This window comes from Lotus japonicus, chromosome 5 (genome assembly GCF_012489685.1).
Source record: "Lotus japonicus ecotype B-129 chromosome 5, LjGifu_v1.2".
NCBI lineage: Eukaryota > Viridiplantae > Streptophyta > Magnoliopsida > Fabales > Fabaceae > Lotus > Lotus japonicus.
Window position 1 is genome coordinate 20,405,123 of NC_080045.1, and position 70,877 is coordinate 20,475,999.

The following is a 70,877-nucleotide window of genomic DNA, read 5'->3' on the forward strand; positions in this document are numbered from 1 at the left end:
ACGATTTGACAACAATGCTAACTGTGGGTAGACATATCAATCTTATGAAATCATGACATTTATGGAGAATATCACACACGACAACTATAAAGGCAGGTGAATGATGCTACATGATGCAACTTGACTTGGGGACAGTTGGATGCGTGGGGATTTGTGCAAGATAAACTAGAGGCAAAGTTGAAATAAGCGCTTTCCTTCTCTTTTGTATTATGGAGTTGTCGTATTGTGGACTGGCTAGGGCACCATGTCCTTAGGCTGGCGCCCCATCCCCCTTTCAGGGTCTAAGGTCGCAACATGTGCAGAAGGAAGGCAGACTTGGCAAGCTAGAGTAAAGACGCATTTCATCTCCATGCTTCGGACTCAGCGTCTTGTGAGCATGTTGACTGGTTGGGGCGCTACGTCCTAAAGTTGGAGTCCCAAGAACACTTGTTTATGCCTGAAGAGACAAGGACAAAAATTACTTATAAAAAGGAAGAGATGGAGTAATTTAAAGGACTAATGGTTTTCTTTTTTAAATAGGATTAATGTGGAGGTTGTCTTAAATGAAAATATTCTTCACTTCATTATTTAAAATATGGTTAATGGTAAAATTAGTCTCTAATATAGTAACCGAGTTTAATTTTAGTCACTCGGCAAAATATTGATATTTAGTGGTGGCTATTTTTATAACTAATGATTGTTTTTTGCCGCCACTAAACGTCATTTTTCTACCAAAACACTAAAATTAAATTCACTTATAAAATTAGTGACTAATTTAACCATTAACCTTTTAAAATAGTTTCTTTATATTTTCCCATGAAGAAAAAAAAAGTTTCTTTATGGTGTGGCTACAAAGGATCCAAAATTCCAAATTGCTACATAGGAAATGGGTGTTAACAAGTCTTTTTCCAAAAAGTAGTTAACTACTCATCATCATCTAAAACACTCTACTCTCACTCATCTTCGTTCAGTTCAATACAGAGAGACCCATCAACAGAAACTCATTGCCCACTCCAAAAATGGGTAGCAGGTCATGGTTGAGCCTCACCGCGTGGCGCAACTGGAGCTTCCGCCACTCCTTCTCATCCACCAGCCTCAAATCCACAACCACCGATCTTGGCGGCGGCACCGCCATGCACTCTTGGGTCCCCTGATCGCACAACCCTTCCAAGCCATCTCTTCTCCTCATCCACGGCATCAGAGCCAACTAAATGTGGCAGTGGGACCCATCAACAGCTGCACATGATTTCCTAATGCATCCCATCATTTTTCATAGCTTCAGAATTCCCGTTTATCTAGAACCCTAATTTGATGTCAAACTTTTTCCCCTTCAATAGGACTAAAATGAAAATGTTAATAATTTCATAGGCATGATTTAGAATTTCAATAAGTTTACAGCCCTTAACTACCAAATAAAAGAATATTAATAGGTGTAATTATGTCATTGGTACATGTCATTCATGTACTATGCCATAAAAATTGGATATATTCTTCTTTGCAATTGGAATTGGTGTTCTCCTATTTGAGTCTGATAGAAACAAGGCAAGGGGCATGTGGATCCGTCTTGGTACTCTCACTTCAGCTGACTCTGTCTGGGATTGGATCAGTGTTCGAGATCTGTCATTTTTCTGATACAAGGTTCTTCTCAATCTCCACAAAATCTGAATATTCAATATCACTCACTACTCATGTATATTTCTTCGCCACTTTTCAATTAATTTTTCCATCATTTTAAGCTGGACTGGAGTACTTTGATATCAACCACATCTTTTGATTGATTTTGTATGGGATTTTGACTTGAAGCCTATAATAATCTGGTCCTTGTTTGTCAATTTTACTGTAAACATAGTTATGCAGTTTCATTTACTTGCCCAAATTTTCTAGGGTGTGAACTGTGAGGTAACTTTATCTATTTTAGCTAGTTTGCCATGTTAATGTTCTGTTAATGGGTTAATTTTGTTGGTTTCTGTGATTTGCTTTCATGTGTGATGGCATGAGAATTATACCCGAATGGCGCGTTAATCTAGTTTAACCATATTGAATTTCTATTGTGATAGATTCAGGAGAAGAATAGGAATCGCCATCATCGATAAATGGTTGACGCCTGAATTTCCCAAAGAGATGCAAAGATGGAGAAGAAACGGAAGATTCTGCAGTACAGGGAGAGGCTAGATAGGACCCTTGCCTCACCTGATCTTACAAATGATGAGAAACTCAAAAAGCTTGTCAAAAGCCAACTCCTACATTCATCAGAAGTAGCAGGTGGTAACATTTCCTAATTTCCTTTGAATTCATTTAGGTAGAAATGGTAGTAGCTTAGAGGAACAATTGTTTTAGTTAGTTAACTTTGTCCTTTTTTCTCAATGCTTGGTTTGTTCAGGATATGAGGAGAAAGTAGTAGAAACCAAGACTGCTGAGGTATCTAGCTTTCTTGATATGCTGAGGAGTGCTTCCGATGATTGTGGAAGATCTAATACATCACACACTGATTGGAAGGTATGCTATGTACTTATTGCAGTTTCACCATTTTTATTTTCTTGCGAAACTTTTTATTTCTTGCTCTGTCATCTTCATTTTGTTTAGATCCTGAACCCTTTTTTGTTTTACATGTCTAATTGATAATGTTGAGAAGTTCCACATTGACCAGAGATTTGACAAAATAAATCCTTATATAGGGTAGAGGAGTCCGCACCTTAAGCTAACTTTTGGGATAGAGTTAGGCCTAGCTCAAAAATCTAAGATAGTATCAGAGCCTATCATATGTCCGTTTATTAGGCCACCCGTAATTGGGCCACCCATAGATGTCCAGTCCTGCAAGCTTCCTGCTCCAGATGTCAAGTCCTGGGCATGAGGAGTGTGTGTTGCGAAGTCTTACATTGATTAGAGATATGGCTGAATACGGCCTTATAAAGAGTAGAGCAATCCTAAGGTTCAACCCAAAATTCTAAGAGATAAGTTCCACAGAAATCAGAAATTTCCATTATATGACTGACTTCGTCGGCTCAGTGGCTTTTGTCCAACAGTAACTTATTATTTCAAATTCAATGGGCAAATGAAACTCCATGCCACATATGTTGCCTTACATCAATTATGCTTTGCATTGGAGATATTTGATTTATTTTTCAATTAATAATTGATTCATTTTTATAATTTCACTTCTTTCAACAGTTAAAACAGGACAGTGAAGAGTTCCGCGTTATGTATCGTGAAGTACCCAAGGGATCACCGTTTCATACATTGCTATTAGAAGGCTTCGTGGATGCCCCTGTTGATGTCTGTAAGTGACACTGGACAGCAACCAAAATTTTTAGCACCAGCTTTTCGTTGATAGCGGCTATATTATTGGTTTCAACGTGCAAAATCTAATCTGTTATTTTCATCATTACAGGTTTATGTATCTCATGGCAGACATCCCTTTACAAAAAATGGTGAGAATTGTATTTTGTGAAATAAGGCCTTTAATTTTCTGTATACTAGTCCCAATACAACATTGAACAGTGCTATCATTTTCGCATCAATTTCTGTATTAGGCTCAAAGTTATAACATTCAATGGGGGGTAAAGGAACAGCTTTATTTTGGTGTGTTTTCTGGTGCTGAGAAAATGACCATTGACTACTATTTTTTTTATGTGGCGGTCCTGAAAGTTGTTTCTTTCCTTGCAAATTCCTTATCATTATAAAAATGCAAGTGATATTTCTAGATGACACCCCTTTCACAATTTTCATTTAGGTGGCCTCAGTCTACTATTCCCACTTTCAAAATCTTAACATCCGAATGTTTGGACAAGGACCAGATTGCAGAACAAATATCACTAGTGAGGTTTGTCCTGCTGGTATCAATTTTAAAAATTATCTCTCTTAAGCCCCATTTCATGCTCAAAGTTTTCACTTTTGAAAGCTGATTTTTGCTCTGAATTTTGGAAGAAAGGATGAAGGTTCCATGGCCTGCGGCTGTCAGGGAAGCTGTAGTGCACTATAACCTGTTTGAGTGTTTTCAAGATGACTTAATTGTTGTTCTTACAAATTCGGTAGACATCTGGAACCTTCTTTGTTTTTTGCTTTAGAGAAAGTTAATTCTAATCTAGATCAATGGTTCAAGGGATTTTTGTGCTTGACTTGTTCTCAGATGCCTGAGTCAAACAGTGGCATCGGGAACCTCTGGGGTTCCAAAAATGAGGCAATTCCTGAAGCAAAGGATGTCGTGAGAGTTGATCTGGTGGGAGGCTTTGCTTTACAAAAGGTGACATCAGAAAGAAGTTACTTTCGGTGAGTTTTAGGTGCACATAAATATAAGAGTTGTGTTCGAAAGTAAAAAATAAGAATTTACTTGAATGGAGTGATGGAATGAAATGGGAAAACAGTAAACAATCATACAAAATAATACCCCATATTGGTTTTGCTTGTTTTAAAAAAGAGGTGAATACAAATTGGTTATATTTCTCCATCAAAGCCTAGTGAAGAAGATAATTTTGCGTACTGATTTGGTCAGTGGACTGTCTTATCTTTAAGAAATGTTCTTGAGCAGAAGCAGAATACTAAGCACTTAACTGTCGACAGTAGACATGTGATACAAATATTTGCAAAATTCATGACACTCTATAAATGCACCTGCATCCGTGTATTTACAATATAAGACAGTAAAGTAATGGTATCTGATTCCCTTTTGTTTGTTATTCATTGTAGAGAGAGGTTATAAAACATATGAAGCCAGTTTTCCCATAGAGAGGAGTGGAAATCTGTGCATTTTCCCCTTCATTATTTGAAATGTTAATTTAAAAATAATCATTAGTGCAGATTTATGTCATTTATTTTTCATACATGTAATCAGAATCAGGATGTCTGTACATAGTGATAGTTCTGTTGTTAGGCCTGCGGTCACTTAAGTCTACTCTAGGAAGGCCAAGAGGTCTTGAGTTAGTAATTAGACTTAAGTTAGTTAGGAGTTCGTTGGAAGTCAGGATATAACTAAATAGAATTGGGGGGGGGGGACAATTAGTTAGGTTGTTACTTATTTGGGAGAGAGTAGAGCCTCTTGAATGCTCTACAACTGCTGTAACCTTTCTCTCTGATTCCACAGTTTGTCTACAATGGGCAATTGGGGAATTAGGGTTCCAATTGAGTAATATTCTCAATCTTTCTGTTATCTGTGTCTATCATATAGGTACCACTGTACAGTTTATTGTCTCAATCTCTAGTCAAATGGACCAGAACTTCTCAATTCTGATAATGTGCTATAATCCTCTGAAAGTAACTGAAGTTACTGCTTTTAAATTTGTCCTCCGGTTTGGATATTTGGAGCTATAAATTAATAAGAATAACATTCCAGTTATTAGCAAATTCTGACTGTGATGGGTTTTGAATTTGGGGGGACCAATAGTCAAAATTTTCTTACTTTAATTTTTGTTTGTTATTTGTCCAACCTTTGCATTGCTGGTGTTTCTGTGAATGGTAATGTAGCTGGTTTAGTCTGTGTTTGGCTTTCACCATGAATGTACATTCAACATCTTTGGAAATCGGGATTTAGAATCCCATTATTACAAACATGGAAGAAAGGTTTACTATTCGTTGACATTCGTTTGAACGTAAGTTCAAGCACACCCTTAATCATTCTGTCTAAAGTGGCTTTCCTGGTTCCCATTGGTTGCTTGTCTCATGTGTTTCAGCTTTCTATTATAAGTTTATGTAGTCATTTTTTACAAGTTTCTGAATGGAATAGTAAAGCAAGCTGGTTGTGCAGATTAACTGTACGGCTTGACTTTTCAAATTGAAGTGAAAAATGAAAAAGGCACCTCAGAAAATGGATTTTTAATTAGAAATCCTGATTCAAGATTTCATATTTTGTAGGACAATAGCAAATATGGATATGAAGCTGGGTATTGTCCCTCCATCCTTGATAAACTTTATTTCAAGGCAGCTCATTGGCAATGGTTTCAAACTTTATAAAAAGGTTGCAGCTTCCTTTTAAATATACTTTTGTTAGACATTCAACAAAAATGTATTTTTCTTTTCTCGGTCTATATAATGAATGATATATCTCACTATAATGAAGAAAAAATAAAGGTAAAATGTAAATGCAATGGTATATTACTATATTTTATTTTGTGTTACATTCTGATAGGAACTGGATATGGTTGCTGAGTAATTGGAGAGGCTCAGCCACTCTCCCTAAGCCCCAAATCATCCAAAAGATACCAGTTCTCACCCTAAACTATCTATTTATAGGCAACATGCCTCACACACTAATCCACCCACTAATTAACGGCTTCACTAATTGGGCGTGTCTAACACATTCTATAATCAAATCATCTACCCTTTGTATCATTTTCATCTTTACAACACCAAGCAGTAATTATAGTAGTATGGTAAAATTTTCCTTTTATATCACAAATTATCCCAAGCATTCTTTCAGTTTTTCCATCCTACTTAAATCCTACAATTTAAAACTTCCTCTATCTTTGCACTATTTTGTGCGGTGGGTTCACGGTACTTAAACTGTTAGACTTGGTGTCTGGTATATTCTTTAGTTTTCATCTAAATTAGAATTTAGGTACCTTTTTCTAAACTTATATTCCATATACTCTTTTACTTCTGCTTAAGCGGATATCATATGTGACTTTTCTCCATTTATCTAATTGACATGGATTCGCTAATTATTACACCCACATAGATTAGGATTTACCCTTGTTTTGTGAACTCAGTCTATTTTAATTGCGCTGCCTAGTTTGAAAGTTGGATTCTGCTGATTTGTCATATTTTGCTCCATTGTGCTTATAAAATATAAATGTAGAACATCCTTGCACTGTTTTCTATCATGTTTTGACATTAACAAACCCCTAATTCTGTTGTAGACTGTGGCTTCTATGATGAGCCACGAGGAAGAAGAATTCAGCAAGGCATTGGAGGACCCATTATATGCTAGAATCCGCGAAGCTCTATATAGCACTAGAGGTTCAAAGGCAATGAACGGTGGAGAGCTTCAGCAAGTTGCAAGAGTTCTCCCTGCTGAAGACCTTGTTGTGAGCGAGCAAGGTGGGGCAGAAGATGTATCTAAAGAGGACAAAAACATTCAATATGCAAGTAGTGTCACATCGACGGCTACAGATGCAACATTACTAAATAGCAAGGCATTTTGTGAGATTGTAGAAGTAGGTAGGGAAGAGATTGTACAAGGTGAGAAGGAGGATGATGAGAAAGTAAATGTCATTCCTAATAAGGAAGTTGATGTGCGTGCACAAAAGGGCAATAGAAGTGTACATATCCGAGCAGAGGTAGAAGAGGCTCTAGAAACACTAGATAAGGCCATTTCAATGGTTAGGGAATACCGAATTCGTTCCCTGTTGGCCTATGAGGATAGTGTTGAAGTACCAAATAGAGATATGCTGGAGGGAACTTCACAAGAAGCACCTCAAGGTGACTCTGGCATCCAAAACTTAAGGTGATTATGTTAATATTTTATGTTTGTTTAAAGGACTAAAAGGTTATGTCTCTTTTTTTTTTTTCTTCCGTATGGTTTTGATAGAATGATTTTGATCATTAATATTATATATTTTGTTCATGCTTTGATCCTTATTGTATATGCTCGTTCAGGTATACAGGATCAAATCCTTATTCAAAGGAAGTAAATTCTAACAAAGTAGTACCAACATCATCAGAGCAGAATCTTTCAAGGCCTATTGAGTCAAGCCAGGTTGCTTCATATTCTTTGGAAAATGGAGCAATTGAGGACCAAACAACATGCAATAACAAGCTAGTTGACGCTGATTTTGAGCCGTGCGTGCTTTCGGATGACAAAGATAAGTCAACCTGCCAGACTAAAGAAAACACCATTGTAACTAAAGATGTACCAAATAAGTTAAGCAGGCATAAAAAATATCTATACTGTTGTTTTCTATTTTAGCTAGAAGGGAAAGAAAAGTTTAATGGCCAAGTGCAGAGGAAGAAGAAAATGTATTTTGAGGCGTCTTGCTAACATGTAACCCCAAGTCCAATAACTTATTACAGGTTTTATATACATGGGGATAACTTATCCAACTAGACTCTAGCCCGCTGAGTGTAAGAAATGATTTTTTTCCCCTTAGTTTTGATAGATTTCAAATTGATATAAAAATAAATAACCCCATTGATTTGGGTAGATTTGAATTTTTTTTATTAGATTAAGACAATTTATTTAGATTGACCATAATATTGCATACACGTAGTTTAAATATAGTAAGTTGAGACAAAATTTATTTAGATTAATCATGATATTGCATATATGTAGTTTAATTATAGTAATTTGAGACAATTTATTTAGATTGATTATGATATTGATTTTTTTTATTAGAAGTCTATAAATTGTGTGAAGCAAACAAAGTCCAATACATACCGAAAAAGACAAAAAAACAGAGTAATACTAAAAGAAGGAGAAGGTAAAACCATTTTTGTTTTGTTTCATAGCTGTCTAGTTGTCTTATTATTCTCTGCCATCATCGACTGCTCCTTCAATGTGTTAATATGGCTTGTACGGTCAATTTCCTCATAGATGCATCATGCATGACTTTGGGTCTGTTTTGTTATTGTTAATTTGTTATGGTGTGGTTCAAGTTTCTTTATTAGGATGTTTCCTTTGTTTGGGCCTTTAATTATAAGTACATTTTTGTTTTCAGTAAGTTATGTTCTTTTTATCTTTCACCTTTGTATCACTACTTTGTTTGTTGATCTTTTATGGTCTTTACCTTAATCTTTCATTATTGCGTTATATATATATATATATATATATATATATATATATATATATATAAATAAAGTAAAAATATTTCAAATGTCAATATAAAACATGTTTAAATACTATTTTCATCAAGCCTGTCCGGTCTACTTAATTTTGTACACATGTTATATTATTTGATGTTCTTCTTACTTATGTATAATAAAATTTGGCTAATGCAGTATGAAACCAGGGATCGACAAATAATATGCGATTATCCAACACTTCCTACTCAAATTTCTACACATATTCATAGAGAAGAAAGAGGAATAGTATATGCATATTCTCATCCTCAAGAAGAAGAATAACTCTTCGTACAGTCCCCGTCCCCAAGTTATCATCCATAATATCCTCAAGAAGGAGCTTCTTCATACTATCCCCAACTAAATTATCCTCAAAGAGGAAGCTCTTACTATCCTCACGAAGAAACTTCTTCATACAATCCTCAACCATACTATCAAGATGGAAGCTCTTCATACTATCCTCAAGAAGGAACTTCTTCATAATACTATCCTCAAGAAGAAGGAAGCTCTTCATATTATCCTCAAGAAAGAACTTCTTCATACTATACGACTCAAGAAGGAAAAAGAGTACTTCCCCTAGTCAAAAGCCACTAAACCATCTCCATTCAGGACAACGGAGATTTCGTTTATCTATTTGGGTCATTTGTTCTCCAAAAATGGTGAGTGGACTTGGGGTGAAAGATTTGGATATGTTCAACGTTGCACTGTTGGGAAAATGGAGATGACGATTTCTTCAGGATAGAAAGCAATTAATTATGGTGTCAGATTATAACCTCAAAATATGGTAACGGTGAGTCTTCCAAAGCTTATGTGTGGTGGAAGGACTTGGTTAAGGCTTGTGTGGGGAGGTTGCTGGTCATTGGTTTGAGGGTCGTATTTATAGAAGCATTGGAGAGGGAGTTATTTGATTTTGGCAGGAAGATTGGCATGGTGGGGGTTCATTTCAAGTCAAATTTCCTGAATTATTTAACATATCTTTACAGCAAAATTGCTGGATTGCAGAGATGGGTTCGTGGTTTGATAATACTTGGAATTGGAATTTTATTTGATCAGAAAATATTGTGGATGGTCTCGTGACCAGAGAGACGATTTATTAAGAATTATTTCAGCAGCCCCACTGGTAAGAGGGAGGCAGATTCATGGCGCTGGAAAAAGGAAGCGAGTGGTAACTACACAGTATCCTCTGCTTATGAGGAACTCATGAATTTTGATTTGTCAGAGATGGATACCAATTTTATGCGTCTGTGGGCAAATTTGGCACCATCGAATGCGTTGGTGGGTTTTTATCGAGTACAAACTAAGGTAAATCTTATTGCTCGCAATATCAATATTCTTAATCCTTCTTGTCCACTGTGCTTTATTCAGGTTGAGTCAACAAACCAACGCAAGGAATGGGAAGGTGTTCCGGCAAGAAGATGTGGATCCAGAAGGGGTATTTGAACAAGCTAGGATCAAGGCTTGGCTATGGTTAAGAGCAAAGAATAGGCATTTTCTTCATGCTATTTCAGAGTGGTATGGGGAACCTATTTCTTGTTTTATTGCATTGTAATTTCATGACACTTGCTAATTCTAGAAGGTCAATATTTTTTGAGAGAGACTATGAGTAACAGGCATGCATTGTGCGCTATGTTCCATGACGGAGGGTCCTGTTGGTTCGTTTGTTTGACATGAATATTGGCTGTTTGATTTTGGTTGGACTGGAAACATTGAAATGGAGGTTTTGTTGTGGCTCGTTGGTCTATGACTCCTATTTTGGCAGTAATATCTCATATGGTTTTAATCTTGAAGGGGCTCGTGGTTATTGCTCTTTGCTGGCAGTTTTTTCTGGAATGGAGATGGTTTAGTGGCTTTTGACTAGGGGTGTTTTTTTATCTTGTATTTTGCTTCTCCTTGAAGATTCATTTTGATTTTAGAAAAATTTTATTCTTTTTCCTTCCCTATATTTTTCCTAGTAAAGTTTTAATGAGACATCTTCTTTAAAATCTATCTTTAAGGATGGGGTGGGTTAATATTAGTAGTGGTTCTTTTGCTTACTGTATCTGTTGTAATGTTGTTGCTCTTAGCTTTACTTTTCTAATTTCTCAACTTGTATTAGGTTGAAATACCCCTTGTACTTCAGTTCAATATATTTATTATGACTTATCATAAAAAAATCTAAAAAGATGCTAACCGAATATTATTTTACTCACAATAATAACTATTAAGTAAAGGCTTAAATACTCTTTTGACCCTTGAAATTGTAAAGGGAATCAAACCTGATCCCTGTAGAATTTTTCGCATCAAATTGGGCCCCTAAATTTATTTTTTTAATCTAAATAAGTCCTTTTGCTCAATTTTGACCGGTCAATGGTCTAGTGGCAAGCCTAGTCAGCTGAGGATGACCATGTAGACTTTTTCACATCAATTTTAGTCCCTTAAAAAATATTTTAATCAATTTCAGTCCTCGTTCTTCACCTTCATCTTCTTCCTCGTCTACCTTCTTCCCCTTCCTCCATAACTCAAATCCTTCAAATTATGAGTTCTGAGTTTTCCTCTCTTGTAACAAAAAAAATCTTCAAATCATGAATATTACTATTACTCAACAATTGTTAATGATCTTCATAAACTATAATCCATATATTTTTCTTGAAAAATAAGAATATTTGAAACATTCTCCATATTTCAAAAATGATGTTTCTATTGGTCGGCTTAATGAATCGATGATTATATAAACACAACTATGTTAAGAAAGAAATAAAAATAGTAACTTCGAGATCCAGTGCATCCATTGCTGTAAAATATAACTTATTTAAAGCAAAATACTACCAAAACATATATCGCAAAAATATTATAGAAATATTTTACTATAAATTAATTTGGAATTTCTTTATATTTTATGCTAAAAAGGTTTGTTATAATATTTAAATTCACTAAAAAAATAAAAATGATTTATTATTATTATTATTATTAAGTATTTAAAACAATTAATTGAGTTAAGAAGAATATTTTGTTATCCCCGTAGGGTAGCTCAAGTGGTAGAAGTTAGAGAACATATGGGTTGGGTAGGGGGAGGTCCAGGGATCGATTATGTTAACATCTTTTTAGGTGATGTTAAGTTGTTAGAGGAAGGCGCGTGGAGTGTAGATTTAAGATAAGAATGGGGTGGTGTCATTTTGACAAACCTCAGGGGATAATTGTATTTTACTCAAAGAAAAATATTTGATTAACCTAAACTAAACTAAAAATTCATTTTCTAAATGGAACAAAAAAGAGACCAAAAAAGAACCTAAACTAAAATTTATAATTATTTGATAGGAAATGTTCTCCTCGGCTTTGCTCACATGGAATCAACAGTTTGGTTTTTTAGCTTCGGTTGGCAGAAGTAAGGGGGAAAAAGGTCACTTGTAAATGACATCTTGACACTCAAAAAATGATCGAGCACAGTAACAATACATAGCGTGCATTCCGTAGGTTTAGATGTCAAAGTTATCAACTTTTTTTTTTTATTCATCAGAAAACTAGACAAGATAACAACACTACGAACAAGAAAACGAGTCCCTCAGGATGAAAGGTTCAACTTCCATCGGAGGCCTCTCTGAAAAATGGACTCCTAACAAACCACCACCTATTCGTAATTTCCCCAAACAATATGTTGCCGCATTGCAACCTCTCGGAGCCCATCGAAGATCCACCTGCCACTGACCACGTAGAAACTCTTCCACCTTGCCTAGCATAGGGCCAAAAGCATGAGTCGCCTATGAAGGTGTGAAAAACGACTAGAAAGGGGGGTTGAATAGAGTTTTGAATATAAAAACTTTCCCCTTAAGATTTAAAGTAAATCTTTTCGGTTTTTCTGAGATAGAAGGTGTAGCAGATAAAGATTGAGAGAAGAGAAAAACACACAAGTATTTTATCCTGGTTCACTTGATAAATCCCTCAACCTATTCCAGTCCACCCGTTAAGGTGATTTCTTCCTTTTTAGAATGAAGGCAATCCACTAATCAAAGATTGTTACAACTGCACTAGCACACCTTGCTCAGTGACTAACAACCTAAGAACTAGCAACACCAAGATTCACTCTCTTAGTCTTCTCAAGGATACTGACCTAACTGGTCCCTTAAGGAATCACCACTAAGATACACAGATCCTAGTCTTCTTAAGGATACTGACCTACCCGGTCCCTTAAGGAAAAACAAACAATTGTTTGAGGTTGGTGTTTACAAAGGTTTGCTTCTGAATAAGCTAAGTGTAAACTAAATAAGAACATTTGAAGAAAGTGGAGGCTTGAATCTTTTCTTGTATTGCAGCTCTTGGTTTCTCTCCTCAGTCTTTCTTCTCTTCTTCAGCCTTAAATAGTCTAAGGTGCAAAGGATATTTCCGTTGAGAAAATATGACCGTTGGAGGGCATTTCTGGAACTTCCAGAACCTGCTGTGGCTGAACCTTGGTAGGTAGGCTTGTCAGAATAGTACACTGCTCTTGTACTTCTTGATAGTGGCATTTGCCTTTAACCATTGACTTCTGATCTGACGACGCTTCATGTTGAAACTTGTGAAGCTTAGTGATCAGAGTCAGAGGGAGGCTTGAATCCTCTGACCTTCGTAACTTCTGCTTCTGGACCTCAGAGTAGAAAGTACTTGGTCTTCAGAGCTAGCTGCTTACTCTTGGACTTCAGAGTCTTCACTTCTTAGCTTCTGGACCTTCAGAGCTTCTAGACCTTCAGAGCCTCTTGTCCTTCAGAGCTTCTGGTCTTCAGATCTTCTGATCCTCAGAACTTCCGATCCTTAGATCTTCTGATCTTCAGATCTTCTGATCCTCAGATCTTCTGATGAATATATCTTCTGGTATCAGAATCAGAATCTGTTTGTCAAAACACTCAAGACAAACGTTAGAGTACCATAATTGTTCATCCACAAATAAATACTTGTTATCATCAGAACATAGAGTTGTACCACATGACCAAATCTTGATCTTACAATCTCCCCCTTTTTGATGATGACAAAACCATGTATTTTGATGAACAACTCTAAACAAATAAACTGAATACACTCAGAGTATAAGGTATCAGAGTTAAAGCATATCCTGATGTGTATAGTTTATCTAGCTCCTTCTGAATCCAAGACTCGAGCTTGATTCTGAGCTATATTGAAGTATGTGATCAGAGTTAATTGAGTCATAAGATGTATCATATCATTGAAAGAGATGACATCAATCAGAATGTATCGTCAGAGCATAGAAATTGATCACATAAGGGAGTTGTCAAGATACTATTAGTTCTCCCCCTTTTTGTCATAAGCAAAAAGAATGAAGGTGGAAAAAATTAGTAAGAGCATAAGACGAAATACTCCCCCTCAGAAGGAATACCAAGGGATACTTGGCTTCTGATTAGTATATCTTCTGATGAGAGCAGAAGTGTCAAAGTCCAGAGGTTCTGGTGACATCTCCATTCTGGACAAAATTCCATCTTCAGAGACTTCAGAATGAGAAGCTATGAACCTACTCTTCTTATGATGACGCAAGTCAGAAGTTGTAGTAGCATCTTCTAATGTTGTTGCTTCTGGTTTGTCAAGTTCTGAGTCTTTGTTTCTTTCTGAAACGGTCATGCTCATCTCTGCAAGCTTTTTCAGCTAGCTTTGACTTGTCAGAGACAAGCTTATCATTAATTCTAACATGAATAGCGTTCAGAATATCAACAGAGGGGTTCTTATCAAAAACCAATGATTCCTTGACCAAATGTTACTCTACTGATGCCTCCAAGATCAACTTCACCTTCAGGTTCAAGTTTTAGATCTTAGGACATATGCCTTTCTCCCGTCATGTGTTACCTGCATCCACTGTCCAGGTTCCATGGGTTGAGTTTCGATGGACCTATTGAGGATATCTGCAACATATATAATCTTATCCCTAGGTACCCACTTTCTGGGTCCTTTCTTGTTAGTTAGCCCAGAATTTTGACAACTTTGGGTCTTTCAGCAGAATAATATAAAGGAATTTGAGCATGATATTTTGACAGAGAAAGTTCCTTTTTTAAGAGATGATGAAGCAACTTCAGAAGGTTTAGAATAGCCAATGTCATACATTCCATTTCTTCTTACGCCATAGATCATTGAAGCCATTAAGCTTCTATCTACGCTCTCAGCTAGGAATCTTTGAAAAGACTTTTCATATTTAGATTCATTCTTAACATCAGAGGCATCACAAGCAACAACTTCTTCTAATTTAGCAATTTGATTTTTCAGCACAGAGTTAGAGTTAACTAAAGCATGATTACTCACATTTAATTCAGAAATCTTTTTCTCATGTTCAACAGAAGTTTCAGAGGCAGTAGAGAAATTTTTTTTCAACTTTTTATGCTCAGTCAAGAGAGAGTTATATTTATCCATAATATCAGACAAGACAGCTTTAAGTTCAGAAGTTGAGAAAGAAGCAAATACCTCATTTTCATCGTCAAAGTCTGGCTCTTCCTCTGATGCAGATTCAACATTAGGTGCATCCTTAGACTCTGCATCTTTGTTCTTGACAATTGTCATGAGTCCTTCAACGATCTCACCATCAGAGTCTACTTCTTCTGACTTTGAGTCATCAAAAGTCACCATAAGACCTTTCTTTGCTTTGAAATGCTTCTTTGGCTTCTTGTCCTTTGATGAGCCTTTGTATTTGCTCTGTCTGTGCTTCCAGATGCGGTTGAGCTTTCTGGATATCAGGGTTAGCTCATCTTCATCAGAATCTTCAGATGTTTCTTCAGACTCTTCTACAGCTGCTTGGAGAGCTTTAGCCTTTTCAGATTTGGATTTCAAGGCTATGAACTTCTTCATGTGCTTCTGATGTTCAGCACGATCTAACTCAAGACACTTCAGCATGCTTATGAGTTCTTCCAGACCCAGCTGTTCAATGTCTCTTGAAAACGTCAAAGAAGTTATCAAGGGCACCCATCTTTCAGGAAGACCTCTAAGGATCCTCATAACATGATCAGCAGTGGTGTAGCTTTTGTTGAGGGGTCTTATTCCAGCAATAATCAACTGGAATCTGGAAAACATATCTTTAATGGATTCGCCAGGTTCCATTTGGAAAGCTTCGTACTTCCTGATCAAAGACAATGCCTTTGTCTTTTTCACTTCTTTGTTTCCTTCATGAGTCATCTTTAAGGAATCAAGGATACACTTAGCAGAATCACGATCAGTAATGTTCTCATATTCTTCATATGAGATGACACTATGGAGAATAGTTCTTGATCTGTGATGATCTATGAACTCCTTCTTTTGATCTTCACTCATCTTCTCCCTTGGGATCTTTACATGTTCATCAACAGGAAGGGTGTAGCCATCAACAACAAAATCCCAGAGATCAGGATCAAAGCCAAGAAAGAAGCTTTCGATTCTGTCTTTCCAGTAATCAAATCGTTGACCATCAAAGATAGGTGGTCTTACATTGTATTGATATTTGCTTGTAGTAGTGGCGGAATGTAAGACCCGGATAATTTATACGATTAATTAACTAGTTATTTATCGGTTTAATAGCGATAAGCGCTACTAAGCTTAAGTTGATATGTTAATTGTGCATTGTGTGTTTGTATGAATGAGTGTATTCTTAATATTATTATTAGAATTCTCTTTTTAAATCTAAGTAAATAAATAAAAAAGAAAAAAATTATATATAGTCACGTAAGTGACAAAGCTAATAGAAAAAAAGAAAAAGGGAGAAGAGTCACGTAAGTAACTTATTAACACTTCTACACTTGATCACTTAAACTTGCTTAAAGTGATCTTAATTTATATCATAGAATCCCTAATCATTTTTAGGATAATGATTTATTTTCCTAATATTTTCTCTTAACTTCATGAGTTAAATCCCTACACTACCTAAATTGATAGGTACCTTCTTCAATTCACCTCAATCTCTGCTTGTTTTTCTTATTCACGTTGCAGCCCTACTCTTGAAGCTAAGTAAGATCCCTATGTTTTTCCATTGCTTTCAAGAACATAGACATATATATAATAAGCTAAATAAACCTTTGATCTATACTACTTCTAAGTCGGTTTTCTTCCATGGCACATCTGCCATATTATATTACAAAATAGCTATTACACAACTTGAATTCCAGCTCCTGCTTGCTATATTTATACGTGGCAATTGCTGCCTTGTTTGCTTCTTCCACCACCAGCTTTTTAAACCATGACAAAGCAAGCCTAGTGCCATAGCATTCCACCTCCTCCTTTCTTCAAGTTGGACGTGCCACTTGCTGATAGTCTTCCTTCACTCTTAAGCTTTGGATGGAGGCCTATATAAGGCAGCAACGTGAATGACATGGGAACACAAAAAAGAAGAAATTGATACACACACAAAATTTCACCAATTGCATTAGCTATTTATGTGAGTAGTTTTTGGTGAAAGTTCTCAAATTTTTGGATTGAATGTGAGAAGATTCTTGTGTTTTGGGAGCGGAAGCTAGGCTCTTGAAGCTTAGCATTTTCTAAAGCGATTAATTTTTCTGAGATCTGAAAGATCACGAGTTTCGCAACTTCTATGCACTATTTCTACACACGAAGGTAAGGGTAACTCAGTATAGAAGTGTCATTGAGTCTTGCCTGCTTTAATTTCACTGCATGTGTTTGAGATGAAGGTGTTTTGTTTGATTGCGAAGTTGACATGTTTTACTGTGATATATACTTGTTTACGTTTTCGTTTCTGAGGCTTCTGCTAAATGTTTTCCTGAGACTTCGGCCATTTTTAAACCTTAAGGTTTACGCCTTTGTTTTTCTTGGGCTTAGACCATTGTTCATTGCTTAATGATTTTCTTGATGAGTTTGTATGCATAATTGAATTGACTTATACTTGTTGGAAATATGAATAACATGTGGTTACTCTGTCTTGATTATTGGACTTGGAACTATTGATTAAGTGACCACTGAGTTTGATGAGATGTTGTTGACTAACTTTGGCATATAGGGCTTGAACTTGAAGTGGTAATGAGGTGGGTGTGGTCCCGCGTGATTGTCCCGTCTTTCGAGGTGTTATAAAGTGGCAATGAGGTGGGTATGGTCCCACGAGATTGTCCCGTCTTTCGAGATGTTCTAAAGTGATAATGAGGTGGGTGCGGTCCCGCGTGATTGTCTCGTCTGTCGAGGCGTTATTAAGTGACATTCAAGAGTTTTCGTTCTCCGTCTGTCCCGTTTTTCATGGGCATTAATAAGTGGCATTCAGGAGTTATCGTTCTCCGTCTGTCCTGTCTTTCAGAGGCGTTATTGAGTGGCAGTTCAGGGGTTTTCGTTCCTCGTCTGTCCCGTCTTGCGAGACATTATTGATCGATCCATTTTGGTAGCAGCATATCGCCGCATTTAAGGCGCTAACATCTGATGCTATGTTGTTCGATGATTCGTCATTTAACTTGATATAAGTTGTCAGTTTGATTACCATGCTTTGTAATTAAATTTCAATAGCATGCTTTTCTCTTTTTATGTGAGATAATTGCATGGAGTTAACCCTTTCTGTTTGCTACTTGTTGTTTGGGCGCTTAACGCTATTAGGCGATGGAGGTCCTTCCGCCGAAGTTTAGCTATGTCGAGTTGGAGACAAGGATTGTAGACGTCAGAGTAGCGACCGGAAAATAAGTTTAACTTTCTTTTTGTACACTATGTATAAGTCTTCTTCGCCATCAGAAAACTCTGTTATTAAAATCTTGCTTCCGCCACTGTCTAAGTATGCATACTTATTTTGAACCATGCTATTGATACTATAAATAACTATTATGATATGTCGGGAACGGGTTGTTTAGTTAAGGTTATGTTAAGTTTCCAAATCTATGGTTGAAGTGTTTTTATCAAACAAGTGGCAGGTGTATTCGCTTTAGCGATGTTGAGTTTAGTTCTTTCCAAAGAAAAATACTCTTGTATTTTAAGATCGCAAATTAGTCATTAGACTTTGATATGTTTCCAATGTGATTCCTCAGTTGTGAAACTGGGGCATTACATGGAAACCATGAGTTTTTCACACTGGCCTGGATCTACTGAACTCTGTTAAGTGTGGTAATCAGAACTTGCGCTCTGATACCAATTGAAGGTGTGAAAAACGACTAGAAGAGGGGGTTGAATAGAGTTTTGAATATAAAAACTTTCCCCTTAAGATTGTAAATCTTTTCGGTTTTTCTGAGATAGAAGGTGTAGCGGATAAAGATTGAGAGAAGAGAAAATCACACAAGTATTTTATCCTGATTCACTTGATAAATCCCTCAAGCTATTCCAGTCCACCCGTTAAGGTGATTTCTTCCTTTTTAGAATGAAGGCAATCCACTAATCAAAGATTGTTACAACTGCACTAGCACACCTTGCTCAGTGACTAACAACCTAAGAACTAGCAACACAAAGATTCACTCTCTTAGTCTTCTCAAGGATACTGACCTAACTGGTCCCTTAAGGAATCACCACTAAGATACACAGATCCTAGTCTTCTTAGGGATACTGACCTACCCGGTCCCTTAAGGAAAAACAAACAACTGTTTGAGGTTGGTGTTTACAAAGGTTTGCTTCTGAATAAGCTAAGTGTAAACTAAATAAGAACATATGAAGAAAGTGGAGGCTTGAATCTTTTCTTGTATTGCAGCTCTTGGTTTCTCTCCTCAGTCTTTCTTCTCTTCTTCAGACTTAAATAGTCCAAGGTGCAAAGGATATTTCCGTTGAGAAAATATGACCGTTGGAGGGAATTTCTGGAATTTCCAGTACCTGTTGTGGCTGAACCTTGGTAGGTAGGCTTGTCAGAATAGTACACTGCTCTTGTACTTCTTGATAGTGACATTTGCCTTTAACCATTGACTTCTGATCTGACGACGCTTCATGTTGGAACTTGTGAAGCTTGGTGATCAAGGTCAGAGGGAAGCTTGGATCCTCTGACCTTCGTAACTTTTTCTTCTGGACCTCAGAGTAGAAAGTACTTGGTCTTCAGAGCCAGCTTACTCTTGGACTTCATAGTCTTCACTTCTCAGCTTCTGGACCTTCAGAGCTTCTGGACCTTCAGAGCCTCTGGTCCTTCAGAGCTTCTGGTCTTCAGATCTTCTGATCCTCAGAACTTCTTATCCTCAGATCTTCTGATCCTCAGATCTTCTGATGAATATATCTTCTGGTATCAGAATTAGAACCTGTTTGTCAAAACACTCAAGACAAACGTTAGAGTACCATAATTGTTCATCCACAAATAAATACTTGTTATCATCAAAACATAGAGTTGTACCACATTACCAAATCTTGATCTTACAGCCTAATTGTTGATCGCGTTCAACACTTCCTTGTTGTCAGTTTCTGCTATGATATCCCCGGCAACCTTGGTTCCAAGCCATACGAAGACCATCTCTGAGAGCCTCAAGTTTTGCCATAAAAGCATTATCCCCTCTACCGCACGACCAGAAACCGTAAATCCAACTCCCATCTGAGCCGCACAAAAGACCACCCCCACCTATGAGATTGTCACCTTGCCTCCAGCTACCATTCGTGTTCAATTTCAGCTTTCCCGACGACGGTGAAGTCCACACCTCACTGATTAGATGCTGATCATTTGCTAGCTGCTCAGTGTTCATGAAGGTCACGAAGTCATCATGATCATGGGCCAATCGGCGCCATGCTTCCTGCAAGTTCCAATCCTCATCCTCGAAAACCACATTATGCCTCCACTTCCAAATTCCCCATATGCATTCCACGAAAAGGATACCATGGCTACCAAAAGCTTGAGTCTGAATCCATTGTTCCCTGTTATCAATCCGAAAATCCTGCCAACTTAGAGCCCATATCCGAAGCCAGATTTCTCGAGCATGGGGACATTCCCTAAGACAGTGCAGAATATCCTCCACTGGTGTTGTGTAAAGTAGTCCACACAAAAAAAAAAACCCTCTCCAGCACCCTAAGTTTCAAAGCCACTGCCAAGAGCCTGCTGCCACATCTTTTGTCGCTTCCTCCCGAAGCCAATTATAAGCTTCACGAACTGTGTAGCATCTCGTTGCACTAGGCTTCCAAATCAACTTGTCTAATCTATTTGGAACAAGCACCAGTGCAATGAGAACCAAACGATCTTGAACCTTTGTCGGCGTCACGGTATATAAATTATCCAAGGACCAAGCACCATTACGAATAATACCACAAATCCCGAGCTGCGTGTTTGATATGTGAACCTAGGATAAGTGTGGAGCTACATGTCCATCACTAGACCAGTCGTCATACCAGAGTGAAGGTCTTCCCCTCCTCTAGTTTAAACTCAAAGCCTTGTCGAAGAGCGTCCCTTGCTCGCAAAATACCAGCCACACTGGCGAATCCTGCCTACGAGCTTCCACCTGCAAAATAGAAGAGCTCTGGAAATATTTGTGCCGCATAAATTGAACCCAAAGCTTCTGAGACTGGTGTAGAACGCACCAAACAGCCTTTCCCATAAGCGCAGTGTTCACCGACGAGAGCTCTCGGATCCCAAGCCCGCCCTCTTCCTTGTGTTTCATCACTCTATTCTAATTTACCAAATGTTACCCACGTTTTGTGCTGTTCTTTGACCACATAAAGGCTCTCATCATCTGCTCCATGCGTGTGATTATGGTACGCGGCAGCCAAAACACTTGTATAGCGAATGTGGGGATGGCTGCCATAACAAATTTGATCAAGCATGTCCTCCCTGCCACATTTAACAGATTGGTACGCCATGAAATTGATTAGGTAATTTTTAATACATTATATATTAAATATTAATGAATGTGATTTAAACGAATGTGATTCAAATTGGCCCCGGGGATAGCTCAAGTGGTAAGATTTAAGGTATATATGGGTTGGAGAGAGGGAGGTCTAGGGATTAATTCTTAGAGAGTGCAATTTATCTTTCCGATGTAAAAAAAATGTGATTCAAATTAAATGAATGATCTAGATTAATTCTATAACTAGAAGTCAAATCAAAATTGGACTGGGCAAGCCCCTAGAGGGGCAACGCCCATGGTTTAGCCCGCCTGAAGGCAAGAGCTTGGCCTTAAATTGGGCCTCAACCTCAGAGGCCCAATGGGCCCGATAGGTAGTACTCACGCCCTATAAATAAGAGGTAGATACCAATTGTAAAGGACTTTTGGCTCATTTGATGAAATAGCATATGAAATTCAACATTCTCATTCTCTCTTTAGCACATTCTTCCACTCTTTAGGTACTACCCCTTCCTTCAATGTTCATTCTCGGAACATTTGGCGCCGTCTGTGGGGACCGTAAACTTTCTATTCCCATTCACGTGGACTGACTGTGCAAGAGGCGATCTCTGGTTACGATTCGACGATTCTAAGAGTTTTTCCTGGTGTGATTATGTGATCGGAGCTCGTTTTCTGATCGAGTTTGTGTCATTCCTGGTTCGAATGGAGACTCGACGCAGGAAGCAGCATCATTTGCCGGGGCGGCAGCGAACCTCACCGCCTCGACGGCCTCCACGAGTTGTTTTAGATTCTCCGATGCGAACAGCGGGAGTACAGGCTGCGCGCACTTCTCTGCCGCCTTCTCCTCCTCCGTCACCACCACCTCCTCCATCGCCTTCGCAGATCGGATCTGCGGAGCGCTCAGCGGAGAATTCACCTACGCCGGAGCGACAACCGGTAGTGACACAGGACGAATGGCGCTGTATGATGCGCAGCATTGGCGACATCCAGCAGCGGACTGAGCATTTACAAGCTCAGTTGGATTTCTACAGACGTGAGCAACAGGATGATGGAGGCAGGGAGGCGGATTCCGTAGCTGAGTTTCGTCCGTTCTCGGAAGATGTTGAGAATGTGGTGATTCCAGACAACATGAAAACGTTAGTTCTGGACTCTTACAGCGGGGATTCCGATCCAAAGGATCATCTTCTGTATTTCAATGCGAAGATGGTGATAATTGCGGCATCAGATGCGGTGAAGTGCAGGATGTTTCCATCGACTTTCAAATCGACGGCGATGGCGTGGTTCACAACTTTGCCGCGCGGATCGATTTCAAATTTCAGAGACTTCTCATCCAAGTTTCTAGTAGAGTTCTCGGCGAATAAGAATCAGCAGGTGACGATCAATGATTTATACAACATTCACCAGCGAGAGGGAGAGTCACTGAAGAAGTATATGGCTAGGTACAACGCTACATCGGTCAAGGTAGAGGATGAGGAACCTCGAGCTTGTGCTCTAGCATTCAAGAATGGTTTGTTACCGGGAAGGTTGAACAGCAAGTTGACACGCAAGCCTGCACGTTCAATGGAAGAGATCCGTGCTCGCGCTAGCACTTACATTCTTGACGAGGAGGACGATGCTTTCAAAAGAAAGCGCGCGAAGCTAGAAAAGGCGACACGTCACCCAGGCGCGCGAAAAGAGATAAGTATGGTGAAGACAAGGGGGATGACAGGCGGCAGAGAGCGGATAAAGGAAAGGTAGTGGTAAAACCGTCCAGGGAACAGTTGTATCCACGACGCGATGATTATGAACAGCGTCGGCCTTGGCAATCTAAGTCTCATCGCCAGCGGGAGGAGACTGACATGGTGATGAACACAAATTTAACGGATATGCTCCGTGAGGCAAGGGACGCACATCTAGTGGATGAGCCAGAAGCCCCAAAGTATCAACCATGGGACGCCAATCCCAAGAAGTGGTGTGAATACCATCGGTCCATCGGGCATGACACAGACAGGTGCTGGACTTTGCAGCGGGAGATTGACAAGTTGATTCGGGCGGGACACTTCAGGCGCGATGGGCGAGGAGATGAGCGTCAAGACGATGGACGTCAGGACAATCGTTCCGGTGCTGGACAATATCGAGGAAATCGCCAAAGGGAGTGGCGCTACAATGACGATCGCAACAAAACGGATAGGCGAGAGGAGGAGCGAATAAACAATAAGGGCGAGAAGAAGCAAGAATCAGCTGCTATCGCCACAAGAGGGGCTGATGACACGTTCGCTCAACACTCAGGACCGCCCGTAGGGACCATAAACACCATCGCCGGAGGATTTGGCAGTGGAGGCGACACCCACGCGGCGCGGAAACGTCATATTCGTGCAGTTAATTCAGTTCATGAAGTTGTTTTCGGATTCGTGCACCCTGATATAACAATCTCGATGGTAGACTTTGAGGGGATAAAGCCTCACAAGGATGACCCCATAGTGGTGCAATTAAGGATGAATAGTTTCAATGTTAGAAGGGTACTCCTGGATCAGGGAAGTTCAGCCGATATTATCTATGGCGACGCATTTGACAAGTTGGGACTGACTGACAATGATCTGACTCCATATTCGGGAACCTTGGTGGGTTTTGCAGGAAAACAAGTAATGGTGCGAGGATTCATTGATCTGGACACAATATTCGGGGAAGATGAGTGTGCCAAGGTTTTGAAGGTAATGTATCTGGTCCTCCGGGTGGTGGCATCTTACAATGTCATCATCGGGCGAAATACATTGAATCGCCTCTGTGCTGTGATTTCAACAGCCCACTTGGCGGTCAAATATCCACTAAGCAAAGGAAAGGTTGGTAAGCTGAAGGTTGACCAGAAGATGGCGAGGGAGTGTTATAATAATTGCCTCAACTTGTATGGCAAGAAGAGTGCGTTGGTCGGACACAGATGTTATGAAATTGAAACTTCGGTTGAGAATCTTGACCCACGTGGCGAGGGGCGAGTGAACAGGCCCACACCAATTGAGGAAACAAAGGCGCTAAAGTTTGGCGATCGCACTTTGAAGATTGGGACCAGATTGATGGACGAGCAGGAAACGCGCCTGACAAAGTTGCTAGGCGAGAACTTAGATTTTTTTGCTTGGAGCTGCAAAGATATGCCCGGAATTGATCCAAACTTCATCTGCCATCGATTAGCATTGAATCCAAGTGTCAAGCCAATTTCACAACTCAGGAGGCGCTTGGGCGGAGACAAGGGAAAGGCGGTTCAACAGGAAGTAGACAAGTTGTTGGCGGCAGAGTTCATTAGGGAGGTGAAATATCCGACGTGGTTGGCGAACGTCGTGATGGTGAAGAAGGCGAACGGAAAATGGCGAATGTGCGTGGATTACACAGACTTAAATAAGGCATGCCCAAAAGATTCATACCCCCTTCCCAGCATTGATAGTCTCGTCGATGGTGCCTCGGGCAATGAACTTCTTAGCTTGATGGATGCGTACTCTGGTTATCATCAAATCCGCATGCACCCGACGGACGAGGACAAAATGGCTTTCATGACCGCTAGAGTCAACTATTGCTATCGCACTATGCCGTTTGGATTAAAGAATGCTGGGGCGACCTACCAAAGATTGATGGATAGGGTTTTCGCTGGGCAGGTTGGGAGAAACATGGAAGTGTATGTTGATGATATGATTGTTAAATCAGCGCGTGGCTTGGACCATCATCAAGATCTAGAAGAAGCATTTGGCGAGATAAGAAAGCACAATATGCGCCTCAACCCGGAGAAATGCTCTTTTGGTGTTCAGGGCGGCAAGTTTTTAGGCTTCATGATCACATCCAGAGGAATAGAGATAAACCCAGACAAATGCAAGGCGATTCAGCAGATGAAAAGCCCCTCTAATGTGAAAGAGGTCCAGCGTTTAATAGGGCGAATAGCAGCCTTATCTCGATTCCTTCCTAAGTCTGGTCATAGATCTTTCCCTTTTTTCAAGTGTCTTCGAAAAAATGTTGCATTTGAGTGGACAACGGAGTGTGAAGAAGCTTTTGTTCGCCTCAAGGAACTCCTGTCATCACCGCCAATCTTGTCAAAACCAATGCAGGGACACCCGCTGCACTTGTATTTTGCTGTGAATGATAGTGCTCTGAGTTCTGTGATACTGCAGGACATAGACGGCGAGCAGCGAATTGTTTATTTTGTTAGCCACACACTCCGGGGTGCAGAGATCAGGTACCAGAAAATTGAGAAGGCGGCACTGGCGGTCCTCGTCACCGCCCGGTGGTTGAGACCTTATTTTCAGAGCTTTCCAGTGAAGGTGCGGACGGATTTGCCTCTGAGACAAGTGCTACAAAAGTCGGATTTGTCAGGTAGGTTGGTCGCCTGGTCGGTTGAATTATCTGAATATGGGTTGCAATATGATAAGCGAGGCACAGTTGGCGCACAGTCACTGACTGATTTTGTGGTAGAATTGACCCCATATCTGGTTGAAAGAGTGGACACCCAGTGGACTCTCTTTGTAGATGGATCCTCCAATAGCAGTGGCAGTGGCGCGTGGGTAACGTTGGAAGGACCAGGAGATCTAGTATTGGAGCAATCGCTGAAATTTGAGTTCAAGGCAACAAATAATCAGGCAGAATATGAAGCTCTAAACGCCGGATTGAAGTTGGCGCGTGAAGTAAAGATCGGACGGTTGTTGGTGAGAACAGACTCGCAGTTGGTAGAGAGTCAAGTAAAGGGAACTTTCCAAGTCAAAGACCCCAATCTGATCAAGTACCTTGAGCGAGTGCGATATTTGATGACATTTTTTCAAGAAGTTGTGGTAGAGTATGTTCCCCGAGCAGAAAATCAGCGGGCGGACGCGTTGGCCAAATTGGCGAGCACGCGGAAGCCCGGCAACAACAAAAGTGTGATTCAGGAAACGCTAGCATGCCCCAGCATTGAGGGTGAGCTCATGGCATGTGTGAATAGAGGGGCGACGTGGATGGGACCCATATTGTCTATCTTGGCGGGGGACCCAGCGGAAGTAGAGCAATGCACGAAGGAGCAACTGCGCGAGGCGAGCCACTATACTCTCATTGACGGACATTTGTATCGCCGTGGTTTTTCGACGCCGTTGTTAAAATGTGTGCCGCCAGAGAAATACGAAGCGATAATGTCTGAAGTACATGAAGGAGTATGCGCAAGCCACATTGGGGGGAGGTCTTTGGCCTGCAAGGTGTTGAGGGCGGGTTTCTACTGGCCCACCCTCAGGAAGGATTGTATGGACTTTGTAAAGCGGTGTAACAAATGTCAAGTGTTTGCGGATTTGTCCAAGGCACCTCCAAGAGAGCTGGTAACGATGAGCGCCCCATGGCCTTTCGCCATGTGGGGTGTGGATTTGGTAGGACTATTTCCGACCGCCAGGTCGCAGATGAAGTTTATATTGGTAGCGGTGGACTACTTTACTAAATGCATTGAAGCTGAGCCCCTGGCCAAAATAACCTCTGCAAAAATAGTCAACTTTTACTGGAAGTGTATTGTTTGCAGGTTCGGGATTCCTAGGGCGATCGTGTCTGACAATGGGACCCAGTTTTCAAGCAACCAAGCAAGGGAATTCTGAAAGGAAATGGGCATACAGATGAGGTTCGCCTCTGTGGAGCATCCGCAAACGAATGGTCAAGTGGAATCTGCAAACAGGGTGATTCTACGCGGATTGAGGCGACGGCTTGAGGAAGCTAAGGGTGCCTGGCTGGATGAACTCCTTGTGGTACTCTGGTCGTACAACACCACTGAGCAATCTACTACAAGAGAGACTCCCTTTAGAATGACCTATGGGGTAGATGTAAGATCAAGTTTTGATCTAGTAGTACAACTCTATGTTTTGATGATTACAAGTTAACCTTTTGATATGAACAATTGTGGTACTCTAACGTGTTTTTCTGAGTGTGCTATTTACAGGCTCTGACCTCAACTCAATCTCACACAAATCAGAAGCACTGTGTATAAAGAGTGACCCAAGCAACGCTTTCGCATTCACCATGTTCAGTATGAACAGTGGAAAAGCTTCAGAAGTTCTGAAGCTATACAAACTCTGATGTGGACTCAGTCGCTAGAAGCTCTGAAGATCCAGAAGTTCTGATAACCAAGAAACACTGAAGGTTCAGATGTTCTGATGGTGTAGAAGACTCTGAAGATCCAGAAGCTGAATAGTGGAAACTCTGAAGTCCAGAAGCAAGAAACTCTGAAGGCCATGTTCTTCCCTCTGAGTTCAGAATCAGAAGATACAATGGTCAGAGGATCTGTGCTTTCTCTCTGACTCTGATCAACCGGCTTCACAAGTTCCAATATGAAGTATTCCCCTGATCAGAAGTCTCCTAGGTTAAAAGGTCAAGTCGCTATCCAAGTACAAAAGCAAGTGTACCTTCCTAACGACCTACCTAACGTTCTCAGCCACAGCAGAAGCTGGATTTTCCAGAACTGCCCTCCAACGGTAGCATTTCCCATGCAACGCTCAACCCTAATCCTTGGAGTATATATAAAGGCTGAAGATTGAAAGAAGCGGCTAAGAAACTAAGTAGAAGCAATACACACGCGCAAGACATATTCAAAATATTCTAAGCTTTCTTTCATCTTGAAATTCATTGTGTTTACTATAAGCTTTTTAGAAGCACTTTCTTTGTAAACAAGAACTTCATATACAGTTGTATAGTTTGCCTTTAGGAGATCAAGGTTGATCGGATCCTAGAGAAGACTAAGAGAGTGAATCTTAGTGTAAGCTAAGTCAGTGTAATTGTTAGTCACTTGTAGGTTTCAAGTGCAGTTGTAACTCTTACCTGATTAGTGGATTGCCTTCATTCTAAGAAGGAAGAAATCACCTTAACGGGTGGACTGGAGTAGCTTGAGTGATTTATCAAGAGAACCAGGATAAAATCCTTGTGTGCTTTTCTATCTCTTATCTTTAGCACTTAAGTTCTCGAAAGATTTGCCAATATCTTTAAGGTGGAAGTCTTGTACTGAAAACATTATTCAAACCCCCCCCTTTCTACCGTTTTTCATACCTTCAATTGGTATCAGAGCGCAAGTTCTGATTACCACACCTAACAGTGTTCAGTGATCCGGGCCGGTGTGAAAAACAATGGCTGCCACCACCAGTGAAACTCAAAGAGATGGTTACAACGCAAAGCCTCCTATGTTCGATGGTCAAAGGTTCGAATATTGGAAAGATAGACTGGAAAGTTTCTTTCTGGGTTTCGATGCAGATCTCTGGGATATTATTGTGGATGGCTATGAGCGTCCAGTTGATGCAGATGGCAAGAAGATCCCAAGGTCAGAGATGACTGCAGAACAAAAGAAGCTGTACTCACAACATCACAAAGCAAGAGCAATTCTTCTAAGTGCTATTTCCTATGAGGAGTACCAGAAGATTACCGATCGTGAGTTTGCTAAAGGCATTTTTGATTCTCTGAAGATGTCTCATGAAGGAAACAAGAAAGTCAAAGAATCAAAGGCATTGTCTTTGATCCAAAAGTATGAATCCTTCATCATGGAGCCAAATGAGTCCATTGAAGAAATGTTCTCCAGATTTCAATTGCTTGTAGCTGGCATACGACCTCTCAACAAGAGCTACACAACAAAAGATCATGTCATAAGGGTCATCAGGTGTCTTCCTGAAAGTTGGATGCCTTTGGTGACTTCAATAGAGCTCACGAGAGACGTTGAGAATATGAGTTTAGAAGAACTCATCAGCATTTTGAAATGCCATGAGCTGAAGCGCTCAGAGATGCAAGATCTGAGGAAAAAGTCCATAGCCTTGAAATCCAAATCTGAAAAGGCTAAGGTTGAGAAGTCAAAGGCTCTTCAAGCTGAAGAAGAAGAATCTGAAGAAGCATCAGAAGATTCTGATGAAGATGAGCTGACTCTGATCTCCAAGAGACTCAACCGCATCTGGAAGCATAGGCAGAGCAAGTTCAAAGGCTCTGGAAAGGCAAAAGGAAAGTATGAGTCCTCAGGCCAGAAGAAGTCTTCAATCAAGGAAGTCACATGTTTTGAGTGCAAAGAATCTGGGCACTACAAAAGTGATTGTCCAAAGTTGAAGAAAGACAAGAAGCCAAAGAAGCACTTCAAGACCAAGAAGAGTCTGATGGTGACATTCGATGAATCAGAGTCAGAAGATGTTGACTCTGATGGTGAAGTCCAAGGACTCATGGCCATTGTCAAAGACAAAGGAGCAGAGTCAAAGGAAGCTGTTGACTCTGACTCAGAATCAGAAGGAGATCCTAACTCAGACGATGAAAATGAGGTATTCGCTTCCTTCTCTACCTCTGAACTGAAACATGCTTTGTCTGATATCATGGATAAGTATAACTCTTTATTGTCTAAGCATAAAAAGTTGAAAAAGAACTTATCTGCTGTCTCTAAGACTCCTTCTGAACATGAGAAAATTATTTCTGATTTGAAAAATGAAAATCATGCTTTGGTAAATTATAACTCTGTGCTTAAGAACCAGATTGCTAAGTTAGAAGAAATTGTTGCCTGTGATGCCTCTGATTGTAGAAATGAATCTAAGTATGAAAAGTCTTTTCAAAGATTCCTAGCTAAAAGCGTGGATAGAAGCTTAATGGCTTCAATGATCTATGGCGTAAGCAGAAATGGAATGCATGGCATTGGCTATTCTAAACCAATTAGAAATGAGCCTTCTGTGTCTAAAGCTAAATCCTTGTATGAATGCTTTGTTCCCTCTGGTACCATATTGCCTGATCCTTTACCTGCTAAAGTTGCTAAACATCCTCTTAAAAAGGGATCTTTCTCTATGACTAAATATCATGCAAATATTCCTTTAAAATATTATGTTGAGACACCCAAGGTGATCAGAACCTCTGGGGTAACTAACAAAAGAGGACCCAGAAAGTGGGTACCTAAGGACAAGATCATCTATGTTGCAGATATCCTTAATAGCTTCACTGAAACACCAATCATGGTATCTGGACAGTGGATGCTCGCGTCACATGACGGGAGAAAAGCGTATGTTCCGAGAGCTGAAACTTAAGCCTGGAGGCGAAGTTGGCTTCGGAGGAAATGAAAAGGGTAAAATTGTTGGTACTGGTACTATTTGTGTAGATAGTAGTCCATGCATTGATAATGTTTTATTGGTAGACGGCTTAACACATAACTTATTGTCTATAAGTCAATTAGCTGACAAGGGTTATGATGTTATATTCAATCAAAAGTCCTGCCGGGCTGTAAGTCAGATCGATGGCTTTGTTCTGTTTAACAGCAAGAGGAAGAACAACATTTATAAGATCAGATTATCTGAGTTGGAGGCTCAGAATGTGAAGTGCCTTCTGTCTGTTAATGAAGAGCAGTGGGTATGGCATAGACGGTTAGGGCATGCCAGTATGAGAAAGATTTCTCAGCTGAGCAAGCTAAACCTTGTCAGGGGCTTACCCAATCTGAAGTTCGCTTCAGACGCTCTTTGTGAAGCATGTCAGAAAGGAAAATTCACAAAAGTCCCTTTCAAGGCAAAGAATGTTGTCTCAACCTCAAGGCCGTTGGAACTTCTGCATATCGACCTCTTTGGACCAGTGAAAACTGAGTCTATAGGTGGCAAGAGATAAGGGATGGTTATCGTTGATGACTATAGCCGCTGGACATGGGTAAAGTTTCTAACCCGCAAGGATGAGTCTCATGCTGTGTTCTCTACCTTCATTGCTCAAGTGCAAAACGAGAAGGCTTGTAGGATTGTGCGTGTCAGAAGTGACCATGGTGGAGAGTTTGAGAATGACAAGTTTGAGAGTCTGTTTGATTCCTATGGAATTGCACATGATTTCTCTTGTCCCAGAACTCCTCAACAAAATGGTGTTGTTGAGAGGAAGAACAGAACTCTTCAGGAGATGGCTAGAACCATGCTCCAAGAAACTGGCATGGCTAAGCACTTTTGGGCAGAGGCAGTAAATACAGCATGTTACATTCAGAACAGAATCTCTGGGAGACCAATTCTGAATAAGACTCCTTATGAATTGTGGAAGAACATAAAACCCAACATTTCTTATTTTCATCCTTTTGGCTGTGTTTGTTATGTTCTCAATACTAAGGATAGATTGCATAAATTTGATGCTAAGTCTTCTAAGTGTCTATTACTTGGTTATTCTGATAGATCTAAAGGTTTTAGATTTTATAATACTGATGCTAAGACTATTGAAGAATCTATTCATGTTAGATTTGATGATAAGCTTGACTCTGACCAGTCAAAGCTAGTTGAAAAGTTTGCAGATTTAAGCATTAATGTTTCTGACAAAGGCAAAGCTCCAGAGGAAGTTGAGCTAGAGGAAGATGAACCAGAGGAAGAAGCTGGTCCCTCTAACTCACAAACTCTGAAGAAGAGCAGAATCACTGCAGCTCACCCTAAGGAATTGATTCTGGGCAACAAAGATGAACCAGTCAGAACCAGATCTGCCTTCAGACCCTCTGAAGAGACCTTGCTGAGTCTGAAAGGATTGGTGTCCTTAATTGAACCCAAGTCCGTAGATGAAGCTCTTCAGGACAAGGATTGGATTCTGGCCATGGAAGAAGAACTGAATCAATTCTCCAAGAACGATGTTTGGAGCTTAGTGAAGAAGCCTGAGAGTGTCCATGTTATTGGAACGAAATGTGTATTCAGAAACAAGCTAAATGAGAAAGGAGAAGTAGTCAGAAACAAGGCAAGGCTAGTTGCTCAAGGCTACAGCCAGCAGGAAGGAATAGACTACACTGAAACATTTGCTCCGGTAGCAAGACTGGAGGCAATTAGACTGTTGATCTCCTTCTCAGTAAATCACAACATAGTTCTACATCAGATGGACGTAAAGAGTGCCTTCCTAAATGGTTATATCTCAGAGGAAGTCTATGTTCATCAACCCCCAGGTTTTGAAGATGAAAAGAAACCAGACCATGTGTTCAAATTGAAGAAATCACTCTACGGTCTGAAGCAAGCTCCCAGAGCATGGTATGAGAAACTTAGCTCATTCCTTCTGGAGAATGAGTTTGTAAGGGGTAAAGTAGATACAACTCTTTTTTGCAAGACTTATAAAGATGATATCTTAATTGTGCAAATTTATGTTGATGATATTATATTTGGTTCTGCTAATCAATCTCTATGCAAAGAATTTTCTGAGATGATGCAGGCTGAATTTGAGATGAGTATGATGGGAGAATTAAAGTACTTTCTGGGAATACAAGTTGATCAAACACCAGAAGGAACATATATCCATCAGAGCAAGTACACTAAAGAACTTCTGAAGAAGTTCAATATGCTGGAATCTACAGTGGCCAAGACTCCAATGCATCCTACATGCATTTTGGAGAAAGAAGATAAAAGTGGTAAAGTATGTCAGAAGCTCTATCGTGGAATGATAGGTTCACTTCTATACTTAACTGCATCTAGGCCAGACATATTATTTAGTGTTCACTTATGTGCTCGTTTCCAATCAGATCCAAGGGAAACCCACTTAACTGCTGTTAAGAGGATCCTAAGGTATCTGAAAGGCACCACTAACCTTGGCTTGATGTATAAGAAAACATCAGAGTATAAGCTTTCAGGTTATTGTGATGCTGATTATGCTGGAGATAGAACAGAGAGAAAAAGTACTTCTGGAAATTGTCAATTTCTGGGAAGCAATCTAGTCTCATGGGCAAGCAAGAGGCAATCAACCATTGCACTATCAACTGCAGAGGCAGAATATATCTCAGCAGCAATATGCAGCACTCAGATGCTCTGGATGAAACATCAGCTGGAGGATTATCAGATCCTTGAGAGCAATATCCCAATTTATTGTGATAACACTGCTGCAATCTCGTTGAGCAAGAATCCTATCTTGCATTCAAGGGCAAAGCACATTGAGGTAAAGTATCACTTCATTAGAGATTATGTGCAGAAGGGCGTACTTCTTCTGAAGTTTGTTGATACTGACCATCAATGGGCAGATATCTTTACAAAGCCCTTAGCAGAGGATAGATTTAATTTTATTCTGAAAAATCTAAACATGGACTTTTGTCCAGAGTGAAGATGGATCAGAACCTCTGACTATGATACTTCTTGATCAGAAGATGTCTAGTCCAGAAGGTAACTCAATCAGAGTGTGTGTGCCCACTGGTACTGACTCTGAAGCTGAGACAACAACACGTGTGTCAGAATTTCTGATGCATAATTCCTTGTGCCCGTGTGACAGTCTGTTATGATTGCGTGTAGATATGCTTATCTCCTGTGTGTGATTGTGTATTTTACTGTTACTATCTATATTTTATTTGATGCACTCCTTATTTCTGCCTTGCTTCAACACTCCTCAAATCCCCTCACTCCTATTCCTGAATCCCAGCCAGCCGAACAAACCACCTCTCCACCACATTCCCCAAGATCTTCCTTCTTTCAACCTTCTCCTACTGAAGCACCTCTCTGGAATTTGCTTCAGAACCCAACCTCTAGGTCAGAAGAACCAACATCTCTCCTTACCATTCCGTACGACCCATTATCTTCTGAACCAATCGTCCAAGACCAACCCGAGCCCAACCAAACAGAACCACAACCCAGAACGTCTGATCACTCTGCTCTCAGAGCATCAGCACGTCCTGCTGCCAGAACCACGGATACAGACTCTTCAACAGCCTTCACACCTGTATCCTTCCCAACCAATGTTATTGACTCTCCTCCCTCCAATACCTCTGAATCAATTAGAAAATTCATGGAGGTTAGAAAAGAAAAGGTATCTGCCTTGGAAGAGTATTACCTTACCTGTCCAAGCCCTAGGAGATATCCTGGCCCTAGACCTGAACGTCTAGTTGACCCAGATGAACCTATCTTGGCCAATCCTATCCAAGAGGCAGACCCCTTAGTTCAACAAGCTCACCCTGTCCCTGACCAACAAGAGCCCATTCAACCAGACCCTGAACCTGAACAATCAGTGTCTAACCAATCCTCGGTTAGATCACCTCACCCTCTGGTTGAAACTTCAGACCCTCACCTTGGAACCTCTGAACCCAATGCTCCCATGATTAACATTGGTTCTCCACAAGGTGCCTCTGAAGCCCATAGCAGCAATCACCCAGCCTCTCCTGAACCCAACCTCTCCATAATTCCCTATACTCACCTTCAACCCACATCTCTCTCTGAGTGCATCAATATCTTCTATCATGAAGCCTCTTTGAGGCTCCGCAATGTGCACGGTCAGACTGATCTCAGTGAGAATGCTGAAAATGTGGCTGATGAGTGGAACAATCTGAGCACTTGGCTAGTGGCTCAAGTTCCAATTATGATGCAGCTCCTGCATGCAGAGGGCAGTCAGAGCATTGAGGCTGCAAAGCAAAGGCTTGCTAGGAGGGTGGCTCTTCACGAACTAGAACAGAGAAATAAGCTTCTTGAAGCTATTGAAGAAGCCAAGAGAAAGAAAGAACAAGCAGACGAAGCTGCACGTGAAGCAGCAGCTCAGGCTGAACAAGCCAGACTTGAGGCAGAGCGTCTTGAAGCTGAGGCTGAGGCAGAGCGACTTGCACCAGTTGTGTTTACTCCTGCTGCTTCTGCTTCCCTTCCAGAACCTCAAGCTGCTCAGAATGTTCCTTCCAGCTCTACTCAGACAAGCTCATCCAGACTCGACATCATGGAACAACGTCTTGACACTCATGAATCCATGCTGATTGAGATGAAGCAAATGATGATGGAACTTCTGAGACGCACTGACAAACCTTAGTTTTTAGGATCTCTTCTTTTTCTTCTTTTTCGTTAACTTTGTTTTCCTTTTGTTAAACTCTGTTTCTTTTTATTTATTTATTCTCTTTTGTTCGTTTGTGATTATATATGCATATATATCTATATACTTATGTCACATATGTTTGCAAAAGTCTTTTTTATTCATTGTTCTATGTTTACATCATATTTCTTTACATCATATAATCTAGAATGGAGGATCCCTCCTCATTCTTCTGCACTCCTGGCGCTGCTCTGACCTATCCTTCTCCAGACGCTCCAGTACATGCTGGATGTTGTTGAGTCTGACCTTTAGCTCATCTTTCTCCAGAATCTCTTCTGAAGTCCTGAGCTTCTTTTCCAAGATTTCTTTTTCTTCCAGCAGCTTGAGTTCAAGCCGGCTGAGTTCTTGCACCTCCTCCACGAAGGCAAGAAATTCCTTCAGGTCTCTCTCCAACTCTGGACGCAGGTCCTCTTCCAGCAGTGTCCGTGTCAGCTCCGCAATGGTAGTTGCACCCTCTGGATGCCTGATGTTCAGGAACAAGTCCTCTTCAAAGGCCTTCTTCCTCAGCTCTTCTAGTGCTACGTTGTATGATGCCATTTTTTTCTTACTGAAAATTATTCGAGGTGTGAAGCTTACCTTTCTCTCCAACGCTTTTTATAGGCTTCACTTTCTCTCTGAAAGTTAATGCTATTACAGTTTCTCGAGGTTAAGTTCTTGGTAACTGACCCTTCTATTTACTCACTTGACCGGTGGTAAACGTTCATCCCTTGCATTAACTCTTCTATTTATTTTCGCCTAACTCTGATTCTTACATCGTTTTCATTTTCTTTAAACTTAGACCTTCTCTAAGGGGGAGTACCTTGTACTTCAAGCTAAGTTTTTCACACCCCAAGCTTTTTGCTTATGACAAAAAGGGGGAGTAAACCCAGTTTTTGATGTGTAAGATGTGTTAGTGTGATTTATTTTTCTTTTGGAGAATTTAAGAGTTCCACCTTCATGACCATAGATGTGTCACTGGGCAAATACAAGGAATACATTTCACTTCTTCTGAAGTGATTCTAAGTTGACTCTGATACCCAAGACTCTGATACCTTGTCCATGACTCTGATCACTTATGCGCTCTGATTATTCGTCTTTCATCTATGTCATAAGCTTCTCACTCTGAACTCTTATATTTTTTAGCTCAGAATCTAGACTTTACTAACGTTTTCATCAAGTATTAGATTTAGGGGGAGCTAAGCTCAGAATCAAGCAGTGACTTGAATTCAGAATGAGCAAGATAAACTATTCACATCAGGATAAGTATTATTCTATATCTCTAAACTCTGAGTGAATTCAGTTTAATGTTTAAGAATTGTTCATCAAAAATCTTAGTTTTGTCATCATCAAAAAGGGGGAGATTGTAAGATCAAGTTTTGATCTAGTAGTACAACTCTATGTTTTGATGATTACAAGTTAACCTTTTGATATGAACAATTGTGGTACTCTAACGTGTTTTTCTGAGTGTGCTATTTACAGGCTCTGACCTCAACTCAATCTCACACAAATCAGAAGCACTGTGTATAAAGAGTGACCCAAGCAACGCTTTCGCATTCACCATGTTCAGTATGAACAGTGGAAAAGCTTCAGAAGTTCTGAAGCTATACAAACTCTGATGTGGACTCAGTCGCTAGAAGCTCTGAAGATCCAGAAGTTCTGATAACCAAGAAACACTGAAGGTTCAGATGTTCTGATGGTGTAGAAGACTCTGAAGATCCAGAAGCTGAATAGTGGAAACTCTGAAGTCCAGAAGCAAGAAACTCTGAAGGCCATGTTCTTCCCTCTGAGTTCAGAATCAGAAGATACAATGGTCAGAGGATCTGTGCTTTCCCTCTGACTCTGATCAACCGGCTTCACAAGTTCCAATATGAAGTATTCCCCTGATCAGAAGTCTCCTAGGTTAAAAGGTCAAGTCGCTATCCAAGTACAAAAGCAAGTGTACCTTCCTGACGACCTACCTAACGTTCTCAGCCACAGCAGAAGCTGGATTTTCCAGAACTGCCCTCCAACGGTAGCATTTCCCATGCAACGCTCAACCCTAATCCTTGGAGTATATATAAAGGCTGAAGATTGAAAGAAGCGGCTAAGAAACTAAGTAGAAGCAATACACACGCGCAAGACATATTCAAAATATTCTAAGCTTTCTTTCATCTTGAAATTCATTGTGTTTACTATAAGCTTTTTAGAAGCACTTTCTTTGTAAACAAGAACTTCATATACAGTTGTATAGTTTGCCTTTAGGAGATCAAGGTTGATCGGATCCTAGAGAAGACTAAGAGAGTGAATCTTAGTGTAAGCTAAGTCAGTGTAATTGTTAGTCACTTGTAGGTTTCAAGTGCAGTTGTAACTCTTACCTGATTAGTGGATTGCCTTCATTCTAAGAAGGAAGAAATCACCTTAACGGGTGGACTGGAGTAGCTTGAGTGATTTATCAAGTGAACCAGGATAAAATCCTTGTGTGCTTTTCTATCTCTTATCTTTAGCACTTAAGTTCTCGAAAGATTTGCCAATATCTTTAAGGTGGAAGTCTTGTACTGAAAACGTTATTCAAACCCCCCCTTTCTACCGTTTTTCATACCTTCAGTAGACGCTATGTTGCCGGTGGAAATTGACAATTTCACATGGCGGACTCAGCCGGATTTGGAAGGGGAGAATCAAGCCAATATGGCGATGGAACTGGATCTTTTGTCTGAAACACGTGACGAAGCGCACATTCGAGAGACGGCGATGAAGCAGCGCGTGGCCGCCAAGTACAATAGTAGGGTTCGTGTCCGAGATATGCAGGTTGGCGATTTGGTCCTCAAGTGGCGATCAGGATCCTCGGGAAACAAGTTGACTCCAAACTGGGAAGGGCCCTACCGTATTGTCAAAGTTTTGGGTACAGGGGCCTACCATTTAGAAGAGCTCGATGGAAGGCGGCTACCCAGGTCATTCAACGGTTTGAGCCTGCGATATTATTACAGTTGATTGGGGGCGAGAGGGCTTGTATGGCGAGGATCTCTAGGGAAGAACTTCGGTTGGACAAAGTGAACTCGCCACAGTCAGATATTTTCAATTTTTCTAAAGATGTCTCCAAACTCTCCAATGTACTGCCATAACAAAAGCGTGCTCTTTTTCTCCGAAAGGAGTTTTTTAACAAGGCGCTCCATCAATAAAACGAAAATTCATGAAATTCGTGTCCAAAAATTCCAGGAATTCCCTGACGATCGGAATTGCCGATCGATATAAAGAATTACGGCGATCACTAGGTGGGACGAGCTTGATCCCCAAAGGGGCTTGCTGGAACCCTGAAGGTGGCGGCGATTCCACAAATGGCCTTTGACGCCTGGGAATCAGCCCCCGGAAAGTCTGACGTGATCGCCGGTCCCGTAAACGATGTGCTGGGTAAGTCTCGCCAGAATACGACGAGCGCCATTAGCTAGGCAAAAGTCTTGGGACTCCCAAATGGCCATTGGGACCCAAGCATTGTAAGCCCCGAGCGGGCAAAGCCCCGGGCGAAGCCCTCAAGAATGGAGGTCGTTTATCCCTTTGTGGAAAACGTTTAAAGTCTTGGCGGAGAAATACCAAGCAACAAGCCCTAGTTAAAATTAATGCACGGAATCGTTAGGCGTAATTCAATCACATGACGCGTGAAAAATAGCGCAAGATATAAGGTCGGCGAATGAATAAGGTGGAAGTCGGGTGCTTGGTCACTCAGGATGTTGAGTATTTTATTACTCCGGGGCGTCGGGGCGTTTAACTGTGAAATTCATTCTTAAATTTTTTAAACAATAAGAATGCGACGATTTGCGAAGTGGCGACCAAAAGAGTTACAACGAAAGCAATCATTCAACAAAATTTACAAAGTATTCAAAGGCGACATAAAAACAATGGCGAAAGGTTGCTTATATATAGAAATGACAGGAAAGTGCATTACAGAGGGCGGTAAAGGCTAAGTAAAAGTTAAAGTTACACTATTCATTATTTCTTTCTTTTTCTCCTGTTTCTTCATCTTCTCCTGTTTCTTCTTCTTCTTCAGTTGCGGTCCAGAGGTGTTGGTCAATCAGAGGAGGATCATCAGGACCAACCAGTCCTTCGGCAGTGATTTCTTTCATTATTCCCATGGCGCTGAAGTCAAAGTTAGGGAACAAGTGTTGAGCTTGGTCCTTGGCGAGGTAGAAACCACGCTCACGATTGTCATAGGCAATGTCAGCGGCTTGCTCCCTCGCCTCAACGGCTTTGGAACTCTCCACCATTAGCTCGCCCTCTAGCTCTTTGATCTTCGCAAGATGGGAAGTAATTTCAGCATCTTTCCCGGTGAGGGCTTCCCCATGAGCCTCGTCCGCCTTCTTCATCTCTTCAGAAGCAGCTCGCATCGCCGCCTCCAGATCCGCCTTCGCCGAAGCCAAAGACTCAGCAGACTTTTTCTCTTGCTCCGCCAGCACCTTTTTCCCTGACTCCAGTTCAACGCGTAATGCGTCGAGCTCCGACTCCTTAGCGGCCAGTGCCTCGCTTCTGGCAGCCAAGTCCTTCTCAACTTGGTCTTTTTCCTTTTTGCAAGCTTGGAGGCTTGCATCGAGACCATCCGCTTCTTCCCTCATTAGCTCCAGATCGTTCTCCAGTTCGCCGATTTTGATTCCCGCCGTACCAATCAACTTGTCCGCCTGAACTTTTTCTTTGGCCGCTTGTTCCAACAGTTTGTCAAAGCGCTTCTTCCAAGCGGCGGCGTCTTCCTGATGCTTGGCATTCTCAGCCCTCAACCTTTCAGTTTCAGCAGCGGCGGCGTTGAAATTGTCAAACGCGTGGGCAAAGATGCACCCAGCACGTAGAAGACAAGCAAGGGTCTCCTCCTTGGTCTCATTAATGCCTCGACTCAAAACTTCTTTTTCTATGGCATAACGGTTGAGGCCGGTAAGTAAGAACTCTGAAGGTTCAATGGCGTTGGGAAGCATATTGTAATAGCTTGAAGAGCCGCCCTCGGTGCCGGGAGCTTGCTCAATCCGGGCTGCTTCAAAGGTAGTGGCGGCACCAGGAGGGGATCTTTCCTCTTGACGACGCGGGGAAGACATGGAGCGCCCATCATTCGTTGGAGGCGGGCTAGGAGGTGTGACTTGGCGAGGGGGAGACTTGGGGGTTTATTTTTCTTTTTCTTTCTCCCCGGCGGGGGCATTGGAGGATGCGGCAGCAGTTGTGGCATTGATGGCAGCTGGAGGTTGAGAAGTGTCGGTGGTGGTGCCAGCAGTTGACGACTGGCCAGCAGTTGCGGGTGTGGCGCCTACAGTAGTGGATTTGGCGGCAGCAACGGTGGCTGTACCACCGGCAGCAGGATTGGGAACAGGTTGGGCAGACTCGGTGGCCGTGGCGGCGGAAGCAGTGGCGGAGGCTTTGGCAACCTTCTTACCTTTGGATACAACGGCAATGGTGTGTTGAGCGCTGGGGTTGGAAGAGCCGGCGACTGCAGATCCTGGGGCGACAGATGAAACTTTAACTAATCTCCTCCTTTTGGGGACTTGGGCGCCCTCGGCTTGGGTCTCAGCACCGCCCCGCTTTTTCCCGTCGCCCTCAGTGTTGAACTTTGGAGAAAAACAGGCCATTCTCCTCTCGCGGGCTTTCAGGAGCTCGGCGTTGGTGAAGTTCATATCTTCTGCAAAAAAAAAAATAAGAGAAAAGAGGGGGGTCAATAACAACATAGGGGGTAAGAAAGAAAATGTCGATGATAAAAGTAAAACTGTAGGTGACCTAAGTATTTGGGTGTCTTTGAGAGGCGAGTGCCCTCAAGGACTGTTGAGCAGTCAAGGATGGGAAGCGGGGCAAGGAGATTCAAAAAGGCTTTGTCGTGGCAAATAAAGATTCCTTTGAGGGATCAGTAATCCCATTGGGCTTCTCCGTCCAGTAAAAGGGAAAAAGGGCAGTCCCGTCCCTAAGGGTGAAAGCCTCTGGATAGGCGGGGTGAACCGCCACACGGAAGTATCTCCGGGCAAAGGAGGACTTCGCGTTGCTTTTATGGGGATTCAAACACTTACGGCCGGCTCGGGCCTTTAAAGAGATTCATCCTCTATTTTTGATGGACTTGGGGTCAGCATCGTAGAGGTAGAAGAAGCTGGTGGGAGATGGGGCGGTGCCAACAGCGGCGCACAAGATTTCAAAGCACCAGATGAAGGCCCAGGCGTTGGGGTGAAGTTGACAGGGAGCCGCGTTGATGTCGCGGAGGACGGCTTGAACGAAGGGTGAAAAGGGAAGCCTGACTCCAAGCTCGCCAAACATATATTCATACGCAAAGAAAAAATGGGATCTCTTTACGTCGCCGTTGATCTTATGAAGCCAGGGGCGGTCCTCAGCACTGCAGGGCCAAATCCTAAGTTTGGCGTTAAATTCGTCATCGTCAGATAAACCACCAAGGTTGCTCACGAATTCCACGATAAGATCACTATCCTGGAAAACGGAGGGTTGGTCTATAGCTTCGTGGGTGGGTGCTCTTTGGACTGGAAGGGGCAGAGTCGCGAAAGATTTCAGTCGGTAAGGAGGGATCTCCGGGACCTCTAAACGGAGGCTGCCGGCTGCGGTAGAGTCAGGGTCGCTCCCAGAAGAGGAAGAGGTGTGATTAGGGGAGTTAGGGTTTGAAGCCATCCTTCGTAATGAAATGAGGAAAAGGAAAAGACGAGTAGAGATAAGATGCAGAGATAAGGAAACAGGGACTCACCGGGCAAGGATGTGAAGAGTGGGTAGCGGAAAGGGTGAAAGGCGACGGCACCGGAGCGGAAGTTGGAAGAGGGAGCTTGGTAAGCGATTAGAGAAGTGAAGAGAGGTTTCGGAAAGGGATGATTGTAGGGAAGAAGGGTTTTTATAGGCAAAGGGGGGAGGCTGGAAGGGTGACGCGTGTTGGACGCGTGTGGAAGGTTGGAAGTCATTATGGTTTTTGGGAAATGGGACGCGTGTGATGGGAAGTTACGGCGCATGATTGGACAAGTTATGAGGAGAGAGGTGACGGTTGCGGAGAAAGGGGAAAACTGACGTAATTGACATATCACATGGGGCAGTTAGAGATTTGAAAGGCTTTTTGAAAAAAAGGGAAAGCGCGAAAGGCCCCGCCACCATGAAGACTAAATGCCATCGCTTAACAAATGGTGTCGCCAATGGAGTTTAGTCACTCGCCAAGGGCACCGCCAGCTAACGCTTGGATGATCAACACATGATTAACACCTGTCACCTAGCTCGCCGACTCCGACTAATCGTCAGTACAAAACGATCGTTCCCGCCGCCTGTGGACTTGTGGACTTGGCGGGCTGGGTTGCTCGCCAAGACCAGTGGACTGGGCGGCTAAAGAAGTTTGTTTCCTTTTGCTTACGCCATGTTGGCGACGTAGTATTCTTCTTCTTTCTTAAGCCATGTTGGCAGCTTAGATTCCAGTGCACCATAGGATGCATGTAAAAGCATTTAAAAGACACACTTAGCTCTCATACTTCGAGCTCGGTGTCTTGTGGACTAGTGGACTGGGCGAGTCCCTAGAGGGGCAACGCCCAGGGTTTAGCCCGCCTGAAGGCAAGAACTTGGCCTTAAATTGGGCCTCAACCTCAGAGGCCCAATGGGCCCGATAGGTAGTACCCACGCCCTATAAATAAGAGGTAGATACCAATTGTAAAAGACTTTTGACTCATTTGATGAAAAAGCATATGAAATTCAGCATTCTCATTCTCTCTTTAGCATATTCTTCCACTCTTTAGGTACTACCCCTTCCTTCAATGTTCATTCCCGGAACAAAAATATTACACCAACAATTTATTAGAGATAGTGTGTCACATTCATGTAGAGGAAAGTTAACAAATGATAATACATCAGTTTGCATTGTCGGTGTAAAATTGTTTTTACTTTTTACACTGACAATCCATTAGAGTATGTCATTCATGTATGCCAAGTAAAGGTAAAATTACAATCATGTTAAATTATAATTAAAATAAAATTCTGTTCAAAAAAAAATAATTAAAATAAAATTATTATTTTTTATTTTGCAGAATTCGATTGAATATCTATCTAAACAAAGTTTTCAAATTTAATTCAGAAATTATTAGCCAAAAAATAATTCAGAAATTAAACATTTTTTTTGAGACAGTAAATACCTGAGTCCCTCAAAGCTGCTGTCTCTTGACGCTCCCGAAAAACAGGAACTGCAATCTTCTTCACTGTCACAACCTCCACCTTCACGCACAGAAGCTAGCTAGGTATTCACGCGTGAAACGAATCTCAAGTGCCGAATCGATTTTGCCCAAGCAGAATCGATTCTACTACTGGGTGCGGAACCAACCAAACCCCTTCAAACCACAATGTTGAAGAAGAAGCTCTTCCCAACGACCCTTTCAACTTTCTTTTTGAGCCGCACCTTAACTTCGATTCCTCAACACTCTCACCTCAAACTCTCTCTTCACGCATTTCCATCACCACCACTCCGAGATCTTCTGTGTCATAACCCCGCGTTCTGTTTCTCTCTCGGGTCTCTCAGATTTTGCGGGGAGAGTTTCTGCTCAAAACCTGCAGAGAAGTTTGAATCCAGGTGCTGGAATTGTCACGCTGAATCAAAACCTGAATCGGAACCTTTCCTGCTCTGTCACTCGTGTCGGTGCATTCAGCCTGTGGATCATTCGGTGGATTATTTCGAGATTTTTGGGTCGTAAGTTTCTGGGGTTTTTGTTTTATGTTCTGGGTGCTGAAATTTTTAACTGAAGTTTTGATCTTTGTTGCAATTCATTTGTGTTATAGGCTTTCAAGAATGAAAAGTAAGTTATGTTGGTTTGTAGCATATGAATCTTGTTGATTTGAGGCACAGAAATTTTTTACTAGGAAAGTGAAACTTAATAATTTTGTAGGAAATTGCTGGTTTTTTTTGTCATTCTAGATCATTGCATGCTTCATGTTTAAGGTTGTAATGTATGTTTTGGAATGTGTCTCATCAAGCAGAAAGATAAATAATGGTCTTTATGTATCATAACTATGTCTTAGTTATATTCCTGCTTTTCAATGTTAGGCTATAAATAAGTGGTTTTTAGTTTTTGTGATGAAGAAAAGAGAAATCTATTGATTTATCGTCTATAAATTGATCGATAAGTTGAGAAACTCAAAAGTGGTTTGTCATTAATTTAAGTTTTGAATTTAACACAGGGAGAGGAAATATGACTTAGAGAGTAGCTATTTGGAGGGCAAGTACAAAGAGTGGCAAAAGAAACTACATCCTGATTTAGTACATACAAAATCTCAGGTTGGTTTGATGCGATGTCCTTTTGTCATGCTTTATATTTCATATAATTTTACTTCTTTCTGATTTAGTTTTTTGCTCTTTTATTTGTCTGGAGGAGGGTAGTGAAGTTGGATTTGTTTCTGGAGAAACTAACAAATTTTGTTTTAATTACTTCAATTGGTTAGAAAGAAAGAGATTTTGCTGCTGAACAATCTGCAAGGGTGAATGATGCATACCGTACACTTGGCAAGCCTTTGTCAAGAGGGATTTACATGGTAAGCATGGTTTCATGTAAAGATTTGAAATGATGATGCTTCATTAATTGCAGAATTTAAAGGTCTTAGAAGTTCAATGGTGATAATAAACTTGCGATGGAGAAATTTTTTATTTGATCAAATGAGAAAAATAAATTATTGTTCAATCAACACAAGCTTTCCAACAGTTTCATTAGTTATGTATAGTTTAATAGTTTCTTCTGCCCTTTAACCGAGTAATGCTGTCCTGTTGGGTTTTAGCTGAAGCTTGACGGTGTAGAAATTGATGAAGAACAGACAATTTCAGATCCAGAATTACTAGCAGAGGTAACAGATAGAGCTTTATTAGTTTTCATTGTGAAATTTCCTTTCAACTTAATTTCTGTGTTAAACAAAATATCATTAAACCATGTACTTTGAAAAACGAGTTGAGTTATTCTCTTTGAAGCTTGAATAATTTATTTGAATTTGAAGATACTTCGATTTCTCTTCCATAGTGAAAAAAATAAAAATATCTAAAGGAAAAGTCGTAGCAATCTGAGTATCATTGTGCACTGTGAATGGGAAGATAGTTATAATGATGAATAGGTAGGTATTCTTTAGCATCTGAAAATCCATTTCCCATTTAGGGTCGGCATTGTCAGCATACAGAGCATTGACTTACCTTCTCTAAGTGAAAATAATGTGAAATTTAAATATCGAAAATACATTTCAGCAAGGTATACGTTCAATGAAATTCTAAACTAGCATTTTGGCACAGAAACATATTTTCCTTTTTCTTTCAATCTTTCCCATCTCTTTTTTTCTTCCTCTTAAATAAATCAGCTTCCTTTTCCCAGAACTTAAAATTGAACTTTGGAATTTAATTGGTATACAGTATACACTGTCTATTGTTTACTATCTCTTTTCTCATCTTCCCTTCTACAAAAATTAAAATCTAACTTCAAATCCCATTCTACTGCTAAATTTGTCTGCAGATAATGGAAATCAGGGAAGCAGTTGAAGAAGCAAATAACTCTGAGGCTTTGAATCAAATTCTCTCTCAGGTATGTCTTGGAAGCTCCAATAGTCCAATCTACAGGGCACAAGTGCAACAAAGTCAGTTCAAATGATTTTTATATTATTGCTCTGATGCTGTTTCTTCATATCTCCCTCTGATTCTTCATACAGATGCAGGAGAAACTGCAAAATTGGTCTAATTCCTTTGCTCATGCTTTTCAAAACCGGAACTTTGAAGAAGCGAAAATTGCAATCAGGAGAATGACTTACTATAGTCGTGTGATTGATGAAGTTGTAAAGAAGCTTTGATATAGGTAAGCCTATAGGTAATTTCATCTTTTTCTTTTGCCTGATTGCTTGGGCTACCCTTGGTAGAGGTGAAGCTAAGAAATTTAAAAACAAGAATTGAAGTTTCGGGTGAAAACTGAAAAGTCCTTTATGCTAACTGAAAGTAGGTCAATTAGAAAGAAATGACAATGGGATGGCCGTCATTTTCGTCTCATCTTTAAAAAAAATTAATGCATTAATGCAATTAAGAGCTAAAAATGGAGGTTGGAAGCAACTGTTAATATCTGGAATGAACTTGACTCAGTGTTTTCTCATATCCTAGAATTATTATCTCAGTAAAGACAACCTTATCTGGAATGAACTTGACTGAGTGTCTTCTTATATCCTAGAATTATTATCTCAGTGAAGACAACCTTAGTTTAAGTTCATCAACCCGATCAATAATCTCACCATATATTCATTTGTTTTAAATATGCTTTTATCTTCATTTTATATTTGTCGAAAGCATGCACGTTACACAAGTACAATTCCGCTTGACTGTTATATTGATAAGTGATTCTATCAGCTAGTAGACACTATACACACTCGTGTTATTACAAGTTCCAAATCAAGGATGTAGAAATGAGAGATTCTTGCATGTTCATGAATGGAATAGCAATTAATGCATGCTTCAGTTACATCTCCACCTCAATTACATCTCCACCATTGATTTTAAGTTGGTAGCCTCAAATCAATTGTGGAAATATTCTTAGAGCGTGCTTTAACTTCTCTGTAGAAAGTGCAGGATAATATGCTTGGTCCATATAATTGTAAAATGGATTGCATTCTTTTTCTATATTTTCATGAAGATATATTCGTTGCTGCACCATGTCTGACAGCATTTTTAATCACTTTCCAGGACATCATTATTGCTGACCCTCTTCTGCCTTTTGCACTTCAAGGCTTTCACAGTAAAGTGTATTCATCAAAAACTTATACTTCTACTGATATGTTCTTTCTCTATAACCTTTGTAATGTGGTGCATAGTTTCATCTTAAGATGCCCCTACTTGTGATTCTGCCTCTGATTCCTTTACTGTCATTTTATTATTGATTATATCAGTGTAGGCAAAGACGGAGTGATTCCTTTGGATTGATCACATGTCTGAATGAAGTGGCGTCTCAGAAAATTACCATATGATCTCATATATTTCTCAGTAGACCTTTTTGCTTCTCAATGCACATTCTGACACATAATGAGGCAGCCTGCATGCAACTTAGCAACAGTCTTGTGTTCCTGAATATAGCTATTATGAATACCTTGGGAATTTTGCTTCACTGTATTTGATGCTACAATAAAGGTGTTTTGTGGCGAGGTTAGAAATGGATTCTTATGTTATGCAATTTGATGTTTATAATAAACGAGCTGCCAAATAATATTTAATTTAATTATCCATTAGTTTATATTCTGGATAATTAGCCCTATGTTTTTGTTAACAAAATTATTTCACGAAGAGGATAATGGCTTTTTAAGGGAAGGAACAAGTTTCAAAGAAAACATGCTCTTTAGTTAAATAGAAAGAGGAACTGTATCGCATAAGAGTGCATTTGTTTTAGATTAAAAAATGATTTTAAATGGTCTAAGAATATAGATTATTTTTTAGAAATTTTTAAGAAAAGCGTAAACTGATTTGTGTATGGTTACTTTAATTAAAATTACGAGTGAATCGTCATATTGGTCCCTGAGATAGTAAGTGTCAGTCATATTAGTCCCTAGAAATCATTAATGGTGAAAAAAATCCCTGAGTTTGTCTTCGTCGGTCATAGTAGTCCCTAACCACGTTGGGCCGTTAGTCCCTGGGACGGAAATGTGATATGTCACTTTAATTGACACCTTGGCTTGCCCTCGTGTCGTGCACGTGGCATAAGTTACTTTCCCCCAAAATCTTTATTTCACAATGGTCCCTGATGACGTGGCACCTCCCCATTGGACCAATATGTGGGGGTAAATTAGTCTCTGCCAACCTATGATCATAAGACGTTGGAGAGTAGAGAGAACGTCAGACCATCTTCTTCTTCCTTACCCATTGCAGAGAGAAAAGCTTCAACCTTTAAGAGGATTAGGTCGAAAAACACTGGTTCCTGAGCGGCGGTGTAGTTGGGTGTGTGCGCCGTTGTTGTCTGGTGAAGGACGACGGCCGACGGTGACGAGTTCCACGGTGTGTCTTCATCGTTCTTCACGACGTAAAGGTAGGTTTTTGCTTTAAGTTTCATCGTTCTTTTCATCTTCTATTTCTTGGTTTTGTATGTGTTACTGTTCGAATGGATGTTAGGTTGGTGTTTGTGTAGTGATATTTTGGGTCTGGTTGTTGGATTTTATTTGGGGTTGGGGTTTATGATGATACATGCTATTATGGGAAAATGAAGAAAAGTTTTGGTTTTTCCATTTGTGTTCTAACCTGCCCTGCTTTGTTGAGTTGATTTGTGGTGGTTTTGATGTTATGAGAAAACCCCCAAATTTTGTACTGAGAAAACCCAAAAAAATTTCATGATATTACTTCTAATTTTGTGTGTCATGCAATGCAGATGATTAATCGCAAGATGACTCTGATTTTGCACCATGGTGGAAATCTAGTGACAAATGCTGAGCCTGATGGTGTGGGTGTGTTGTATGATGGAGGTGAAATGTGTGTGTGGGAAGACATTGATGTGGATACATTCAATGTATTTACGCTGGAAGCATTAGCCAAAGAACACTACTACCACAGCTTTAGCAAAATATGGTTTCGGAATCATGGAGCTGAAGAAGGGATAATGGATCTCATTCAGGTGGAAGGGGATGATTCTATAAGAGACATGTTCATAGTTGCTATGAAGAACAACTGGGAGATAGAAGTCACTTTAAGCATATTATGAATCATGAGCCATTTATTGTGCATGGACCTCCTGATCTAGTGGTGCCTAGTGAAGATGATGATGATGTGGAGATCATACCAAATGCTGAAAATGTTGTAGAATCAGAGGGAAGCAAAGTAGCTGATACTGCAAGCAGAGTTCCTGATCCAGTGGTGCCTAGTGAAGATGATGATGATGTGGAGATCATACCAAATGCTTAAAATGTTGTTCTTGATCTTGATGATCAAAGCATGCATGTGGATGATAATGAAGACAATGAGGACAATGTTGAGCTGATGATGAGTGAACAAATGTTGGCTGATATAGATGCATGTATTGACAGATTTATGGAACAAGAAGAAAGGGATGATACTGCTAATGGGAAGGGGAAGAAGGGAAGCACAAAGGAGAAGGGGAAGAAGGCAAGCATAGATGAAAAGGGGAAGAAGCCAGTCACAAAGGAGAAAGATTTGAAGGGGAAGAAACCAATGGTGGGAAAGAAAATGTGTAATTCAGAGACTGATACCAGTGAAACACAATCCTATTATGGAAGTAGTTCTGAGAGTTCTGATGATGAAGACAGTACATATGAGCCAACACATGTGGCAGAGCAGGAGTGGTCATGCGAAGAACATAGTGAGAATTACCATAGTGAAGAGCTAAACAGCTCTGTCAGTACTGATGATGAAGACAACTCAAGAAGAAAGGGAGTTTTCCCTCAATTCGAAGAAGGTTCAGGCTTTGGGCAAGTTCACTTGGAGCTTGGAATGGAATTTGCTGATTTGGGCACATTTAAACAAGCTGTGAGAGACTACACCATACAAGCAGGGAGACAAATGAGGTGGTTGAAAAATGATAGTGTGAGGTGCAGGGTTGGATGCAGGGTGGAAAAATGTCCTTGGGTGATATTCTGTGCATGGAGCAATGCAACAAAAAGCTTCCAAATTAAAACTTTTGATGACATACACACTTGCTGCATGGGCTTCAAGAACAAGCAAGCAAATACAAAGTGGGTGGTTGGAAAGCTTGTGGACAGAATTAGAACATAGCCAAACCTTACTCACTCTGAGGCATTTTATGTAATGAAGATTGAATATGAAGTTGTTTTGGATGACACCAAAATCTTCAGGGCAATGAAGCAGGCAAGGAAAGCTGTGGAAGGAAGTGAAGCAGAGCAGTATGGTAGGTTATGGGACTACTGCCATGAACTAATGAGGAGCAATCCCGGTTCCACAGTGAAGATGGATTGCATTCCAATCACTGATTCTCCACCCTAATTCCAAAGGATCTACATTTTCCTGGATGCATGTAAGAGGGGCTTCAGAGCAGGATGCAGACCTGTAATTGGGCTTGATGGATGCTTCTTGAAGTGATATTTTGGAGGCAAGCTCCTGTCAGCTATTGCACAGGATGCAAACAACCAAATTTATGTGGTAGCTTATGCAGTGGTTGATGTTGAGAATAAAGACAACTGGAAGTGGTTCCTTGAGCTCTTGCATGGGGATTTGGGGGATTATAGGAAACATGGCTGACATTTCATGTCTGATATGCAAAAGGTAAATTTTAGTCGATTTTTTCATTTTGCTCGAAAAGATCAGGGACTAATATGCCCTTTATATGAATAATTTAGGGACTAACATTGAATCTTGTATTATTGTTACAGGGCTTGATTCCAGCACTGCAAGAGGTCATGCCTGGTGCTCAACACAGGTACTGTGCAATGCATCTTTGGAGAAATTTTACAAAGCAATGGAAGGATAAGGAGTTAAAAAATGATGTGTGGGTGTGTTCAAGGGCTACCACTGTTGTGGAATTCAATCAGAAGATGGATAGGGTGAAGAGGAAGAACCTGGCTGCCTGGACTTATCTGAATAAGTGGCCAAAGAATGCTTGGACCAAGGCTTATTTCACTGAGTTTACTAAATGTGACAACATCTGCAACAATGCATGTGAAGTGTTCAATGCCAAGATTCTGAGGTATAGAGGGAAGCCAATACTGACACTACTAGAGGAGGTGAGGTGCTATATTATGAGGACTATTGCAAACAACAGGATGAAGCTAAATGGACATATGAGTACTCTACCACCAATGCAACAAAGGAGGCTTGACATTGAGAAAGAAGAGAGTAGGAAGTGGACTGCAACATGGACAACTGGTGGTGAGAAATATGAGGTAGCTTGTTGGGAAACTAGAGTTGGTGTGGATTTATTGGCCCAAACATGTAGTTGTAGATTCTGGCAATTGAGTGGCATGCCATGTAAGCATGCATGTGCAGCTATTGGTTGGAAGAATATGAGGCCAGAGGACCATTGTCATGCTTGGTTGACAATGGGAGCTTACAGAAGCACCTATGAGTTTGCAGTTCAGCCAACAAATGGTCCCAATTACTGGAAAAAAACTCCTTATCTGAGGCCAATCCCACCTAAGCTGAAGAGAAAAGCAGGGAGACCAAAGAAGAATAGGAGAAGAGATAGCACTGAGGTAGCTCCAAGTGGGACAGCACCTAGTAGGGCAACAAGATCTGGTCAAGCTGGGAATGCTCAGGCAGGTGGGAGAAGGACTAGGATTAGGAGAGCTTTTGGTGAAATTAGATGTTCAAGGTGTGGGTTATATGGTCATAACACCAGAACTTGTCATCATCAGGGTGTTGCACTGATGCCTAGGAATTGGGTTCCACCACCCGCTGAGGAAAATGAAGGCAATGATCAAGGTCACCAAACTGAGACTGACCTCTCACAAACTGCTCCAAATGAAGAACCACTGTCTCAGCCTATAGCACATGTATAATTCTCTTAACATAATCTGACCATGAAAGTCTCTGCTGCATGTATTCACTAATACTTTTGTCATATGCAGGGGGCAAATACTGAAGCTAATGTTGGACTCCCAAGTGGGCAGAATAACTTTTCAGAGGTACCTTAATTAATTTTAATTAACATAGAAGAATAGATATGCATATTATAATATACTCATGCTTAAATTATATCTTGTTTGTAGGCACCTAATTCCCAAGCCCAAGTTCCAAACAATCAAACTAGGCCACCAAGGAAGCCTAGGCAACCTAGGGCTTCTGTGCAAATGGTTGTGCCTTCTGTGCATGTGGCTGGGCCCTCTATGCATGTGGCTGGGCCTTCTGTGCCTCAGCTTGGGCCTTCTGTGCATGTGGCTGGGCCTTCTGTGCATATGCCTGGGCCTTCAGTGCAAATGTCTGGGCCTTCTGTTCAGATTGGTGGGCCTTTTGTTCAGGCTGGGGTCAGGGCACCTCCAATTAGAGCCTCTGCATTCAGGGCCCCTCGTTTTGCAAACAGGCCATGGTCAGCCCCAGCACCCCTTCCAATCCAACCAGGTTTGCAGATCAGGAGTTCACCCCCACCTGGACCAGTGTCAAATGAGCCTCGTATCCCTACAATGACCTTCATACCAACACCTAGGACAAGGCCAATGCAAGGTGATCAGAACAAGTGAAGAATTGCAGCAGGGAAAGCTTTTTTTTTGATATCCCTATCCATAGTATGATGAGATTGTAACTTTTCTGGAATAGTGATGCTTTAAATTGTTTATGGGAACATAAATTATGTCCTTATGTTTATTTACTATCCAGTAGGTAACTTAATTAGACATATGATCTATTTTGATGAGATATGATATCTTTGATGATCTCAGGGCATTACTTGATTCAGTTTGGCATCTATCCATGGTTCCTTCATTGGATTTTTTTGATATCCCTATCCATAGTATGATGGGAATGTAATTTTGAATAGAATGGATGTGCAATCTACAATTTTATGATCATGTGATATATTCAATGACAAAAACCTTTTTATTAATTTGCTGTCAATTGATTTCTTATTTAGTATTGTCATTTGCTTGAATAGACAACAAAGCTATGATAGTGCATTACTTAAATTTTCATGTCCATATATTGATTGATTGCATCAGGTCAGCTTACAAACATATTTCAACCAATACAAACATAACCATGTCCCTTATATCCCCCTTATAACAACAAAAGACATGTCAATCACCATAAACATAACCAATACACAAACAAGACCTCTAAGCACCCTAAGTTCTACATTCTTAAACTTGTTATGCTCCTCAACCAAGCCAACATTCTTCTCCAGAACTCCCTTTATCGTTCTCAATTCCTCAATCAGACATTCATTTTTCAGCAAGACTTCCTTCATCATTGAGAGTTCCTCAAGCATAGCATCATTCTTGACCACAAGCTCCTTCAATAGCATAGAGTCTTCAGCCTTCATACCCAGACCACTGGATTCATCTGTGTCCATTACATCATCTACCCAGCGAAAAAAATTGCAGTTTGACTCATGGCTCTGTGACATGTGAACTTCAGAAAAAGAGGGATGAGAACAGATGATGATGAAAATGAGGAAGAAGACCATACCTTGGGTAGATAACAACAATAAAAAGCTTTTCCTGGGTTCACGTCTGTCCTCGACACCCTCACCTTTGCCTCTTCGCCGCATTTGCATCGAGGGTTTCCGCCGTTAACAGATGAGCTACCGCCACCATTTCCCTTCGTGCTTGACCTCTGTTGAACGCGGCCTTTGGAACCCTCACCCATTGTCATGTTCGATTCAACAACAAAGAGCACAGGAATTGCAGTTTGGAGAGAAATCGACAAGGAATTTTGGAGATTCAGAGGATTTGGGGATTTCGATATGGTTCTAGGGTTCACTGATTTGGGAATCTTAAACCCAATTCGAAGGGACTGAAATGCTCGATTTAACACCCTTATAACTTTGTCCTACATGGCTGAGTCTATGTGTCACTTAACGTTGGTTCCATCCCAGGGACTAACGGCCCAACGTGGTTAGGGACTACTATGACCGACGGAGACAAACTCAGGGATTTTTTTCACCATTAATGATTTCTAGGGACTAATATGACCGACGCTTACTTTCTCAGGGACCAAAGTGGTGATTCACTCTAAAATTACTTTTGATTTTCTCTCATCTAACAGAATAGATTTTTCTGATAACCTAATCAACCAAACTTTTCCATAAAAATTAATTTCACATTATTTTAAAATAATGATTTTTAAAAAAGTGGAAATAAACATATTAAAGTTGTTAAAAAATGATTTTGTAATTACAAAAAGTGATTTTTTAGTTAAAAAAACCTGAAAACAGTCACTCTCCAACAATTTCCAAATATGAGGAAAAGAAGTCAAGCAATAAGCTTGCGCTTTCTTATTAGATCTGATTTTTGTTGTAATACAACACGGGCTAAATCTCGTTTACCTTCTCTATTTAATCCGAAAAAAACTGTTCTAAAGTTAATAGTGCTAGGAACAATCCCACTATCCAACATCTCAGAAATAAGTTTCATTGCTTCTTCGGATCTCCCAACCTTGCAGAGGCAAGTGAGGAACATAGAATATGTTTCAAAATCAGGAAAGGGTCCTTTAAGTTTCATACGGTAGAAGACATTCCAGGCATCAATAGGCCTCTCCATGTTCATGTACCCGCGGATAAGTGCAGAACATGTAACAACATTCGGTTCATAACCTGCCTGTTGCATTTCCTCAAAAATCTCCATAGCTTTTCCAACCTGTTTCTCTTTAAAGAAATGAACTATTAAAGATGTGTAAACATGGATGGTGAGTTTTATACCCTGCTGTTTCATGGCATCAATCTTGGCTAATGCATCTTCTAATCGACCCTTGCGCAACAGAGCATGAATAATGCTTCCACAAGTTAGTTGATCTAAACTGGATTTCTCAGCCCCAACAACCTCATCAGCTAATGTTAATGCTTCTTCCACTTTTCCAGCTCTACAAAGAGCCCTGATAATTAAGGAGTAGCTAAGAGGAACTGTGTAGCCAAATTTTTTAAGAGAATCTGCGCATCTCTTAGCCTCCAAAAGCATACCAACTTCGCATAAACAACCAAGGTAAGTTTCTATCAATTCTTTGTCAGGGACATGTCCTGCATTGATCATCTCACCATATATTTTCAGAGCATCATCAACCTTCCTTCCTTTCCTCCCACAAAGGGCAATGATCAAGTACTTGTATGTGCTCCTACTTGGGCTATAACCATCAGCTTTCATCTCGTTGAAGCAATTCATGGCCATGTTTGTCAGACCTGCTCGGCCGTAAAGCATTATCATGATTGTCCATGTTTCTGAAGTTACTGGATAGTTGTTTCTTCTCATTTCAAAGAACAGGTTGCGCATGTGCTTGAAATCTTTCCCGCTGCCTGCAATTTTGATTGCTATGTTGTAAGATTCTGCAGTGTGTTTGTATCCAGGTTGCTTTCTCACCCATGAAAAGAAATTTAGCACATTGTGACCATACTTATTGCAAATTTGCAATACCTCCACAACAAATTCTGGGGTGAACCTGATGGCGCTTTTCTCTAATTTTTCTTGGATTAAGGACCAATCCATAGAGGATGATAGGATCCTACAAACTTCATGAACATCTCGCTCACTGTAAGTCTTAAGGTGCGGAAGTACTAAGGAGCAATCTACCTTTTCCGACTTCAATTGGTCTACTCTCACATCCTCTTCCACCTTAATTCCTACAAACACTTGCTTTTTGGATTCACTGAATTTTTCAGGAGCCAGTTTAGATGCTGTATGCATCTGCTGGACTTTCTCTTTCACAGCAAATTCACCCTTGTTCTCCAAATAAGTTATAACCCAATGGAATACTTCATCTCGAATTGCAATCTTTGAAGCCTGCATTTCATCCAATACTTTGAGGATATCTTCTGTCCTTGAAGCCTTGCAAAGCTCCTTAATAAATACTGTATATGATTTCCAAGTGGGCTTGATGCCTTGGTACTCCATACTCTTGAAAATTTTCCATGCTTCAGATATATGGTTTCGTGAAACATGACCTGCAACCATGGCTGTTACTGCTACAATATCTGGTTTAATTCCTTTTCCCAGCATCTCATCGTACAGCATGCAAGCTTCTTCGTACCTACTCAACCTAAAGAGATGCTGTATCAGATCCGTATATGTGGAAACTGTAGGTACATAACCAGATTCTTTCATGCTTTGAAACACATCAAGTGCCTTCTGAATATCATTTCTTCCCAAATGCCCATTTATGATAATCCCGTGAATCTTCCCATCAACAGTGTCCCTTCTCTTCATAATTTCAACAATCTCAAAAGCATCTGTAGTCCTACCGGCCTTACACAGCCCTCTCACCAAGGTCTCAAAAAATTCAGGTTCAAGAGCTATATCTTTATTTTTTAGGTCACGAATCAATTCCAAAGCTTCTTTAATTCTTCCAGAAATGCATAAACTCTTCAACCTACAACCATGAATCTCATTTTCTGGCATCACAGACAATCGTATCATGTCATTTCCAAGCACACTAACAGCTGAAACATCTCCCGATTTAGCCACGCAGTTCATGAGCATCTTATACAACCTCGCATCAAGTACCATGTCCTTTTGAATCATGTCTTTATAGAACTCCATTGCGATATCGCCCTTCCCAGAACTGCAAAGCGCACGAACCATAGCTCTATATGAAACCGCATCAGGTTCACAACCACATCTATTCATATTTTCAAAGGCTAACAGCGCCTCACTGATTCTCTTTGCCTTCCCGTAGTATGATATGAGAATGGTCCACGTATTAACATCCTTTGGAACTTCACACTCATCCATTTCTTCCACCAACTTCTTCACCAACCCAAAATCCTTAGCTTCTCCAGCAATGCGCAACATGGTATTATAAGTCTGCGTGGTATGCCTAAAACCTTCCTTGAGCTTCAACCAATTGAAAACCCTCAAAGCCAAACGTGGCATTTTAAAGCACCTTTGCAACACCTTGTCAAAAACCTCAGCTTTCAGCCCATAACCCACATTTTCTAACCGTTCTTCCATTGAACCGGAACCATTTTCCGATCGAACAATTTCAGTAATCTCACCAACCATTCGGCTCAATTCTTCTTCACCCATATTCCCCAACTGGGCATCTTCCATAACAGCAAAGCTCTCCCCTTTATCAACAACCAATTCCTCTGCGGCATTTCCACAAACACCTTCAGCGCAAACCGGTTGCTCATTCAAACCGCCTTCACATTCACGAGTTTCGCCAGGAAACAAAAACCCAGATGGGGATTGATCAGGGATCACAGTATCAGCACCTAAAATCTCGGTGATCTCATTGAAAAGTGCACGAGAAGCATCGGTGGTGTCTGAAAGTTTGTTGCTATTAGGAAGTTTGTGTGCTCTGTGAGGGTGTGAAGAAGGCTTTGATGATAGATGGAAAACATGAGATTGTGAACGGAGATATGGATCCAGCGATCGGAACTTGCTTAATGCTCTCATTGCAAATTTGTTGCAGAATTCAAACATGAAACTATCTTCACTGGTAATTGATTGTGACTTCGGCGAACTGTTTAAACTTTAAACACAAACTTTTTAAATAGAATCTGGTTTTAAAATATAAAAGTTCATCATATAAGCAATAAGCACCTGTGGCCTAATGGATAAGGCGTTTGACTTCTAATCAAGCGATTGTGGGTTCGAGTCCCACCAGGTGTGCTTTTTATCACTAAGGCCCATATTATTCTTTTTAATGAACCTACCAACATATAATAAGCAAACCTAACTCATGATGTTTAGTTACAAAAATATAACCAATTGAATGGGAGTAGAAGTTCAACATATCCGTTCAAAAAAAAAAGTTCAACATATCGTTCTAAAGCACATAATCGGTGGTTCGAATCTCAACTCTGATTAATACGCTGACTATGGGATGGAGGATTAGTCTCACGCCTACTACCTTCATGAAATATTTATTTCATCAAGTTAACAATGGATATTCAAATTAACTATGGATATATATATCCATTATTATGGGAGTAGAAGTTCAACATATCCGTTCAAAAAAAAAAGTTCAACATATCGTTCTAAAGCACATAATCGGTGGTTCGAATCTCAACTCTGATTAATACGCTGACTATGGGATGGAGGATTAGTCTCACGCCTACTACCTTCATGAAACAAGTTAACAATGGATATTCAAATTAACTATGGATATATATATATCCATTATTCAAGATTTGGAAGAGGCTAAAATAACCTAGGCCTATTAATTGCATTAATAGACTAAAAAACAAATCCCCACTAATTGCATTAATTTATGATTAAAAAAATTGTTTTTATTTTTTGATGTATAAAAAAAAATTCTTACATAAGCTGCAGAACCAATATCCTAGGTGTATTTTTATTTGTCAAATGTCACTAACAACAAAAAAAAGTCACAATTGACGTTTGTTAATTATTTTAGTATTAATAATAAATTTTAAATGTCATAAATTATTTTAATATAAAAAATTTATACTATAAATGTCAAATATGTTTTTTTGGATATGTTTAATGGTTGAAAAGTCACAATTAACTTTTGTTAATTATTCTAATATCAATAATAACCATTAGATGTCATATTAATATCGTAGTTATTTTTTGAAAATATAGATATTTAATCTTTAAATTACAGAAAATCAGAAAATACAAATATGACATCATCTACCTACTAATATTAGTATGAGAGAGAAAGTTACTCAAGAAAGACAAAGCATGAGGGGGTGACACTTGCTGGAGTTGCCACTTTTTGTTTCGAAAATACTATATAGTATAGGACATCTACATTCATTGTTGTTGAACATGTCTTTCATTCATTATCAATTGTAAGAATCTTTAACTCTAATTTGTTCGTAACTCTTGAAAGCGCCACATACAATTGAGCATGAGTAAATACTGATCTTTGTTTTTTCTGAAGCATAGTTATATTTATTTTGCTCATTTTAAATTTTTCATGAATACTACTTCAACACTAGAGATGATTTTTTTTTAAAAGCTACACATTCAGTGAAGTTATCAAAGCTTTAAATGTTTTCAGTACGTTTAAATGTTTTAGTTTCAGCCATTGTCTGCTTTGTCTCTTTTTAGTTTTGTTCTCAAAGCTGTGATTAATATATTATTCTACTTTCTAAAAAAAAATAATGTATCTCAAAGAAAATCTTGGATAAAATATCAAGCATTGTGTTTTGACATATGTAATAAATGAGAAAGAAAACAAGGAGACACTTGAAGGCATAACCAATTCAGCATGTGTAGATGACAGCTCAGAGTCCACCTCAGCATACAGCTAGCAAGTTGTTAGACAGTTACAACAATCTAACTGATTGAGGAGTAGAGTATACCCTGTAGTTTAGATACACAGTAGTTATAGTGCTCCTACAGCAAGTAGTATAAATAGCAAAGAATAAACACACAGTGTATTGTATTGAATCATTTTGTTCATTCAATAGAATTTTCTCAGTTTTCTTCTTCTTCTATCTAGTTTCTGTTATGGTATCAGAGCTCTCTTGTAGAGCTCTGCTGCGTTTACTCTGATTCAATGGCAAGGAAGAACAACAATGGACAACCAGAAGCTTCTGGATCCAACAATGGCGTACTCGATCCTTCTCTTGATCCTCTCAGTTCCTATTTCGTTCATCCAGGTGATGGACCTTCCACAGTTACCGTTTCGCCGAAGCTGACAAGTGCGAATTTCCAGACATGGACGCGTTCGATGCGAAGAGCTCTGAGCGCGAAGAACAAATTCCGATTCGTTGATGGAAGCATTCCAGTTCCAGAATCAGATCATCCACTCTATTTCGCATGGGAAAGGTGCAATAATCTCATTCATACTTGGATCATGAACTCTGTTTCTGCTTCAATTGCACAAAACCTAGTTTACATTGAAAATGTTCTTGACATTTGGAATGAATTGAGGGAGCGATTTTCACAAGTAGATTTAATTCGAATTTCTGAGTTGCAAAGTGAGATCTCAAATTTGAAGCAAGGATCATCTTCTGTGACTGATTTTTTTACTGAATTGAAAACTCTATGGGAGGAGATTGATGGTTTTAGGCCACTACCTATATGCATTTGTAATGCTAGATGTCCATGCCAGGGTAATGCTAAGATCTATAAGGATCAAGACTATATAATTCGTTTCTTGACTGGACTCAATGAGGAGTTTTCTACTGTTAGATCACAAATCTTGCTTATGAAGCCTTTACCATCACTGAATGAAGTGTTTTCTATGGTGATTCAACAAGAAAGACAATCTAGTTCAATTTCTAGTAATTCTGGTCAGAATTTAGGTGATACAAGGTCTATGTTGAATGCAGTTGATAATAGGCAAGGATTTGGTAGAGGTAGAGGTTATCCTCAAGGAAATCAGTATAATGGTGGAAGAAATTCCACATCAAGCAGCAATGGAAGAGGATTCTACTCAGGATCTGGTAGAGGAAATAGAATTTGCACACATTGTGGAAAAATAGGGCACACGATTGATACATGTTACAAGATCTATGGTTTGCCACCTTCTTTTAGGTCTAACAACAAAGGAACTGTGAACAATCTACAATCAGAAGATAGTTATATCAGTGATAATTCTTATAATGAAGAAGGACAGAATCTGGATGTTCCACAATCTTCTCATGCTTTGAATGGTTCCAGCATTAATTCTACAGCTTCATTGCCAGTTTCAGTTCCAAGTTTCACAGTAGAACAATATCAGAAGTTGCTTACATTGATACAAGGAAATTCAGAAGCACAAGCTGCTAGTGCATCTCATATCAATCAGTTAAGGATCCATGAAGGATCACATCAAGTCAATCAGATACATACTCAGCAACACAAGTCTCTTGATGGTAATAATTCCAAAGGAAAAGGTACAGCTATTGTATTGTCTTATTATCCTCCTTCATCCAAAGCTAGTAGTTCTTGGATATTGGATTCAGGAGCTACTGTCCATGTGTGTTCTAGTCTTAATCTTTTTCATTCCTTTTCTAAAATAAAACCTATGAGTGTTCAGTTGCCAAATGGTAACACAGTGAGAGCTCAATTGGCTGGTACTGTGATTTTCACATCCTCACTTTCTTTGAAAGATGTTTTATATGTCCCTGAATTTAGTTTCAACATCATTTCCACTTCCAAGCTTTGTGAACATTTGTTCTGTGTAGTACTCCCTCCGGTCCTATTTATAAGCATGAAAGAGAAGAAAAATCTTGGTCCTTTTTATAAGAACCAAATGAAAGTTTGAGCTATATTAATTAATTTTTTCCAATGATGCCCTTATTAATTCTAACTTGTAAAATGTGTCTCATTAATTATTCTCTTTCTTTTCCACTTTCCAACACTAATAACAAAGGGTAATTTTGGAAGTTCATTTTAATTTAAGACAAATTTAATGCATTTTATCTAGTTTAACTACATTTCTTAAACTATGTGAATTTTTTTTTGTTGCTTATAAATAGGACCGGAGGGAGTACATTCCTATTCCTCACATTCTTTGATACAGGACATCATTACTCAGAAGATGATTGGTTTGGCTAAACAAGAGGAAGGACTCTATTACTTGGTGGTTGATGGTCTAGTGGAGCAATCAGCAATGGAAACAGCACAAGCAGGAGCAAAGATCAGCACAGTGAGCACAACTGGTTCTCTAGTCATACCTAGTTCTGTAATTTGGCATTTTAAATATTTTTTGACTGTAGTAGATGATAATACTAGATACTTGTGGATTGTCATGTTAAAACAGAAGTCAGAAGTCCCAAGTAAGGTCCAAAACTTTATAGCTTATGCTAAAACACAGTTTGGAGCTATAGTAAAAACTGTTAGAACTGATAATGGACCAGAATTTACCCTTCAAGCTTTTTATGCAACTCATGGCATTGTGCATGAAACTTCTTGTGTTGAGTGTCCTCAGCAAAATGGAAGGGTAGAGAGGAAACATCAGGACATTTTGAATGTAGGAAGAGCATTGTTGTTTCAGTCCAAATTGCCAAAACAGTATTGGAATTATGCTGTTCAACATGCAGTGTACTTGATCAATCGAGTTCCAACTATAGTTTTACAGAACAAATCACCTTATGAACTCTTGCATCATAAACCTCCAGATTTGACAGACCTGAAAGTTTTTGGTTCTCTATGCTATGTGTCCACATTGCAGAATAATAGACACAAGTTAGACCCTAGAGCTAAGAAGTGTGTGTTCATGGGTTATCCAAATGGGACTAAGGGATACATAGTTTTGGATATGACAAGCAGGTCTTTGAGTGTTTCTAGGAATGTGGTCTTCTATGATCATGTTTTGCCCTATCAACACACAGGGGCTCTACCTTGGGAGGTTATGACATCTGGTGATCCTAATCTTGACAATGCCACTACACATGAAGAAGGTGTGTTTTCTCCACAAGATGTTCTGACTTCTCAGCTTGAAGAGAGTTTGCTTCCTGCACAAGCTATCTCTCCAGGTGTCTTGTCATCACAGCCTGTGACAGATTCTCATGTAGCACCAGCACAGCCCAGAAGCTCCAAGAGAACTAGACATCAACCATCACATCTCAAGGACTACATTTGTCCTTCTTCCTCTTGTGCAGTCGCTTCCACATCTTCAGGTAGTAAATATCCTATATCTAGTAATATGTCTTTTTCCCATTTATCTCCTCCTCATCATAAATATGTGCTGTCTTTATCTCTTGACTCTGAGCCTACATGCTACACTGAAGCTGCCCAACATAAATGCTGGATTGATGCTATGAATTTAGAAATTGCAGCCTTAGAAGCTAATGGAACTTGGAGTTTGGTTCATTTACCTCCTAACACTGTTCCTATTGGAAATAAATGGGTGTATAAAATCAAGAGGAAGGCTGATGGAACAGTAGAAAGATATAAAGCACGATTGGTAGCCAAGGGATACAATCAAATTGAAGGCTTGGATTATTTTGATACTTTTTCTCCAGTGGCTAAATTAACCACAGTGAGAATGGTATTGGCTCTTGCTTCTATACATGGTTGGCATTTACATCAGTTAGATGTAAACAATGCTTTTCTCCATGGAGATTTGTTTGAAGATGTGTATATGCAAGTGCCAGAAAGGGTAATTTGTACAGATTCTAGCAAAGTTTGCAAATTACACAAGTCCTTGTATGGTCTTAAACAAGCCAGTCGACAATGGTATGCCAAGCTGACTAGTTTGCTAGTGTCTTGTGGTTATCAACAAGCACATTCAGACCATTCCCTCTTTACTAAATATCAAGGAGACAAGTTCACAGTCCTTCTCATTTATGTAGATGATATCATATTGGCTGGAAATTCACTCCTAGAGTTTGACGAGATAAAGAGAGTCTTAGATAATGCCTTCAAAATCAAAGATCTGGGAATTCTCAAGTTTTTCCTAGGCCTTGAGGTTGCTCATTCTGCACAAGGGATTTCTTTATGTCAAAGAAAGTACTGCCTAGATTTGCTTACTGATTCAGGAGTTTTAGGCAGTAAACCAGTTAGTACTCCTCTTGATCCATCTGTTCGATTGTCACAAGATGAGGGGGAGTTATATGATGATGTGTTTTCATATAGAAGGCTTGTGGGGAGATTGTTATATTTAACTACAACAAGGCCTGACATCACATATGCAGTTCAGCAACTCAGTCAATATTTATCCAAGCCAACAATGACACACTATACAGCAGCACAAAGGGTCCTTAAATATCTTAAAAGAAATCCTGGTAAAGGGTTATTTTTCCCTAGAGATTCTGTAATTCAGTTGCTTGGTTTTGGTGATGCAGATTGGGGAGGATGCATAGACACAAGAAGATCAGTGACAGGATATTGTTTCTTTGTTGGAAAATCTCTTGTTTGTTGGAAATCAAAGAAACAACAAACTGTGTCTAAATCTTCTTCTGAAGCAGAGTATAGAGCTTTGGCCTCAGCTACTTGTGAACTGCAATGGCTTTCTTACTTGCTAAAGGATCTAAGGATAGAGCCAGCTAAACCTTCAGTTATCTACTGTGATAATCAGAGTGCTCTCCACATTGCAGCTAATCCAGTATTCCATGAGAGGACTAAGCACTTGGAGATTGACTGCCATATAGTAAGAGAAAAGTCAAAGGCTGGTCTTATGAAATTACTACCTATCTCTTCAAAGCTTCAAGTGGCAGACTTCTTCACCAAAGCACTGTCAGTTGGTCCTTTCTCTTTCTTATTAAGCAAGCTGAACATGTTAGATATTTACCATGGTCCAGCTTGTGGGAGGCTAATAAATGAGAAAGAAAACAAGGAGACACTTGAAGGCATAACCAATTCAGCATGTGTAGATGACAGCTCGGAGTCCACCTCAGCATACAGCTAGCAAGTTGTTAGACAGTTATAACAATCTAACTGATTGAGGAGTAGAGTATACCCTGTAGTTTAGATACACAGTAGTTATAGTGCTCCTACAGCAAGTAGTATAAATAGCAAAGAATAAACACACAGTGTATTGTATTGAATCATTTTGTTCATTCAATAGAATTTTCTCAGTTTTCTTCTTCTTCTATCTAGTTTCTGTTAATATGAGTCCAAATTATCATAAACATTGTTCAACGTGATGTCAGTTACCACTTTGTGAATGATGGTCTCAATTTTTTGCAGGCCATCCCTGGATTCAGGTGGATGGAGCAGCACCAGATAAGCCTCTTGATTCAGCAGTTTTAAGTCGCATGAAGCAACTTACTGCAATGAACAAGCTCAAGAAAATGGTTCTTAGAGTAAGTTATTTTTCTATCTCATAACTCACTCATATAGGAGTGTTTATTTTTCCTCTATTTAGGGATTGATAACTAGTAGGTTATGAAATTTTTGCTATTAGTTTCAACGTAGAATATGTCAAATTATCATTATCATCATCAAACCTTTGTGCTCAATTTTGGAAAATTTCTGCTTAGATTGTAAATTTTTTCTCTAGTAAGTTTTTTATATTGTTCTGTGCAGGTTATTGCAGAGAATCTCTCTGATGAAGGAATTGCTGGATTGAAAGAAATGCTTGACAAACACAGATAATAGTGGTCAAATTACCTTTGAAGTCAAGATTGGGCTGAATTTTTTTGGTGCTAATCTCAATGAATCGGAAATTTACGATCTAATGCAAGCTGTAAGTAGTATTTTTGAATCATCTTCTTTCTTGCCTTGACTTCATAAAGCATACATTTTTTCCATGTCATCCATTAAATTGGATCATATTGTACCCTGTCAGAAGAGAATATCATCAATCAATTTGTTAGTATTTTAATTTGATCCATCGATCCCAATTGTGTTTCGGGATACAGGCAGATGTTGATAACAGTGGCACAATTGACTATGGAGAATTCATAGCAGCAACATTGCATCTAAACAAAGTTGAGAGAGAAGATCATTTAGTTGCAGCTTTCTCATATTTTGATAGACGGAAGCGACTATATCACTCAAGATGAGCTTCAACAAGCTTGTGAAGAATTTGGCCTAGGCGATGTCCGTTTGGAGGAAATGATCCGAGAAGCTGATCAAGATAATGTGAGTATATACTCTAATGATTGGTAGATGATGAATCAAACCATAAAAATGGTTAAGAATTAGGATGTCTTAGACTGTTAGGAGGACACTCATTTAGGACACGTTTGGATTTATTTCCGTTTTGTGTTTTCAGTTTTAATTACAAAACTACCACATGATTTTTATTTTGTTTCTTGCTTTCCAAGATTTGTTCAGAAAAATATGAAAATTATTGTTATTAAACTTTGAAAGCAGAAAACAAGGTGGCAGTTTCATAGTTAAAACTGAATATAAAATGGAAACAAAAAGTAAAAATGAGAACTAAATTAATAACTTTATAACATAAAAATGAAAACTAATTCCCCAACTTAATAACTTAATGCTGGATTAATGCCATTTGAATGAGAAATAAATTAACATCTTGACCACCACAATTTAATAACTTAAAAATGAGAACTCCCCCAACTTGATAACTTAATGCTTGACTAATACTATTAGAATGAGAACTAAATTAACATCTTGACCAGCACAATTTTCAGATTGATGTTAATGGAACATCTATGCTGTGGTGGAATTCCTAGGTCCATTTTTTTTTTGATGACTTTGTTATGCTTGTGTTTCTCAAGATGGAAGAATAGACTACAATGAATTTGTGTCTTTGATGCAGAGAGGCAATGCAGATTTGGGTAAGAAGGGTCGAAAGGGTAGCAGTAGTTTTAGCATTGGATTTAGGGAGGCACTACCAGTGTGTTAAGAAAATAGTCAATGAGTTTCTCTTAATTTTGGTAATTTAGCACTTTCTCCACTCCAGTGTGTTGAGCTTGAACATAGTTTCTCTTGAGAAAAAATAAAAATCATTGATTTTTCCATCTTCTGGATAAAAACATTATCTTGGCAAGAGTAAATTATTCAGTTCGGATAACAAAGTGGCATCTCAGGAGCATTTATTTGAGAGAACTGCATCCATCTTCCTAGAGGTAAAACAATTCAATTCAATTCAATTCAATTCATCTTCAACATGTAATAGTGACTTGACTATAGAGTTGGTAAAGAGGATTTTTCAAGGGGTACTTGTCATGTTTCACACTTGGGGTTCAAACTGTTATAAACTTATAATGTACAAAATATCACTATCAGAGTTTTATTCTGAACAAAGAGTTCAGAGTTCAGACTCTAACTTATCCGAAAATTCTTGTGTACTTGATTATAATCATTAACAATTCTGTAACTTAACCTGTCAATTTATAAAATGAAATTATTGAAGAAGAATGGTTCAAAATATTTACGATTTATAACTTAGTTTGTTCATAGCACACTCTAAGGTTAAGTTTGTCATGAATTTTTAGGTAGAAAGAAATCCAACTATGACCCCTGCAACTTGTGATGAGGACCATGGAACAAATATTGAAGAGTGGTCAATGTCATATGCAGACGCTCAATTTGTAGATTCCATATAGCTATATGTTGCCATCCAAATCATCATTATCTCTAGTTTGGATTTGTATCATGTCATTTTCTCGTTTTGACAATATTTCAATACCAGAATGATGGTCACATTTTTTTTTTTTTGGAAGGAGGGCCTAGTCTAGAAAAAAAAAACTACAAACGAGTCGAACGCGGGAAAGACACTCCCGTTACATCACCGAGAAGTAAACTAAAACACCAAAAGGGAGGAGTCTCCCAAACATGAGTACCCAATCCTTGCTCGTGAGCTAGATTCGCCAAACTGTCTGCCACCTAGTTAGCTTCCCGCCAAGTGTGGACGCATCGCACCTCCCAAAGGTAGGAGATGACGGAGTGGGGTTGAAGAGTACCTCATCAATAAATCTGTTGGCGGGGTTGAAGTTTGTGAGTAGTTTGTCACACATTAATTTTCTAATTTAGATTAGAGCAAAATTGTGGCCGGAGTTTAATCCACCCACCCAACGATCAATCGTTATTGAATTGTTATGTGTTTATTAAAATATACATGTTCAACAAAAAAAAAGTCGATTGTATATGTACAAAACTCTTTCCACTATTCTTAGAGACAAGAATCATCCTATCGATCCTTAATTTATGTAGTCAATCATCTTTGTCCATGACCAAAATCTTCAAATATATAAAAAAAAAGTAAACATGATATTGTAAAGGGATAAGTATATTTTTCCCCTAAGGGGGCGTTTGTTTAAAGGTTTGAGATCACATTCCCGGGAATGTTATTCCCAGGAATATGATTACCGGGTATGTTATTCCGGGGTAAATTTTATAAATGTGTTTGGTAAGTATTTTGCATTCCCGGGAACATTTTAAAATTTTCTTAATTTAAAAATTAAAAAAACTTAAAAATAGAGGTAAAAATGATAAATTATGGGAGAAGTGGAAGTTACATTCATCTTTCCCATGGGAATGTAAGATTCCCAACCTTTTTCATGGGAATTAATATGAAGGAAATCATGGGAATTGTGGAAGTTATTTTATTCCCGGGAATGATTTATACTCAGGAATCATAGTGAAGGTATGAAAAACGGTAGAAAGGGGGGGGGTTTGAATAACGTTTTCAGTACAAAACTACCACCTTAAAGATTTTGACAAATCTTTCGAGAACTTAAGTGCTAGAGATAAGAGATAGAAAAGCACACAAGGATTTTATCCTGGTTCACTTGATAAATCACTCAAGCTACTCCAGTCCACCCGTTAAGGTGATTTCTTCCTTCTTAGAATGAAGGCAATCCACTAATCAGGTAAGAGTTACAACTGCACTTGAAACCTACAAGTGACTAACAATTACACTGACTTAGCTCACACTAAGATTCACTCTCTTAGTCTTCTCTAGGATCCGATCAGCCTTGATCTCCTAAAGGAACTAAACAAACTGTTTATCAAAGAATTGTTTACAAGAGATTTGCTTCTAAAAAGCTAATAGTAAACTCAATGAATTTCAGATGAAAGAAAGCTTAGAATAATTTGAATATGTCTTGCGCGTATGTATTGCTTCTAGCCGCTTCTTTCAATCTTCAGCCTCTATATATACTCCAAGGATTAGGGTTGAGCGATGCATGGGAAATGCTACAGTTGGAGGGCAGTTCTGGAAAATCCAGCTTCTGCTGTGGCTGAGAGCGTTAGGTAGGTCGTCAGGGAGGTACAGTTGCTTTTGTACTTGGATAGCGACTTGACCTTTAAACCTAGGAGACTTCTGATCAGGGGAATGCTTCATATTGGAACTTGTGAAGCCGGTTGATCAGAGTCAGAGGGAAAGCACAGATCCTCTGACCATTGTATCTTCTGATTCTGAACTCAGAGGGAAGAACATGGCCTTCAGAGTTTCTTGCTTCTGGACTTCAGAGTTTCCACTATTCAGCTTCTGCAACTTCAGAGTCTTCTACACCATCAGAACATCTGAACCTTCAATGTTTCTTGGTTATCAGAACTTCTGGATCTTCAGAGCTTCTAGTGACTGAGTCCTCATCAGAGTTTGTATAACTTCAGAACTTCTGAAGCTTTTCCACTGTTCATACTGAACATGGTGAATGCGAAAGCGTTGCTTGGGTCACTCTTTATACACAGTGCTTCTGATTTGTGTGAGATTGAGTTGAGGTCAGAGCCTGTAAATAGCACACTCAGAAAAACACGTTAGAGTACCACAATTGTTCATATCAAAAGGTTAACTTGTAATCATCAAAACATAGAGTTGTACTACTAGATCAAAACTTGATCTTACAATCTCCCCCTTTTTGATGATGACAAAACTAAGATTTTTGATGAACAATTCTTAAACATTAAACTGAATTCACTCAGAGTTTAGAGATATAGAATGAGACTTATCCTGAAGTGAATAGTTTATCTTGCTCATTCTGAATTCAAGTCACTGCTTGATTCTGAGCTTAGCTCCCCCTGAATCTAATACTTGATGAAAACGTTAGTAAAGTCTAGATTCTGAGCTAAAGATATAAGAGTTCAGAGTGAAAAAAAAAAAACTTATGACATAGATGAAAATCGAGTAATCAGAGCGCATAAGTAATCAGAGTCATGGACAGGGTATCAGAGTCTTGGGTATCAGAGTCAACTTATAATCACTTCAGAAGAAGTGAAATGTATTCCTTGTATTTGCCCAGTGACACATCTATGGTCATGAAGGTGGAACTCTTAAATTCTCCAAAAGAAAAATAAATCACACTAACACATCTTACACATCAAAAACTGGGTTTACTCCCCCTTTTTGTCATAAGCAAAAAGCTTGGGGTGTGAAAAACTTAGCTTGAAGTACAAGGTACTCCCCCTTAGAGAAGGTCTAAGTTTAAAGAAGATGAAAACAATGTAAGAAACAGAGTCAGGCGAAATAAATAGAAGAGTTAATGCAAGAGAAGAACGTTTACCACCGGTCAAGGGAATAAAGTGAAGGGTCAGTTACCAAGAACTTAACCTCGAGAAACCGTAGGAGCATTAACTTTCAGAGAGAAAGTGAAGCCTATATAAAGCGTTTGAGAGAAAGGTAAGCTTCACACCTCGAACAATTTTCAGTAAAGAAAAATGGCATCATACATCGTAGCACTAGAAGAGCTGAGGAAGAAGGCCTTTGAAGAGGACTTGTTCCTTAACATCAGGCATCCAGAGGGTACAGCGACCATCTCGGAGCTGACACGGACACTGCTGGAAGAGGACCTGCGTCCAGAGTTGGAGAGAGACCTGAAAGAATTTCTTGCCTTCGTTGAGGAGGTGCAAGAACTCAGCCGGCTTGAACTCAAGCTGCTGGAAGAAAAAGAAAGTTTGGAAGAGGAGCTCAAGACTGCAGAAGAGGTTCTGGAGAGGGATGAGCTAAAGGACAGGCTCAGCAACATCCAGCATGTACTGGAGCGTCTGGAGAAGGATAGGTCAGAGCAGCGCCAGGAGTGCAGAAGAATGAGGAGGGATCCTCCATTCTAGATTGTAGGAAAGAATGTATGATGTAAACCTAAAGAAATATTATGAATAAAAAGAGTTTTGCAAACATATGTGACACAAATATATATAGATATGCATATATAATCACAAACGAACAAAGGAGAATAAATAAATAAAAAGAAACAGAGTTTAACAAGAAAATAAAACAAAGTTAACGAAAAAGAAGGAAAAAGAAGAGATCCTAAAACTAAGGTTTGTCAGTGCGTCGCAGAAGTTCCATCATCATGTGCTTCATCTCAATCAGCATGGATTCATGAGTGTCAAGACGCTGTTCCATGATGTCGAGTCTGGATGAGCTTGACTGAGTAGAACTGGAAGGAACATTCTGAGCAGCTTGAGAATCTGGAATGGAAGCAGAAGCATCAGGAGTAAACACTACTGGTGCAAGTGCTTGGCATCTAAGAGCTTCAGCCTCAGCTTCAAGTCGCTCTGCCTCCAGTCTGGCTTGTTCAGCTTGAGCTGCTGCGAGACGTGCAGCTTCTTCTGCTTGAGCCTTCTTTCTCTTGGCTTCTTCAATAGCTTCAAGAAGCTTATTTCTCTGTTCTTGTTCATGAAGAGCCACCCTTCTAGCAAACCTTTGCTTGGCAGCCTCAATCCTCTGACTTCCCTCTGCATGCAGGAGCTGCATCATAATTGGAACTTGAGCCACTAGCCAAGTGCCCAGATTGTTCCACTCATCAGCCACACTTTCAGCATTCTCACTGAGGTCAGTCTGACCGTGCACATTGCGGAGCCTCAAAGAGGCTTCATGATGGAAAATATTGATGCACTCAGAGAGAGATGTGGGTTGGAGGTGAGTATAGGGAATGATGGAGAGGTTGGTTTCAGGAGAAGCTGGGTGATTGCTGCTATGAGCTTCAGAGGTACCTTGTGGAGAACCAATGTTAATCATTTGAGCATTGGGTTCAGAGGTTCCAAGGTGAGGGT

At 39.8% G+C, this 70,877-nt stretch overlaps 4 protein-coding genes, 1 non-coding gene and 1 pseudogene across 9 annotated transcripts; 5 read left to right on the forward strand and 1 right to left on the reverse strand.

Annotated features, from left to right (window-relative positions):
- Positions 1 to 1,461: 1,461 nt before the first annotated feature.
- On the forward strand, positions 1,462 to 10,681 carry LOC130717048 (uncharacterized). Of its 4 annotated transcripts, none has more exons than XM_057567151.1 (11): positions 1,462 to 1,617; positions 2,037 to 2,241; positions 2,360 to 2,475; positions 3,148 to 3,256; positions 3,368 to 3,407; positions 3,710 to 3,799; positions 3,908 to 4,007; positions 4,079 to 4,245; positions 5,824 to 5,926; positions 6,828 to 7,414; positions 7,567 to 10,681. In XM_057567151.1, exons 2-11 carry the CDS (start codon positions 2,109 to 2,111, stop codon positions 7,874 to 7,876), a joined length of 1,755 nt encoding a protein of 584 aa, XP_057423134.1. In that variant the 5' UTR covers positions 1,462 to 1,617; positions 2,037 to 2,108; the 3' UTR covers positions 7,877 to 10,681. The 4 variants fall into 4 exon arrangements, with proteins under 4 accessions (XP_057423134.1, XP_057423136.1, XP_057423137.1 ...); XM_057567153.1 differs by having other exon boundaries at positions 4,106 to 4,245; positions 7,567 to 8,118; XM_057567152.1 differs by lacking the exon at positions 1,462 to 1,617 and adding an exon at positions 1,724 to 1,878 and having other exon boundaries at positions 7,567 to 8,118.
- Positions 10,682 to 43,164: 32,483 nt separating this feature from the next.
- LOC130720794 (iron-sulfur cluster co-chaperone protein HscB homolog) lies at positions 43,165 to 47,245 on the forward strand. Of its 2 annotated transcripts, none has more exons than XM_057571491.1 (8): positions 43,165 to 43,710; positions 44,199 to 44,295; positions 44,460 to 44,549; positions 44,790 to 44,855; positions 45,506 to 45,574; positions 45,699 to 45,841; positions 46,714 to 46,772; positions 46,917 to 47,245. In XM_057571491.1, the coding sequence occupies exons 1-6, from the start codon at positions 43,367 to 43,369 to the stop codon at positions 45,834 to 45,836; spliced, it is 804 nt and encodes a 267-aa protein (XP_057427474.1). In that variant the 5' UTR covers positions 43,165 to 43,366; the 3' UTR covers positions 45,837 to 45,841; positions 46,714 to 46,772; positions 46,917 to 47,245. The 2 variants fall into 2 exon arrangements, with proteins under 2 accessions (XP_057427474.1, XP_057427475.1); XM_057571492.1 differs by having other exon boundaries at positions 46,714 to 46,765.
- Positions 47,246 to 50,143: 2,898 nt separating this feature from the next.
- On the forward strand, positions 50,144 to 52,428 carry LOC130718721 (uncharacterized). Its single transcript, XM_057569350.1, has 4 exons — positions 50,144 to 50,244; positions 50,352 to 51,470; positions 51,546 to 51,602; positions 51,687 to 52,428. Exons 1-4 carry the CDS (start codon positions 50,227 to 50,229, stop codon positions 52,152 to 52,154), a joined length of 1,662 nt encoding a protein of 553 aa, XP_057425333.1. The 5' UTR covers positions 50,144 to 50,226; the 3' UTR covers positions 52,155 to 52,428.
- A 1,441-nt stretch (positions 52,429 to 53,869) lies between these two features.
- On the reverse strand, positions 53,870 to 57,047 carry LOC130721151 (putative pentatricopeptide repeat-containing protein At5g06400, mitochondrial). Its single transcript, XM_057571893.1, has one exon. The coding sequence runs from the start codon at positions 57,039 to 57,041 to the stop codon at positions 53,883 to 53,885; it is 3,159 nt and encodes a 1,052-aa protein (XP_057427876.1). The 5' UTR covers positions 57,042 to 57,047; the 3' UTR covers positions 53,870 to 53,882.
- A 110-nt stretch (positions 57,048 to 57,157) lies between these two features.
- TRNAR-UCU (transfer RNA arginine (anticodon UCU)) lies at positions 57,158 to 57,230 on the forward strand. The gene has a single exon. It is a non-coding gene; the product is annotated as a tRNA-Arg (tRNA).
- A 6,917-nt stretch (positions 57,231 to 64,147) lies between these two features.
- Positions 64,148 to 66,487, forward strand: LOC130719271 (calcium-dependent protein kinase 10-like; annotated as a pseudogene).
- Positions 66,488 to 70,877: the final 4,390 nt, after the last annotated feature.

What these genes read in the sequence shown, in the direction of transcription:
- LOC130720794 (XM_057571491.1), top strand. Translation starts at nt 43,367, where the DNA reads ATGTTGAAGAAGAAGCTCTTCCCAACGACCCTTTCAACTTTCTTTTTG. An exon ending in TATTTCGAGATTTTTGGGTC is followed by an intron (nt 43,711 to 44,198) that starts GTAAGTTTCTGG and finishes AATTTAACACAG; the next exon opens with GGAGAGGAAATATGACTTAG. An exon ending in TGTCAAGAGGGATTTACATG is followed by an intron (nt 44,550 to 44,789) that starts GTAAGCATGGTT and finishes GTTGGGTTTTAG; the next exon opens with CTGAAGCTTGACGGTGTAGA.
- LOC130717048 (XM_057567151.1), top strand. Translation starts at nt 2,109, where the DNA reads ATGGAGAAGAAACGGAAGATTCTGCAGTACAGGGAGAGGCTAGATAGG. An exon ending in GTTTCAAACTTTATAAAAAG is followed by an intron (nt 5,927 to 6,827) that starts GTTGCAGCTTCC and finishes ATTCTGTTGTAG; the next exon opens with ACTGTGGCTTCTATGATGAG. An exon ending in TCTGGCATCCAAAACTTAAG is followed by an intron (nt 7,415 to 7,566) that starts GTGATTATGTTA and finishes ATGCTCGTTCAG; the next exon opens with GTATACAGGATCAAATCCTT.
- LOC130721151 (XM_057571893.1), bottom strand. Translation starts at nt 57,041, where the DNA reads ATGTTTGAATTCTGCAACAAATTTGCAATGAGAGCATTAAGCAAGTTC.
- LOC130718721 (XM_057569350.1), top strand. An exon ending in TGTCTCAGCCTATAGCACAT is followed by an intron (nt 51,471 to 51,545) that starts GTATAATTCTCT and finishes TGTCATATGCAG; the next exon opens with GGGGCAAATACTGAAGCTAA. An exon ending in GGCAGAATAACTTTTCAGAG is followed by an intron (nt 51,603 to 51,686) that starts GTACCTTAATTA and finishes TCTTGTTTGTAG; the next exon opens with GCACCTAATTCCCAAGCCCA.